Source organism: Onthophagus taurus, chromosome 3, assembly GCF_036711975.1.
Source record: "Onthophagus taurus isolate NC chromosome 3, IU_Otau_3.0, whole genome shotgun sequence".
Lineage (NCBI taxonomy): Eukaryota > Metazoa > Arthropoda > Insecta > Coleoptera > Scarabaeidae > Onthophagus > Onthophagus taurus.
The window spans coordinates 17,870,307-17,931,254 of record NC_091968.1 but is presented as its reverse complement, the minus strand read 5'-3'; the positions used below and the strand labels follow the sequence as shown (position 1 = coordinate 17,931,254).

General features: G+C 31.7%; 4 protein-coding genes across 4 annotated transcripts in view; 3 read left to right on the top strand and 1 right to left on the bottom strand.

The window, feature by feature from the left end:
* Positions 1-1,151: 1,151 nt before the first annotated feature.
* On the bottom strand, positions 1,152-24,773 carry LOC111417302 (dipeptidyl peptidase 9). Its single transcript, XM_023049528.2, has 5 exons — positions 23,882-24,773; positions 17,755-18,607; positions 1,634-2,277; positions 1,507-1,587; positions 1,152-1,454 (listed from the first exon to the last, which is right to left on the bottom strand). Exons 1-5 carry the CDS (start codon positions 24,541-24,543, stop codon positions 1,250-1,252), a joined length of 2,445 nt encoding a protein of 814 aa, XP_022905296.1. The 5' UTR covers positions 24,544-24,773; the 3' UTR covers positions 1,152-1,249.
* Positions 24,774-27,320: 2,547 nt separating this feature from the next.
* LOC111417306 (zinc finger protein 260-like) lies at positions 27,321-29,222 on the top strand. The gene is made up of 4 exons (XM_023049534.2): positions 27,321-27,436; positions 27,489-28,244; positions 28,310-28,477; positions 28,533-29,222. Exons 2-4 carry the CDS (start codon positions 27,545-27,547, stop codon positions 29,156-29,158), a joined length of 1,494 nt encoding a protein of 497 aa, XP_022905302.1. The 5' UTR covers positions 27,321-27,436; positions 27,489-27,544; the 3' UTR covers positions 29,159-29,222.
* Positions 29,223-40,993: 11,771 nt separating this feature from the next.
* On the top strand, positions 40,994-50,964 carry LOC111417304 (aminopeptidase N-like). The gene is made up of 8 exons (XM_023049532.2): positions 40,994-41,451; positions 41,505-41,922; positions 41,973-42,125; positions 42,180-42,681; positions 49,090-49,246; positions 49,298-50,522; positions 50,581-50,650; positions 50,703-50,964. The coding sequence occupies exons 1-8, from the start codon at positions 41,376-41,378 to the stop codon at positions 50,904-50,906; spliced, it is 2,805 nt and encodes a 934-aa protein (XP_022905300.2). The 5' UTR covers positions 40,994-41,375; the 3' UTR covers positions 50,907-50,964.
* Positions 50,965-57,824: 6,860 nt separating this feature from the next.
* LOC111417310 (aminopeptidase N-like) overlaps positions 57,825-60,948 on the top strand; it is an 11,863-nt gene continuing 8,739 nt past the window's right edge. Inside the window, exons 1-4 of the mRNA XM_023049539.2 lie at positions 57,825-57,857; positions 57,911-58,328; positions 58,379-58,531; positions 58,586-59,087. Coding sequence (XP_022905307.2) covers positions 57,854-57,857; positions 57,911-58,328; positions 58,379-58,531; positions 58,586-59,087 — 1,077 coding nt within the window. The 5' untranslated portion in view covers positions 57,825-57,853. The remainder of the gene's footprint in view (positions 57,858-57,910; positions 58,329-58,378; positions 58,532-58,585; positions 59,088-60,948) is intronic.

Genomic DNA, 60,948 nt, shown 5'->3' with positions numbered 1-60,948 from the left:
AAAATCATCAACTATTTTTAAAATTTTTCAATGGCAGTATATTCTACTTAAAAAAGTGTCTCAAGAACGTATCAACCTCATTTCTCTAATTTCAAAAATAAACGAAATATGAGCATTTTTTGAAATCACGAAAATTTGACTTTTTGGCTATAACTAAAAAACAAAAGAAGATAGAGGTTTGGTGTTTGCGGGATTGGGTTAGTCTCGAAAAAAGAAACCGGGACATGGCACCTACTTTTTTCGTATCTCTTATAGTTTCTGAGATAGCCTATAATAACACCCAAATTTGCCCACCTGTACATACAAATAAAGCCAATTTCAGAATAAATTCACAATTACATGAATATAACACACGTAATAAGACACTTTTCGAAATACCGTCACATCGCTTAAAGGTGACGCAACAAGGAGTAGATTATCACGGTGTCAAGTTCTATAAAAAGTTATCTTCGAATGTCAGAACTTTAAATCACAACAAATTTAGAAAAATCGTTAAAGAAGCTCTACTAAAAAAATAGCAATATTTTCAATTAAGGCTTTTTCCTTTGTTTTACATGTCATTTATTGTTTGATATTTTTTCTATTTAGTTTCTTTTCTTGACGTTTTTGTATTGTATTGACAAACAAATAAAGATTATTATTGTTATAGATGCATTTTTAATTAAAGTTGTTCTTCTTCCCAATTCTATATTTTCTCATTTTTATCATTTCGTTCCGTTTTTAATTCTTTTTAATTATTATCTGTTCTTTTCTTATTTGTTTTTATCTTTAGTGTTTGGAATTTCTTTCTAAAACTTAATCAAATTGAGGTATAAAAACATCAATTATAAAAGAAATAATATAAATCGTTTATTACTATGTTACATATTCTCTGTATATATATATAATCTTTAATAATCATTTTTTTATTTGAGTTCTTTGCACGATAAGACAGGATAAAATTAATTAGATAAAAAAAGACATGACAATAATTCAATTCAATCAATCATCAATCCTGCGCGTATATAACAATTAATAAAAAGTGGGCGAAAACCTTAAACGACAATTATTTTTGTTATTAAGTAAATGTAAAGGTCACGCCGATATAAATTACTACGCTAATTAAGGGTCGTCGTCGTCGTCGTCGTCGTCATCGAGGTTATTTTATTAACTTTTTTTTTCTTTTTTTCTGTTCAGCCTCGAATTTACATTAAATATTATTAGTAGTAGTATTTACAATTTTAAGTGAGACAATTATTAGGATGGGTCACTATAAATGGTTTTGAAGGAAAGACAAGAGGGTAGTCTCATAGTGTTTACTCGCGTCTAAATGTCGCAACGAATGCCTTTCGTTAGGATATACTTGTAATGAATACGGTTTTCCCGCTTTAACTAGCGCGCTAATTAACTGACTGCTATGATAAAAATGGACGTTCTCATCGATCAAACCATGTATGATTAATAAACGATTTTCCCTGAAATAATAAAACAGGATTTATTAAATTAATTTATTAACCATTAACTTACTGCTCAGGAAATTTGTTCACATAATTTAAAACGGATCCTTCTAAATAACCTTGCGGATTCTGATCCGGTAAATCCATATACCTAAAAATTTTTTTTTATTTTTTAATAAATGAATTGTTTTAATTACCTCTCCGTATATCCAGTATCATACAAACTCCAATTCGTAACAGGAGCCCCCGCTATGGCAATCTTAAAAACATCCGCGTAATGCGCCAACCCCATCAAACTCAAATAACCTCCATAAGACCACCCATGAATCGCAATCCTATCCATATCGATACATTTCAACGATTCCGCCAACCATTTAAGCACCTCCACTTGATCTTCAAGCTCCACCGTTCCCATCCTACCTTTTAAGTGCCCTTCCCAGCCGAGTCCGCGATGTTGAGACCCCCTCGAGTCAATCGCCACCACGCAATAACCCCGCGCTGCCAACATATGCATACGGAGTTGTCGCATTCCTTTGAAAGTGTTTGAAACGAGTTGGACTTCGGGGCCGCCGTAAACGTTTAAAACGGTTGGGTATTTTTGGCCGGGGATGTAATCGTGGGGGCGGAATACCATGGCGTATAGGGTGGGTCCCGCGTTGATTTGGTGGGTGTAGAGTTCGGGGCAGTAACAAGATGATGGCAATGGGGCTGCTTCTAATAAGTAACCGAGCGGGATTAAGGTGATTCCTTCTACGGTCCAATCGGAGTTTGTTATTCGAAAAACTTGGCAAGCTGGGGTGTTTTGGATGCTTGAGTATGTTGTTACTAGTATTGAACAATCCTTTAAAATAAAAAAAAAATTATATGTTTTGCGATGTTTTAATAGTTTGGGGTTTGTAAATAAAAAGTTGATATTAAGTTCACAACTAGTCTTGCTAGTTGCAGAAGGGGCACAATTGGGCAAAACATTTCTCCACACTCGATTTAATGTTGTTGGTTTCTGTACATCTCATGTTTCATGAGAACATTGTGTGCAGAAATGGCGATGACTTCTCGCCATCTAATTCTTGGTTGTATATCACAGAAAACCAGTATAACAATAAAAATTTAAAAAAAATCACAATGAAATGTTCTGCATGGAGTAGGTGGACAAACAAAGTTAAGCTAATCACGTACATAATTTGCAGTTGCCAACAAAACGTAATTATAATAGAAAAAAAATTCATAAATGTATATACATATAAAAAAAAATATTGGCCCAAAAGGGCTATCGATCGTAATGTTTCTGTCTAAGAGAGATTGGTATTAGAATTATAGATAGGCCCAATATATAAGAATAATATCTTCGATTAGGCTTCTTCACAATGGGGGTGATATGTGGTCAGGATGCAAGGAGCCAGACCTAGACCTAGGAGAAGGCCGAAAACAAAATGACTTGAAGACAAGGCTTGGAGACAAAAATTAAGAGTGGCTAGGGACCAACAACGGTTTGATGATGGCCATTGAAGAAGAATAAACAAGGGAAGATCTTTCCTTGCTATCGTCTAGTGATGGAACGGATAGTAATTTTGCGAAAAGCCTCTTCCGCCGGATATCCAGTTATCCGGCATATCTATCCAGCCGTTATGTTATAACTTCTGTTGAATTTCTGAAGTGATATTGTGCAAGTGATATTGCACATTATTGCGATATTTAAATACAAATGAAATTAATAAGAAAGCTGATTTGGATCCAAGACACAAAATGAACTTTTTTGATGCTGATTTAACAAGCAACTCTAACAAAAGGATACTTTAATTAATAATTGGCGATATTTCTACAAGGATCCGTCAAGAAATGAATTTTGAAAGTTATCGATGAAAATTTCAACACCGAAAATTTTATCAAAACTTCAAATATTGTTTTCTCAAAAACTAAAAGTTATTTTTCAAAACGGATTGGTTCATTGGAAAGAAGACACTTTTATTAACACTTTGGGAAATTTTCATACTCATATTCCAAGAATTGGATTTTATACGAATTTTTAAAACTTAATCGGCGAAAATTGCAAGATTCGAAAAAATTGTCGATTATTTCAAAGTTTATTTCTCAAGAACTAAAAGTGATTTTTGAAAACGGCTTGTTGCGTTAAAAAGAGGATACTTTAATTAATAATTGGTGATATTTCCACAAGGATCCTTCAAGAAATTAATTTTATAGCGAACTTTGAAAATTATCGATAAAAATTGCAACATCGAAAATTTTAACAAAACATCAAATATTGTTTTTTCAAAAACTAAAAGCTATTTTTCAAAACGTGTTGGTTCATTGGAAAGAGGACACTCTTATTAACACTTTGGGAAATTTTCATATTCATATTCCAAGAACTAGATTTTATACAAATTTTTAAAACTTAATCAGCGAAAATTGCAAAATTCGAAAAAATTGACAATTATTTCGAAAATGTATTTCTCAAGAACTAAAAGTGGTTTTTCAAAACGGCTTGTTGCATTAAAAAGAGGATATTTTAATTAATAACTGGTGATATTTCCACAAGGATCCTTTCAGAAATTAATTTTATAGCGAATTTTGAAAGTTATCGATGAAAATTGCAACATCGAAAATTTTATCAAAACTTCAAATATTGTTTTTTCAAAAACTAAAAGTTATTTTTCAAAACGGATTGGTTCATTGGAAAGAAGACACTTTTATTAACACTTTGGAAAATTTTCATATTCATATTCCAAGAACTAGATTTTATACAAATTTTTAAAACTTAATCAGCGAAAATTGCAAAATTCGAAAAAATTGTCGATTATTTCAAAAAGTTATTTCTCAAGAACTAAAAGTGATTTTTCAAAACGGCTTTTAGCATTAAAAAGAGGATACTTTAATTAATAATTGGTGATATTTCCACAAGGATCCTTCAAGAAATTAATTGTATAGCGAATTTTGAAAATTATCAATGAAAATTGCAACATCGAAAATTTTATCAAAACCTCAAATATTGTTTTCTCAAAAACTAAAAGTTATTTTTCAAAACGTGTTGGTTCATTGGAAAGAAGATACTTTTATTAACACTTTGGGAAATTTTCATACTCGTATTCCAAGAATTGGATTTTATACGAATTTTTAAAACTTAATCAGCGAAAATTGCAAAATTCGAAAAAAATTGTCGATTATTTCAAAAATTTATTTCTCAAGAACTAAAAGTGGTTTTTCAAAACGGCTTGTTGCATTAAAAACAGGATATTTTAATTAATAACTGGTGATATTTAAATACTCTATTTAAATTATCGATAAAAATTGCAACATTGAAAATTTTATCAAAACTTCAAATATTTTTTCTCAAAAACTAAAAGCTATTTTTCAAAACGGGTTGGTTCATTCGAAAAAAGACATTTTTATTAACACTTTGGAAAAATTTCATATTCATATTCCAAGAACTGGATTTTATACGAATTTTTAAAACTTAATCGGCGAAAATTGCAAAATTCGAAAAAATTGTCGATTATTTCAAAAATTTATTTCTCAAAACTAAAAGTGATTTTTCAAAACGGCTTTTAGCATTAAAAAGAGGATACTTTAATTAATAATTGGTGATATTTCCACAAGGATCTTTCAAGAAATTAATTTTATAGCGAATTTTTAAAATTATCGATGAAAATTGCAACATCGAAAATTTTATCAAAACTTCAAATATTTTTTCTCAAAAACTAAAAGCTATTTTTCAAAACGGGTTGGTTCATTGGAAAGAAGACATTTTTATTAACACTTTGGGAAATTTTCATACCCATATTCCAAGAAGCGGATTTTATACGAATTTTTAATACTTAATCGGCGAAAATTGCAAAATTCGAAAAAATTCACAAATACTGTGAATTATCGCATCGATGATATGACCGCACACATGAAAGTTTAGGTAGTGGAGGCCGTGAAAGTAGCAAAGTTTGTCGCAATGCAGTTGGACGAGACTACGAATATTGCACATTGATGTCAATTGCTAGTTCGTTCGATATAAATATATAACGAAACAATCATAGACGAAATGCTGTTTTCCACAGAGTTAACGACAGTTTCAAAAGCAGTTAATATAATGACTCTGAATTCTTTAACAAACATGTCCTGTTATGGTAAAAGTTGATAGGTGTATGCACAGACGGCGCTCTCTCAATACTCGCTCTCGCTCGAGATTCGTACAGTTGGTCAAAGAAAAAAATCCTAACGTAATCGTTATTCATTGTTTTATAGATCGTTAAGCTTTGGCAGCTAAACACTTTCAAACGATGTTTCAATAATTATGCATTAAAATTGTCAATAATGTTAAAAAAAGTCCTTTTACGGTCTATTTTGATGATTTGGGCACAGAACATAAAACATTATTGTTCCATTCGAAATATATTAGCAAGTTTATATGAGATTCAAGATTAAGTAATTTTGTTTTTAGAAATCCAAAAACAAACTGAACTGTATGTTGTATTCAGAAAACCAACTGTCCTAGCAGTATTGACTTATCTATCAGATATTTTCGATTCCTTGAATTTGGTAAACTTGAAATCATGACATATATTGAAAAATTTCAACTCTAGAATCGCAAAATTTTACCATGCAATTATTCCTGCTTTTCTAAATTATTTTCAATCTCAAAAGAAGCGTGTTCTAAGGAGGTTTTTGAGGACACTGATAATATGAAGAATAAAATATCAAACCATTTGAAGCACCTCACCGATAAATTCAAGCGCTACTTCCTTAACTCGTGCGATAATAACATTTATAACTTGGCCACGAATCCTTTTTGTGTTAAATAGATGAGGTGCCAGAAATTTTTCAAAGCAGATTTGAAAAGATGAATGTCACTATTTTGGGTAAAATATCTCAAAGATTATGTCAGCATAGCTGAGCAAGCGTTGCAACTGTGTTTATTATATTCCAGCTGCTATTTGCACCTATTTGTGCAAAAGGGCGTTTTTTACGGTTGTAGCAATAAAAGTGAAATATAGAAATAAACTTAATATTACTAGTGATCTACGATGTGCGCTTTCTTCTATTCAACCTACAATTGAAAATCTTGTCAAGAGTATGCAAGCTCATCTGTCTCATTGATTGATGCGATATTTTGATTTTAGGTATTAGGGAGGCGTGATAAAAAAAACTTTGGAAACCGCTGTGGTAGAGATAAGTTGTAAATACTAATTCTATAGAACAAATACACAATAGTTTAATGAAAATGAGAAGGTGCGATTTGTGGAGCACTTGGCAGCGGACAAAAGTTACCAGGAATCTAATTATCATTCATAATCAAGCATGGCGCAGAATATTGTTATTGCAATTACTACTATTTATTCGAATTTGAGAACCGGAACTGGTGGAGCGTTTTCAAAGTTGACTTACGCAAAATAGCAATGAAAACATTAATGCTTTTAGTCGGCGGTGAACTCCGAAAACATTATAAAATCCGGCTATCATTGTGTATACCGGTACTTATTTCTCTTCTTTATAAATGTAAATATAAGCATTACAACGCTTTAAATAGAACAAAACTTAAACCTGTATGTATATAAATTTGGATCCTTTACCAATTAAAATCGCATTCAAATTTTGTTTAGACGTCTTTTATCTGCATACAATTCTCTTCAGTTAAGCGTATGGATTCTATATATTACTATATTTTTGTCTACTGAAAAGGTAAATTTTGTATATTTGTACTTTTTTATTTGAGTATTTGCCATGTCAATATTAATTCATTATTTAATCAAATTAAAAAAAAACATATTCATTCATGATTTCCAGATCATTATTAGATCGGATATCTCAATAACCAGCAATGTGTAACTGTATAAACTAGCACGTTGTAAAGGTGAAAACATTTTTATTTCATCATATCGATTTGACTTTATACAGAATGTTTCATAATATATGCGCAGGACTTCAGGATGTGACAGCTTGTCCAAAAATTTAAAAAAAAGTTTCTATCAACTTACCCTCTAAAATGCACCATTTTCGAGATACAGGGTATTGAAATTTAATAAAAAAATCGTTTTTGGCGAATATCTTTGGAACCGTTTATCATACAGCAAACAGCGTTTGTAAGCATTTTCTACTCATAAGAAGCTAAGGTTTGTGCGAGAAAAAAATTGTTTAAAGTCATAATTGGTGAAGATTTTGAAGGGGTATGGTTGTTTTTCTCCCTAACTTCTACGCCACTGGAAAAAGTACGGTTTTGCGATGCCTATTTGAACCGTCAATGTTTTCTGCACAAAAAAGGTACTGTAGGTCATGAGCTCTAAAGTTGACCGTTTTCTAGAAAAAGCTACTTTTATGTTGAAAAACATGGTCAATTTTTTTCAAATAAAAATTTTATTTTACAACTAAACAAAATTTATGTAAACGTTAGAACAAGTAACAAAAGCAAGCGTTAACTTCATAATTGCAAAACAAAAAAAAATGAAAAATGATACAAAAGTTGTCTTTTCAAAATTCTCCAAACCGTAACGCTGAAATGTGTGAAATGTAACGCATTTCATTTTTGTGTAAAAAATTGTATAATTTATTTTTAACAAGTAGGCTTTAAAGATTATAACAAAAGCTACCTCCTGTAAAAATAACAATTACTTTGTACCTGCAAAAAGTAAACTTGTATTACAAAATTAAAAATAAATTACACAAACGCTGAAATGTGCGAAATGCATTACTTTTACGGAATGGCGTGCGATAATTTGTCAGAAGCAAGGCGGTTGTATCAAGAAAGACATTTTGCTCACCCAGTACCACACCATAACTTGTTTCTACGCATTCACCAACGACTATGGGAAAATGGAAGTTTTAAAAGAAATACTGCTGATAATGGGCGGCCTATGGAAGTTGCAAAGTAGAAGAGGCTGTCCTCAACGAAATTGATGAAAATCCGACCATAAGTACCAGAAAAATTGCTCACAACTTAAACCTATCTCACTCGACGGTTTGGAGCATTTTGAAAAGGCAAATTTTGTATCCCTACCATATCCACAGAGTACAAGCCTTATTGCCCAGAGATTTTTCGCCAATATTGGCTTTTTGTACATGGATGTAAGACAAAATAGCTCAAAATCCTGAGTTTGGAGGCGAAGTTCTGTTTACCGATGAAGCATCTTTCTCGAAGGATGGTATTTTCAATTTTCACAATAACCACATATGGGCAGAAGAAAATCCACATGAAATTGCAGAAGGCCATCATCAGCAACAATTTTCCGTAAATGTTTGGGCAGTCATTGGTGATCATTTAATAGGCCCACATTTTTTACCGAACAGATTAAACGGTGCAGATTATCGACAATTTCTAGAAGAAGTACTGCCGGAACTGCTGGAAGATGTACCGCTTCAAGTAAGACAAAACATGTACTTTATGCATGATGGAGCTCCGGCCCACTGTAGTTTGGCTGCTCGCCAATACTCGGACGACGAATACCCAGACCGTTGGATCAGTCGAGGAGGATTTTTTCTTTTGGGGCCATCTGTCAATACGTCAAAGAATTACTGCGTGCATTGAAGCTAACGGCGGACATTTCCAACATTTAATTTAACTGTTTATGATTTGTAATTGTTTTTTTCCAGTGGCGTAGAAGTTGGGGAGAAAAACAACCACTACCCCTTCAAAATCTTCAGCAATTATGACTTTAAAATTTTTTTTTCTCACACAGCTTAGCTTATTATGAGTAGAAAATGCTCACAAAAGCTGTTTTCTGTACGATAAACGGTTCCGGAGATATTCGCAAAAAACGCATTTTTTTATTAAATTTCATCTATAAATGTATCTCGAAAATGGCGCATTTTACAGGGTAAGCTAAAATTTTTGGACAAGCTATCACATCCTGAAGTCCTGCGCATATATTGTGAAACACCTATATATTGTAGAAATGGAAGATTGTTAACATTTCATTTGGCACAAAAGATTGTTACTAGTTGTTGACGAATTTATGAAACAACTCTCTCTAACAGGTGCTAATTTATGGGTAATGATTGCAGTAAAAATAGTATAAGTTTCCAAAAAGCAAAGCAGTAAGTATTCCGTAGAAAATTATTCATCATATTATCTCTAATTAGATAATTATCAATTGACGGCATCACGTAGTTAACAAATACGGTTCTAATCGTGTAGGTTTTTCCATAATTGTCAATAATTTTTAAAATCATGTCTTTTTTTTTATTACTTATAATTTCTATTCGATCAATGCACATAGTTGAAAGTAACGAAGAATTTAGTTACTCAATGTACGTTACGGAATATGAACGTAGTAGCTAACATTGAAAAAGTGATGGGAGTGTCGCGTTTGCTAGTAAACTTGAAAACTAGTTGACTGTTTGAATATAGCATAGCTCTTAAACTTCATATATAAAGTTATTTACGTCAAGATGAACATAATCACGATAATGCTAAAACAATAGTCAAATACAGATCAATTGAATTGTTACTTATTAGTTACCAAGCAAACAGAAAAACATTATAGGAGGGGGTATGCTACGAAGGAAGTGAGGATTCCACAAAATATAGAAGTGTTGGTGATTCGAGAGAGTGGAAGTAAAGTGAAGTGTGCGGAAACGAGCTGAGTTAAAAATGTAAGAGTTCTTTAATTATTTATTTTTGTACCAACTCATCGTTTTATTTTAATCGCTTGGTGTCTTTCTTTCCACCTACAAAAAAAAAACAGTAAATACCACGTTACAAAACTTGTTAAGGAGTAGCCCCAAGATATAATATTCATTAGAATTTCTTTTCTAACTCATTTATTTACCCCGCCCTCGAGGGTTATAACATATTTAATAGCGGTGTTAGAAGGAATTAAAGGAAAAATTGGAATGTAAATTTTTAAATTAAATTATTTTTCAATGTGTTGAAGAGAAATATAATACTTCTTAAAACAAACTTATCGTGCCATTAAAACCGAATCATTGTATGATATCTGCAAATTCGCCAATTCTTACAACAAATATTGATAACCGCCCACACAACCGGTATTTGATACATTACATGAACTTAGCAAAGTTTTATAGATTACAAATAAAATATTTACATAACTATTGTAAAATTAATACCTACCAATTAAAAAACCGAATTTCATAAACTGAATTATCCCTTATTGTTAGTTTTCCACACAATGTCAAGAAATAGTTGGATCAATTTTATCAAATATACATGTCAATGACATTCAAACTAAAACGAATGAGTTATCAATTAAAAACGTTACATTTGAAAAGCTTTACAGGAACCGGAAAGTTGTGCGTAGACGAATTGATGATAGCGTTCAAAAGACGAAGCTCAATACAACAATACAATCAAATGAATACTACGTGGCTACAAACTGTAGTATCTAGCAGATCAAAAGGGATATTACACGTTTAGCAAGGGAGTTGGTTTGGTCTAGCAAAGACAGTTCTGAAACTAACAGAAAAGGAATGGTGTAAACCACTGGTTGCGAAAGTTTTCTTTATCACGCCTCCCTACCACCTAAAATCAAAATACCACGGCCCCTTGCTGTAACATTTCGTAAAAGTTTTATTACAATAGAATACTGTTTTCACATCCATGCATTAAGAAAGAACAAATCAATCAATGAGATGGATAAGCTTGCATACTCTTGACAAGATTTCCAATTGTAGGTTGAATAGAAGAAAGCGCACAACGGAGATCACTAGCAATATTAAGTTTATTTCTGTATTTCAGTTTTATTGCTACAACCGTAGAAAACGCCTTTTTGCACAAATTGCGCTTGCTCAATTATGCTGAGATAAACTTTGAGATATTTTACCCAAAATAGTGACATTAATCTTTTCAAATTATATTTGACTGCAGAATCATTTTTAATTTATAAACTTGCTTTGAAAAATTTCTGGTACCTCATCTATTTTAATACAAAAAGGATCTGTGGCCAACTTACAAATGTTATTATCGCACGAGGAGCTGCAAATGGTTTGATATTTTATTCTTCATATTATTAGTGTCCTTAAAAATAGCTTTGAAACCTAATTTAGAAACGCAGGAATAATTGCATGGTAAAATTTTGCAATTCCAGAGTTGCAATTTTTCAATATACGTCGTGATTGTTGTTAATGAAAGCGATGCAAGCGACATCTAACGGTAGAAAAGAGAAACTATTACACTGTTAAGTTGTATACAAGATAAAACTTGTCAACTTGGTAAAAACGAATCGCTGTATGTTTTATAAAACAAGTCGTAATAAAACCTTTTTAAACAATCATAAAAGAATCCCAGAATAAAAGGTTATGGGCCCAGAACGTAACTAGTGGGTGTTTATGGATAAACAAATAACTGAAGAAACGAAAGAGGTTAGAACAGAAATGGCTGCCGTGAATTTTTTAGTAACGTGCCAAAATTAAAAGGTAGAATAAACTACGACGAATGAACATTCGCCATACAAAATTTGTTAATATTAGATGGATTGGATAAATGAATATTAGGTACAGAAACTGACGAAGACAAAATTAAAAAAGCACAAGCTAAACTCATTTTATCCATTGATGGATCACTCTATGTACAGGTGTCCAAATTTCGATGGGTTTGCAGGGTATCTCAGTTATTATGAAACATAGAAAGTTGCGGCTTTCGCGAACCTGAGCTACTTTTTTGTGAAACTTACAATGGCGCAAACTAAATTTTCATAGCCTTCTTCGTTTTTGATATACGGGGAGTGTTTGAAATTTACGATTTTCAGGCACCTCCTGTATCTTGGCTATCCGGAAGTCGGTCGCAGGAATTAGGGCTCTCTTCGTCCACTACGTGGAAAATTTTGCCCAAAGATCTTGGCCTACACCCGTTTAAGATCCAGCTGATGCATGAATTAAAACCACGAGACCATCATATGCGTCGTTCTTTTGCCGATTGGACTATAGAGCAGTTGGAAACTGATCCCATGTTTTATCGCAAAATTGTGTTCAGCGATGAGGCTCATTTTTGACTTAACGGGCCGCATATGGAGTGAAACCAATCCACAACAGACCCTACAGACTCCATTATATCGAGAAAAATGCACCGTTTGGTGTGGTTTGCACGCTGGTGGCATCATTGGACCTTATTTCTTCAAAAATAAAGTCGGAGCTCACGTTGCGGTGAATGGACATCGTTACCGCACCATGATCCATGATTTTATGTTTGAAAATATGGATGACATTGATCTGGGCGAGATGTGGTTTCAACAGGACGGCGCTACGTGCCATACGGCGACCGCAACCATCGACTTATTGAAATCAAAATTTGGCGATAAGATGATTTCGAGAAATGGACATGCCAATTGGCCTCCAAGGTCGTGCGATTTGACACCTCTCGATTATTTCCTGTGGGGCCACGTGAAGTCATTGGTTTATGCTGTTAAACCAGCAACAATTGACACCTTGGAGGCCAACATTGTTCATGTTATTCGTGACATACGGCCAGCAATGCTCAAAAAAGTGGCCCAAAATTGGACTTCCAGAATGCGCTTCGTCAAGAACAGCCGAAACAAGTAAACTATCTAGACTTCTAGACTTATTGGCGTACTACAAAAAGAAAAATGCGATTAGCGTTGAATACAAGAATAAAGACCAACTAAGAAATGACAGAAGACTTAATAATTAACGAAGGAATAAGTCAAGGAGATTCCATAAATCCCCTGGTTTTCAAATTGATAATGAATCGACTTATAAATGATGTGATACCATTCATTAACTTTTGGTAGATGAGTCATCATATCAAAACTCGAGGTTCACAAAAGAGGCGGGTTTTGGCCTGTTTTTGCGATCACGGTTTCTGCTTGAAGCTTTAAACTTCTTCTCATTTCAATTATATTTTTATTTATAAGTTTGACAATTCCTTCTTTAATAATTTTTCCTAGAATTTCAATATTATAATATAATTTTTGTATCATATCATAAACTAGAATCTTTAAGCCACAATTTAGCATATACATCACATATATATGCTAAATCACATATATATCATATCAAGATTCTTAAAAATACAGTCGAATTATTTTTTGAAAATTCGTATTATTTTTGATATATAAATTTGACAATTTCTTTAATAATTTTTTCTTGCAAACTTCAATAATATTATCTTATAGTTGTTATATCATATCACTGGTGTGAAGTTATCCATAAATCCCAGCAATAAACTTAAAACATTAATAATTCCGTAACTAATACGATTTGGGTAACCAAATTTCACACAGAGGTCACTCTTACCCTCAAGAACAGCTTACCACCCCCATTTGGTAAAAAAAATTTGTTTCAACCCCCACCCCCGAAAAAGGGATGTTTTCGCCCTGATGGGCACCTTCGAATTAAACCAAATTCTACCACATAATAGAACACAGTTCTAAGTATTTTTATCAATTTTCAAAACACCGTAAGCCCTAACGGTTTTCGAGAAAAAAAATCATTCTTATAAACCGCGGATGGGACTTTAGGGGTGAATTTGACCCCGTTGGGCACCTCCAAAATTGATGAAATTTTAGGATGATTTAGAGGATGCCTTTAGCGATTTAAATCGACCATCCAAACACCGTAAGGTCTAACGGTTTCCGAGAAAAAAAATTTGTTGTCAGACTCTATAAGTATACACCGCGGCGCGGACTTTGGGGGTGAATTTGACCCCGTTGGGCACCTCCAAAATTGATGCAATTTTAGGACGATTTAGAGGATGCCTTTGGCGATTTAAATCGACCATCCAAACACCGTAAGGTATAACGGTTTCCGAGAAAAAAAATTTGTTATCAGACTCTATAAGTATACACCGCGGCGCGGACTTTGGGGGTGAATTTGATCCTCCAAAATTGATGCAATTTTAGGAGGATTTACAGGATGCCTTTAGCGATTTAAATCGACCATCAAGACACCGTAACCCTTAACGGCTTCAGAGAAAAAATTTTGTTATTAAATTGTACACGTATGTAGACCAGATAGCAGGTGCCTTTAGCGATTTTAATAGATTATGAAAACTGCGAAACTCTTAATATTTCATGGAAAAAATAAATTTTGTTAAGAAAGGCATTTTGTAGTTTTATGAGCTTTTAGTCGTTACTGACAAAGGGTAAGTACTCCGCCACGTGCAGTTACAAAAGGCGCAGGTATTAAGGAAAAAATATGTCTATATTTTTTGCATTATAAGTGCATTCCGGGAAAATAGTTGCCGACTTATTCGGCGTTGTTTTAGAGCGTTATACACATTTTTTAGATTTTGCCAGAAGGGTGAGGAGTAAACTTATAAATGTGCTTAAACTATTCTATTGGGGACGGAGATCACTAGTTGATATATTTTGCGGTAGTTCGCGCTTTATGGATATTTTATCGGTTCTTTTTAGAATCAATCTGCTTCGATATTTTCGTTAATATTTTTAGGTATATAATATATTGTGTATAAATAAGTTATTATATTTATATATAATATAAATTATAAATTACAAATATAGTTATATTTAATTAAATATATAATATATATATATTAATATTTTGCCGAGGTAACGACGTCTTCATTTAGAAGCGCGAAGTTAATAAAGAAATAGTGATATTCAGAAACTTATTTTTGATGTTAATAAATGTACAGGGAATTCCTTTTTAACTTTTTTTCAGTAAAAAGGTCACTTAAGCAGGTACGTGGCTTACGAGTTAGTGCATTGTAAGTACACTTACACCGGCTTTGACCAATCATAGCCAGGGATATTACTGTAACACAGGTAAGAACTTAATAATATATAAAGGTTCCTCAGCTATTGCAGAGATCAGTTGTTCTGCTTATCTCTTGTTAAAACCAGTGACCAGTGAAGATGCCGACGAAATTACTGTTTTTGGGCGATAGTAATTTTTGCCGAATGCTACGTATTATACAAAGTAAGTATTTGTTTTAACAGATGTGAAGTTAATTCCTACTAATGGTATATATTTTTAGGACGACAATCAAAATGGACAAGCAACGGAAAATATTTCCTCGACTTAGCAGTAGGCGGTCAAACAATACTAAAACTTTTGCGGCGCGCAAAGTGTATTCCAAAAACATGTTCCCCTTGGTTTTGTGGAGATATTGTTGAACGACATATCGTTATAATGATAGGAACTAACGATATACTCCACAAAACATCACCATCCCAACTGAAGTCCCAATATTCTCAACTCTTCCGCTTCCTTCTTTCCTTAAATCCTAAAGGAATACAAATTTGCACAATTCCTCCCTGCAAAAACTTCGAGTCTGTGAACGTAAGATATTATAATTTCTATGTCATGCTATAAATAAATACTCTCCATGCCTTTATAGGAAATCAATCATTACATTCGACGGTTTTGTGCTGAAAAGCAAATCAATTGTACCGACATTGAAGCAATTGTTAACAGAAACATAATGGAAGGGTAACACAACGTGAAAATTTTTCTTTTCTTATGTATTTAATACAAATTTCTACACAGGGATGGCATTCACTTAAATGAACAAGGATTGGAAGCGGTCTGGAAAGCGGCAGCAAGTAATTATAATAATATTCTCAATCCATTACACAATTTAATTATAAGTAAAACAGACCATTAATATAATAAATTTCATTCTCTATCAAAAGTTTTTTTTTCTATCAAAAATCCACCCTCCAAATCATCCTAAAATTTCATCAATTTTGGAGGTGCCCAACGGGGTCAAATTCACCCCCAATGTCCGCACCGCGGTGTATACTTATAGAGTCTGATAACAAATTTTTTTTCTCGGAAACCGTTATACCTTACGGTGTTTGGATGGTCGATTTAAATCGCCAAAGGCATTCTCTAAATCGTCCTAAAATTTCATCAATTTTGGAGGTGCCCAACGGGGTCAAATTCACCCCCAAAGTTCGCGTCGCGCTGTGTACCTATAGTGTCTAATAACAAATTTTTTTTCTCGGAAACCGTTATACCTTACGGTGTTTGGGTGGTTGATTTCAATTGCTAAAGGCATCCTCTAAATCATCCTAAAATTGCATCAATTTTGGAGGTGCCCAACGGGGTCAAATTCACCCCCAAAGTCCGCGCCGCGGTGTATACTTATAGAGTCTGATAACAATTTTTTTTTCTCGGAAACCGTTATACCTTACGGTGTTTGGATGGTCGATTTAAATCGCCAAAGGCATTCTCTAAATCGTCCTAAAATTTCATCAATTTTGGAGGTGCCCAACGGGGTCAAATTCACCCCCAAAGTCCGCGCCGCGCTGTATACCTCTAGCCTAATAACAAATTTTTTTTCTCGGAAACCGTTATACCTTACGGTGTTTGGATGGTCGGTTTAAATCGCTAAAGGCATCCTCTAAATCATCCTAAAATTTCATCAATTTTGGAGGTGCCCAACGGTGTCAAATTCACCCCTAAAGTCCCATCCGCGGTTTATAAGAATGATTTTTTTTTCTCGAAAACCGTAAGGGGTTACGGTGTTTTGAAAATGGATAAAAATACTTAGAACTGTGTTCTATTATGTGGTAGAATTTGGTTTAATTCGAAGGTGCCCATCAGGGCGAAAACATCCCTTTTTCGGGGGTGGGGGTTGAAACAAATTTTTTTTACCAAATGGGGGTGGTAAGCTGTTCTTGAGGGTAGGAGTGACCTCTGTGTGAAATTTGGTTACCCAAATCGTATTAGTTACGGAATTATTAATGTTTTAAGTTTATTGCTGGGATTTATGGATAACTTCACACCAGTATCATATCATAAGCTACAATCTTTAAGCTAGACTAATAACTAATAACATATGGGCATTCTATTTAAACTTTCAATTCTTTGCAATTAAATAACGAAAATTGGTAATTCAATTTTTGACCATTCTGCATAAAATTGACCAATACAACTAATTGCGTTCCATTTGCAGCGTAATTTGACATACTTCAACTTAGTTGCTTGTATAGTGGCTAAGAAATACGGTTTAAATAAACTCATTGCAAAACTATTTTAGCATAAAGAATTTGAATATGAAAAAAAAACCACAACATTCCATTTAAAATAACGATTTTGTGGTCTACTTCCGATAAACCGGAAGTGGCGACCATCTTGAAAATATTTCAGATCGAAAGACCGGGATGAACATCCCATAGAACCAAAATTTCAGAAGCGTAGGTGTAATAGACCCAAAAAAAACAGAGTGTTGCTGACTTTTTGGCGGACACTGTATAATATATGCATTGTAATTGCAGTTTCACGTAAAGTTACATCAAAATTAATGGTTTATTAAAAATTACAACGGTAGCTTCATAGAAAAGCGGGCAGTTACCATTGTGTTACATTTTTACCATTTTTTTAATTACAAACCCAAAAATACCGGAAACGTCAATTAATAATAAAAACAAATTTAAGTTAAAAAAATAATTCTTACCTCATTAAAATCAACAACATAAGAATACCCAGGTCTGGTTAATAATCTAACCTCCCCTGGCCTCTTCAACGAAACAACATACAAATGTTTTTCCAACGGAGTTTCTCTTAATCCCATAAAATAAACCAACTGCCGTTTTTCATCAACCCAAATATCCCTGGATAAAACCTCCCAATTTCCTTGAGTTAACGCAATATTACTAATAATCCTGGGCTGCAAAAACAAACACTCCGACGTTTCCGGCGCTTCCATTAAAATCTGAGCAGTCACCAAATACAAGTGTCTAAATCCGGTATCTTGAGACGCCCAAATAAATTTGACTTCGTGCGGTTCCTGACTTGGTAAAAACCGTAATAAATCGTGAATATTCACCCAAACGTTCGATTCTTGACAATAAAGTACTTGAACCAAAGGACTTCCCGCTTCCGTACTACCGGATGAGTCATCGTACATTGGCAAAACTTCCGTGAAATTACTAAGTGATAAAAGAACAATTTCTAAACGTTGTTGACGTCGATCTAAAAGTTGAACCCAAATGTGATTGGCGTCGGGGGTCCATCCAGCTCTTACGACGTATTCCATCCATGGAAACAGTACGGATAAGGAGAATTGAAGTTCTAACATGCACACATCGTCGATTTGTTTCGTTTCGCTAACTTTGAATTCGATCATTTTTAAATACGATTTAGAATTGGCACATCCGGCTCGCGGGAAGCGAAATTCTTCGACGTCCGAAGCGTCTCCTTGCGAACTTGGGAAACAGAATAGTTTTACGTCGCCGTCGTCGACCTCTTCGTATAAAATTCGAAATATTCCATCTGTACTTTTTGGTTGCCACCAGTATCCTTGATATCTAAATTAATAATAAATCAAATTAATATTTGTATATAAATTAAATAAATAGAAGTAAATTTAAATTAATAAATAGGAGAAAATGAGTAACACAACTTCATTGATTAGTCATTTGTATTACTCGTTGTATGGACTATATATATCATTAATTTAATCTCTCCTTTTTGCATGGAAAAGGATTTTGATCTCAAAGACCCGTTTCGTTCTGGTCGTTCAATTGAGTTAAACAACAAGTGAATTGATAGAAAAAAGGGAGAAGCATCTTCACTCAATGGGAAAAGTTTAGAAGTGTGGAGCATAGGTTGCGCATACTTTAAGTGGCAACAATAAAAATCATCGAGCCATAAGCTCAATATATTTTGGAACAAACCACATTGTGGCTTTGCCATGTAGTCGTAACACAGAAAACACTTTGGCGATACTTCAACATTCTGCCCAACATTGTTATATCTAATGGGAACACAAATCAGTCCTAGGTTAGACAGCTAAAGATATCAGGTAGCACGCTAATATGCCAGAACGACGGGGATTTACGGTGTGGGCTGCCGTATCACAAAATGGCGCCATAGGCCCATACTTTTTGAGGAAGAATCTCACTGTGATCGTGAATTTGGCACGATATGTGGTAATGTTACGAAATTTCTTGCAGGCAAGAGTGAAAAAAAAGGAAGAACAAATATTGAGGATGTGTTTCCAGCAAGACGGAGCTACACCTTACACAGCTCTCTGAGGAGTGATGTAGGACCTCCAACAGTATGTTGCTGATAATGGCTGCCATATTGAAGACATTATTTTTAAAATAACATGATTCCTAAATGACACAATGCCCAAAACTGTTTAACCTGTTTTGCCGCATCTTGTACATATCTTTTTGAATAGCTTTTTATTGATATTTGGTACTAAAATGTGTCTTCCTCGTTGAGACTAAAAAGGATACAAAAAATGCGATTAGTATATTTATAAGACATTTTATTACAAAATAAATCACGATAACATTATAAACATATAAACAGTAAAGTTATGGCTTTGATAAAATAATTTGAACTTGCATTTGATACAGAAAACTGAATAACAACTCTAGCAAAGGCAAATGTATTTTCCTGGTATTGGCTGTATATTTATAAGACATTTTATTACAAAATAAATCACGATAACATTATAAACATATAAACAGTAAAATTATGGCTTTGATAAAATAATTTGAACTTGCATTTGATACAGAAAACTGAATAACAACTCTACCAAAGGCAAATGTATTTTCCTGGTATTGGCTGTAAGCAATTACAACACCTTTTTAGTTTCAAAAAGTTAACTTAGACGTCTAACTACACGATTTTCTTTTGCACGGACTTGGCATAAACTGTCTGCTGCTTCAGCTTTAAAGTAAAGATAGTAGTTGCGTATTAACATAGAAAAGGTATTCATTTATCATTGTCAGAAGTGGTAATGTCGAGGCACAGTCAGAATTATCGCAGAATTGGATTAAATTACGACATCTATTGGCCTTGCACGGTACATATACAGGGTGTCTCAGCGAGACCGGTCATTAGACGTTTCTGGGGTTCTGGCGAAAATAAAAATTTGAGAATTCAGACTTAAGTATTATCAATTACGATCTCTTCGACTAAAATATTTTCAGATTTCTTGCACTTCCGGTTATACCGGAAGTCGCCATCTACTTTATTTTTTTAAATGGAACACCCTGTATATTTTTACATCTTTGGATTTGTCTGTTTTCAGGGTTTATAAATAAGTTTACTTTTTGCAATTTGATTCGGCCGTTCTCGAGTTTTTCGAATTTTTCTAGAAAAATCTGCTCCAGCAGACATTTGTTAAAAAAATCAGAGAACACTCGATTTTTGGGATATCAATTTAGGATTCAGAATATGCTTAAACAACATGATGGAGTATGTTTTGGTGCCGAGAACGGCTGTCTAGAACGTTTGGTCACTTTACTATGGCACGTTAACTTTTCAAAATTTGGAAGTACCATAACTTCATTTTTTTAAATGGCACCCCCCATATTTTATTACTTAGTCGTCTTCGGCGTCTCATTCTACATCTTTTATATCCCATATGTCCCATACCTAACATTAATAGTTTAGGAGATAATTGGGGTTTTTTGAAAAATGCACACATATCATATGGATATTTAGCCTAGTGTGCCATGAAAAACAAGCCTTCTCAATGAGTTCTTGTCAAAGACTCACTTGTTTACCTCACTTGATGCATGTGAGCAAATAATTATCTGTTATGTCCCTTAATATTAGTACTGAAAAGAGTTAAAATCGATAACAATAACGAAAGTACTATTTACACAAATCAAGAAATTCTTAATTTATTTTTTATGCATAAAAAGCGCGACAAAGTTCGTAGTATGATTCCTAGATCTTCTTTGGCAGCTCGAATTGAGGTGTTGGGACTGGGCTCGAAATAAGTCAAGGCATTCACCTCTTCCGTTGCATTATCTACTACATTTTTTGGTCAGTTTAACACGTGATTAATTCGTCCAAAATGCAAAAAATTTGCTTCTATTTTTCTAAATTTACCTTTTGTCATCGGAGGTAAATGCGGATAATTTTCATTAAACATTCTGCAAGTTCTACTAAGAACTTTGTCGCACTTTTCGTGCACAAAAAATAAATTATAATAAATTATGGATTTCTTTATTTGTATAAACATTATTTACGTTATTAATATCCATTTTATCTGGTTTCAGACTCACAAGCATCAAACAACGTAAATCAGACTTTGACGTTTGTCAATAAGTCATTAAACATTTGTTTTTCATGGCACACTAGGTTAATGTCGATATGATATGTGAGCATTTTTCAAAAAACCCTAATTATTTCTCAAACTATTAATGTTAGGCATAGGACATATGGAGTATAAAAGATGTAAAATGAGACGCCGAAGACGACTAAGTAATAAAATCTCCCATATTTTGCCATTTAAAAAAATTAAGTTATTGTAGTTCCAAATTTCGAAAAGTTAACGTGTCATAGTAAAGTGACCAAACGATCTAGACAGCCGTTCTTGGCACCAAAACATACTCCATCATGTTGTCTAAGCATGTTCTGAATCCTAAATTGATCTCAAAAATCGAGTGTTCTATGATTTTTTGAACAAATGTCCGCTGGAGCAGATTTTTCTAGAAAAAATCGAATAACTCGAGAACGGCCGAATCAAATTACAAAAAGTAAAGTTATTTATAAGCCTTCAAAACAGACAAATCCAAATATGTAAAAATATACAGGGTGTTCCATTTAAAAAAATAAAGTAGGTGGCGACTTCCGGTATAACCGGAAGTGCTAGAAATCTGAAAATATTTTAGACGAAGAGAACGTAACTGATAATACTTAAGTGTGAATTCTCAATTTTTTATTTTGGCCAGAACTACAGAAACGTCTAATGACCGGTCTCGCTGAGACACCCTGTATATTGTCGGTAATCAAGGATAGACAAGGATTAGTCAAGGATAGATACAAGTTCCGCTTTTCATCTGTGCAGGACTTACGACTTAGTCATAAAGTTTAGTTTTTGACTATACGTGTTTCATCGCTCGATTGGGTTTGATGTTGTTATGAAAAGTTGGTCTCAAAAATACCGAAGTATTTCTATCTTCATGCTAAACTTCTTAGGAATCGTACATGGTCTAGAGAGATTTGCAGAGGAAGGAAACACTGCTACAAGAAAGACAGCCTTTCAGCTGCATTGTGCCGCCACGAAACCTGTATTATTATCTCCGCCTGCATTATATCTAAGTACTCTGCTTTACTGGAACCTGTTGCAAATGTTTTGCAGTCAAAGGGTTTAGATCTCCTTCAATGTACGAACCACATTAAGAAAATTGTTGAAGTAGTGAAAGTTCATCGCCAAACTACGGATGCCATTATGAAAGATCTCTTTGCTTCTACCAATAGGATTGCGGAGGAAATACAAATAGAACTCTTCATCCATCCGGAATAGTAAAGCACCAATAGCATCGTTCAAACACTCCTGCAGATTCACCTGCTGAGTATTGGAAACGTACGATACTTATTCCGTACCTGGACTCTTTAACGTCAGCGTTGGAGAACAGATTTTCTGTAGAAAACGTACCGGCCTTTTCTATATTATCCCTACATCCTTATCTTATGCTAAATTTGAAGATTTTAAACAGAGCAAAATGTATTGCTGAATTGTACGACCTGAAAGAGCTTCAGTCTGAAACAGAATTGTGGTATCATGTGTGAGCTGGGAAAAACCTTGGTAGACAGATCTTAAAGATCTGGAAATAGTTGAAGTGATTAAAGAAGCTAATATATTCTTTCCCGGTATAAAAAATGCTTTAATGATCTCAATAACGCAGCCTTGTTCCACAAGTACAATAGAAAGATCATTTAGCACATTAAGAAACATGGTTAAGATCTACAATGGGGGAAAACTGTTTAAATGGACTATGTTTAATTAGTGTGCATAAAAATCTTGTGCCGGAAAAAAGAATGAGATAAAGTAGAAGTCATAGAAACATTTTCTGAAAATCCTAGGCGATTATTATAAATAAAGTATGTGTTGTTTAAATTAACGAAATTAATTGTTGAAACCCCCCACACCTCGCCCGGTCATGCAAGTCTCCAAGATGTCAAGTCTAATTCGCTCCCCCCTAGACCAAATTCTGACTATGCCCATGCTTGCATTCTTTTATTAGCATCCAAGCTTCTAACAACTTCTTCTCCATTCTACTCTCCACTTGTTCCATTTTCTTATTTACCGCGTTTTTAGTTTCGTTTGTTATTCTTCTCTCATTCCTCTTACTTATAGTTTCAATCATTAATCACATAGTATCATTTATGACCTTCATTTGATCAACCACCTCTTACCTCATTTGTTGCATAACCAATTTAATCCCCTCATTGTCTGCTTCCTTTCCCTTCATTTTACATATTTTGTATTACAATCTTGAGAAACGTAGAAATACTTATAAATCGTTATTGATGTTATTAAGAAGAATTTATTGTCAACAATAAAAATTTCAAAAAAGAAAAAATTCTTACCTGTAGGCAAAATTAAAACACAACACACAAAACTACAATTTATCACCTTCAAAAAAGATTTCTTCTTATATTAGCTGTTATTAGCCATCTATTGAAATCTATTAGAACTAAATTTGATTTTTTTAAAATTAATTTTGTAATAATATGATACATTATGCTTAAAGCATGATTTAATCATAAAACTCAGAATATTAATATATTAATAAAGGTACAATTTAAAGCAACAATTACTAATTTACCTTGAAAACTCTTCTTGCATAACATAAGATGGAACACCAGCTGATAACGGATCATCTTCCAAAGATCTACTTCCCTTATGAGCATAAGTAAGCCGTACGGTACAACCAGAAACAGTATGAGATACCCAAATATCATGGTTACAAATGTACGCGACCACATCGGGATCCCAAGGGCATATTAATGGATTTAATTTGGCTCCGTGAGCGGTTATTCGAAGTTTAGTAGGAAACAATGGTCCTGATAAATATCCACTATCAATGCATTGAAATAAAGCTCCAGATGCGGGAAAAACGATTTTCCCAGATTTCTCATGAATTTCATACGAATTTATCCCCCACGTAGCTAACCTACGCCTTTCAAATTGTAATTGTTCCTCTCTACTACATTTATTAGCACTCGGAAAATTTGATTCCAACACAGAATGCCAAATTAATTTAGCTGGGGAGTTTTGACCAGGCGAAACATCGGCGTATAGTAATGTGGTTTCCCAACCGTTTTGGGGGGTACTCAGAAAATAGATTCTTGTTCGTCCGTCTGGTAATGGTCTGAACGATATGTAAGAAGGAATCATCGTGGATAAACCTGAAAGTTGTCTCCTTAGATCCCCTACGATTCCTTTCAGCTCCGACCAACTGAGTCTGGTCTCCAGATCTTCTTCCATATCGGTCAATCCAGAAATAGATACTTCATAAGCCCCACTTTCTGAATGAATACAAGTAACCGCACCGGAATGATGCGCTACGATGGTTTAGGGGACCGCGGCGGACGCATTTTAGCCACACGACGCGATTTTAATAGATCCACACCCGCGATTTTCGACGAGATGCGATGATTTTCGCCTTTTTTTGACCTAAATTTCTGAGATAACCTCAACTGTTAGACGGGCGAGTTGAATCTGGGGCGAAAAAGAAACTCACTAGGATGCTGTCACATGTCAACAAAAGAACGGATTCTATAGGACACTAATTTTACGTTGATCGAAAATTAGAATTTCGAATATAATTTCATTTTAAATTAACTATAAAAAATTGTTATTTTAAAAGATAAGTTCTCTCTAAGTCTGTTAATAATAAAAAATTGTTATGTATTATTAAATTAATTTTAATTAAACATTTATAAATACATAAGTTTTTAAGTAAGTTCGCTAATTTTAGAGTACACTGTGTATAGTTTTCGATAATGTAAAAATACTTTATTTTAATTAATTAAAGAGTGAATTTAATGTATTTAATGTAAAAAAGTCATTATAAATGTAATAATAATTAATGATTGATTTTAAAAAATTAATTAAATGGAGTTGAACGTAAAATAAATAGTATTCTATTACATTAAAAGATGTCGCCACTATCGAATTAAATAAAATCAACAAATTAATGATTATTTATTGAAAAATTAACTTAGCGTTAATAAAAATTGGGTTTAATTAATTATTTATTTATACAATAAAAATGTTTATTAAATTAAATTTTAATTAAGCGTTAGGGTTTTAGAGTACACTGTATAGTTTGGGATAATGTCAAAATACTTTTTTTAATTAATTAAAGAGGTGAATTTAATGTGAAAAATCATTATAAATGTAACATTAATTAATTATTATGTTTGCAGTTAATATTTAATTAAAATAAGTAATTAAATCGAAATTTAATGTTAAATAAATAGTATTTTATTACATTAAAAGATGTCGCCACTACCGGATTAATTAAAATAAATAAAATCAACAAATTCATGATTATTTATTTATAAATTAATTGAGCGTTAATAAAAATTGCTATAACAAATCGTATTAATTAAATATTTATTTATACAATAGGAATATTTATTAAATTAATTTTAATTAAATATTAAGAAGTGTTTTAGAGTACGCTGTATATACTGGAATAATGTTTAAATACTTTTTGTAATTAATTAAAGAGGTGAATTTAATGTGAAAAATCATTATAAATATAACATTAATTAATTATTATGTTTGCAGTTAATATTTAATTAAAATAAGTTATTAAATTGAAATTTAATGGTAAATTAATAGTATTCTATTATATTAAAAGATGTCGCCATTATCGGATTAAATAAAATCATCAAATTAATGATTATTTATTTCAAAATTCATTGAGCGTTAATAAAAATTGGGTTCAATTAATTATTTATTTATACAATGAGAATATTTATTAATTTAAATTTTAATTAAACGTTAGTGTTTTAGAGTACACTGTATAGTTTGGGATAATGTCAAAATACTTTTTTTAATTAATTAATGAGGTTAATTTAATGTGTGAAAGTCATTTTAAATAACATTAATTAATTAGTGATAATATTGCATTGATAATATTTAATAAAAATAAATTATTAAAATAAAAAATAAAATGTAGTATTTTATTATATTGAAAGATGTCGCCACTACAGCATTAAATAAATCAAATTAAATAATCAAATTCATCATTATTTTTTTTTTAATTAATTAACAGTTAATAAAAGTTGCTATAATAATTCATTTTAAGTAATTATTCCTTTAAGATTAATTAAATTTGTTAAATATTACAAAATTATAATTTCCACAACAAGAGATGTCGCCACTATCGGATAAAATATAATCAACAAATTCATGATTATTTATTTATAAATTAATTGAGCGTTAATAAAAATTGCTATAATAATTCGTATTAATTAAATATGTATTTATACAATAAGAACATGTATTAAATTAATTTTAATAAAAAGTATAGAAGTGTTTTAGAGTAGCCTGTATAAATTGAGATAATGTTTAAATATTTTTTGTAATTAATTAAACAGGTGAATTGAATGTGAAAAATCGTTATAAATATAACATTAATTAATTATTATACTCGCAGTTAATATTTAATTAAAATAAGTAATTAAATTGAAATTTAATGTTAAATAAATAGTAGTTCTATTACAATAAAAGATGTCGCCACTATCGGATTAAATTAAATCATCAAATTAATGATTATTTATTTAAAAATTAACTGAGTGTTAATAAAAATTGGGTTTAATTAATTATTTATTTATACAATGAGACTATTTATTGAATTAAATTTTAATTAAACATTAGTATACTGTATAGTTTGGGATAATGACAAAATACTTTTTTTAATTAAGTAAAGAGTTTAATTTAATGTGAGAAAGTCATTATAAATAACATTAATTGATTATTGATAATATTACATTGATAATATTTAATAAAAATAAATTATTAAAATAAAAAATAAAATATAGTATTTTATTATATTTAAAGATGTCGCCACTACCGGATTAAATAAATCAACTTAAATAATCAAATTCATTATTATTTTTTTTAAATTAATTAAAAGTTAATAAAAGTTGCTATAATAATTCATTTTAAGTAATTATTTATTTAAGATTAATTAAAATGTTATAAATATTATAAATTATTATTTTGACAACAAGAGATGTCACCACTTACGTTCAACCTAACCTAACATTTAGAACTTTATTTACAATTTTCTAAAACTTTAATTTGCTTTAAAGTGCTTAAAGCACGAAGAAATGAGGTCGAAATTTATTCTTCCAAGAAGAATGTAAGTATCCTTCAAAAATTATTATTTAAAGGAATTTTTTTAATTTTTTTAGTAAAATCAAAAACCCCTTTATTAATTAAATTGAGTAAGAAATTGGATGATTAAAAGATGCCAAATTGTCCTCAATGTAACAGTGAGATATCAGAACCAACCCAACGGTTAGTTCAAGATTCGTGTGGGCACCAAAAATGTAGAATTTGCCTTCTTGGAGATTCGGAAAAGTGTAAACAATGTTTTTCAAAACCACAAACTAATTTAAGTAATACAAATAGTAATAAAGGGGTTATAAAGTACGAAAGTAGTCAACCTAATGGGTCTAAAAGCAAACCCAACGATTTTGAAAAACGTAGTTACCAACCGATAATTGTACCAAATCATGTTAGTTTTAATAATGGTGTTTATTCTTGTAAAATATGTAAAAAGGAATTTAAAACGAAAGGGCACGTAAAGTTCCATCAATATTGCGTTGGTGGTAAAATGCCGTTAAAATGTAAAACTTGTTTAAAAGAATTCGTTTCAAAATCACATCTTCATGTTCACTTATTATCGCATGAAGAGAAAAAACCGCACGTTTGTGCGGAATGTAATAAAACCTTCGTTACTAAAAGCAAATTAAAACGACACTCATTAATGCATTCTGGCGATAAATCTTTCGTTTGTACAACGTGCGGAAAATCATTTTTCAGCAAAGATAAACTTAAAGTACATCATTTAACGCATAGCAAAGAAAAACCTTTTGGTTGTAAACAGTGTAAAGCAAGGTTTAATAACTCATCGAATTTAAAAAAACATCTTTCAGTACATTTAAGTAAGTTAGAGATAAAAAGAACTTAATTAATTGGATTAATTTTGTTTTGGTTTAATTAATTGTAGAGGAGGGTGTTCATATGTGCGATCAATGCGGAAAACGCTTTAAATTAAAAGCAACTCTCATGATACATCGTAAAGTTCACTCAAATTATCGATCATATCAATGCGAGAGTTGTCCAAAAGCTTTTTTTAATCGCAAAGATTTACAAAGACACGCATTGGTGCATTCAGGTAAGTTAAATCTTTGGTATGACAATAAATTGTGTATAATTAAAGATAATTTTAGAAGAAAAATTATATAATTGCGAGGAATGCAAAATCCCATTCCGTAGAAAAGATAACTTACATAGACATATAAGAAATTCCCACCCAGGGAAGAAACTTCCTTCCGAAAAAACATCAATTAATAAATCCAAACCGCAATCGAAAATAATCGACACCCCAAACGCAATCAACGTAATAACATCATCAAAATCGACGTCATCATCGAAAGATTGCATAAAAACGCCGCCTGTAATAAACGGCCCCTTTAAATTGGCGTTTAAAACATCCGCGTTTAAAAATACTTATAATATTCAAAGGAATATTGAGCCTGAAGATAATGTTAATATTTACGAAAAGATTTTGTTGCCGAATAATATTATTTCGAAAAGAAATGATGTTGAGGAGGAGATTGGGAAGAAATCGGTGGAAAGGGATGATCAAGAAGATGTTTATAAAGTTTTTAAATTTAAATTGATGATGAATAAAGAGAAATATTTGCATGAGAATCAATCGGATGAATTTAATTCGAATATCATTGAAAGTGCAGGAAAAACGTATACTGAGTTGAGGACTGTTAGTGAGAATTGTGCGAGTGTGATTGTTAGTGCTAATAATAAAAATGATGCGTTCAAAAATCATATTTTATAAAGTTTATGTATAGTATTTATAATGTATTTTATATAAACAAATAAATTTTAAGGATTTAAAAAATTTTGTTCGTTTGTTGATCGTTTTATAATAATAATAATAATATTTTTCTTTATTATCCAACAGGAAGACCAAATTACAGGAACTTACAACAAAGAAAAAAAAAAGGTAAAGTAAGATGTGAAGCGCACAAAACAAAAATTAATAACAATTCAGATAAATTCAGAACAAAAATAAGAGAAAAAAAAAATAATAATATGTCACAATAGGGATATTTTAAAAATGCATAGTGGTAAAAAAAATTTGTTTGCGAATGTAATCCGCATCTTTCTCTGAGCAATTCGACAACACCAAAACGATGCGATGTTTGTTGTCAATCATAAATATACAGGGTGAGTCAGAAAGAATGGAAAATCCGAATACCGGAGATACTAGACGCCAAAATATGATGATTTAACGTAACATCTCTAATACAAATGTCAGTGATTTTCGAGGCATAAGGTGTTGAAAGTTAAATTCTTGTTTCGAAATTTCTTAACAATTTTGAAGGTTTTTGTACTATTAACCCAGACATGCTTAAACACTTAATATTAAATATAATTTACTGTTGGAATGATATTTTATCTAAGAAAACAGTATTTAAACATGATCTCGTAATCGATGTATTTTATCGTTTTTACCGATTTATAAACCCACGATGATCTCATACGACGGTGTAGTTGTTACTGAAGAAATTACTGAAAAATTACTAGTACCTAAATCGTGTTACAACTTGTTCCTGGTGTCCTACATGTAGGGCGCTAGGCATATCTGGGTTAACATAATATTTGGTAGTTTTATGTTTTCGAGCATGAGAAATACAAATTTGAAATTTGTTTTGTTATTGCTCGTAGAGGGCGCTAGATACACGCTGCTTGTTTGATAAATCAAATCATAAGTTTTTTGGCTCGACAGCTACGACCAATAAGAGCTGCAAATCACAAAGAGCATTCAATTTTACATAAAAAAGGTACTCTTATTGAAATTGTCTAAGTCTATCGGTTTTCGAATTATTTACTTTTAAATGTTTAAATGTATTTTTTCTTCTAAAATATTTATTTTTTAACATAAGCAAAGTTGGGTTATTTCTCCGCTTATGTTTCGACAATTGCCTGTTAATTGTCAACATTGATCTAATTTCCGTGTGCAATGATCATTTTTACCAAGAATAAAGTTATTACCAATTTGAAAATGTCACGACATAATGAGTTTTTTTTAATAGTGAGAAATCCAGATTTAAGTCCACTGGATTTTTGAAAATGGTTACAATATTCTATTGTTATTAATTAATTGTTATTATTATCGATACTAATTACTATAGTTTCTGTGTGTTATTGATTTTAAATGTTAACCTTAAAATTACTTTGAAACAATTAAAAGCAGATAACTTGGAAACCAGTAGACTTAGGCAATGTAAGCAAGAGTACCTTTTTTGTGCAGAATTGAAAACTCCTTCAGATTTCTGGTTCTAATTCACCATACCTCAACTGACAAAATAGTCTGAAATAGTCATGACTTGATATCTCAAACGTACAGTGTGTATCTAGCGCCCTCTACGAGTAATCACAAAACAAATATCAAATTCGTATTTCTCATGCTCGAAAACATCTAACTACCAAATTTTATGTTAATAGTACAAAAAGCTTCAAAATTATCAAGAAATTTCAAAATAAAAATTTAACTTTCAACACCCTGTGTATTAAAAACCACCGACATTTGTATAAGACATGTTAGGTTAAAATTAACTGATCGCGGACGTTTTTTGTCGCCTGAAGTTGATTGAATGGAATCCATAGCCATTTTCTCTTAGTTTTCTAATCACGACAACTGCACAACGACAATCGCTAAGAAATGTCACTTGTCAAAGAGTTGTTTGCAAACATTTACAAATAATCCAATTTTAGATCATTTATACGTTCGGCCAACCGTCTTCATAAGATTCCCCTAGATATATCTCCTAACCTTGCAATAAACTTAACCTCCTAATGTTACGCGCTAACCTCCTGTAATGCTAACAGCTAGAATGACAGGAGGTGGTAAAAGTGGGCCTAAGTCGTCATATTTTGGTGTCTAGTATCTTCGGTATTCGGATTTCCCATTCTTTCTGACTCACCCTGTATATTTTTTCCGTTGACTGACGCTGATGCACCTAAAGAAACCTTGTTTACGACGAGTTTTTATTGGACTAAACTTTAAATTTACCAAGCCAGAAAAAATTGGAAAATAAATATAATTTTAAAAATAAATAGTAATGCCTAGCACGAATTCAGTTCATATACCGACCTCATAGTAGCTCGAACGTGGTGTGTGTTTAATTATACATATAACAGCGTAATTATGGAAAAAAAGTAGCAAAAATCGAAGAGACAAGGCAGCTATTGCAGACTGTGAGGCATCGTGCAAAAAATTTACCGGGTCAAAGAAGAGACGATTTCATGAAATTGACGAGGCAGTTTTCTGGTTCTCTCAAGAAAAACGGAAGGAGAGACTAAAAAATTTTTAATACTAGCAAAGGTTGGACAAACTACAATTTCCCAAAAGCTCCTAATGATTTTCAAAAAAATTTCAATTTGTCTCAAACTGTGAATGCCGACGAAATGGCAGTATATCTGGATATGTCTCCCAATTACGCACTGGAAAGAAGAGGTGTGTGGGAAATTTCCTTAGAAACGAGTGGTTGCGAAAAATTGCGCATAACATTGATGCTAGCAGTAACAAGTGATAGGGAAAAATTGCTGTCATTACTAATATTGAGAAAAAAACCAATCTGATATCCGAAAGACTTCCCGAATGACGTCTTAGTTAGGGCACAACAAAAAGGATGGATAATAGAAAAGCTTATGATGGAACGGTTAAGATAAGTATGGAGTCGTAGACCAGGAACACACATGGAAAACGATCCCTGAAAACAATATTATAACATCATTTAAGAAGTTTTGTATAACCAATGCTTTGGACAGATCCGAAGATGACGTAATATGGGCAGAAAATGATACATAAAAATGTAAATATCGTTCTAAAACCCTTAACAGTGTTATTGTTATAATGCGATTTTATTTTACTATTTTTCAAATCGCAACTATACGACTGCGAATCTAATCCGCACTCGATTGTAATCCGCATTTGATTTTAGAGCATATAAAATTTGTAAAAAGGGTGCGTATTAGATTCGAGAATATACGGTAATAGTTTAAGTGGTAATTTCATTATTTACGTTCCGTGCCATATGTGTCAGATAGTGTTGCCGCACGCAAGAAAAAGTTTTACAAAATACGTACTGAAATTGAAAAAAATGTACTGAATTGAGAGAAAAAATTGAGTCAATTTGCATCAGCGAGATAATATTTTAAAATTGCAATCCTTAACGCATAACCAGTTGTCTTCCCCACGGTTTATTAATGTTTTTAAATACGCCTGTTTTGCATCTGGATATATAGAGGAGAGACCAGAACAGTTTGAAAATCCTGTGGAGGTTTGCTTTTCCAATGAACAACCTACGTGCGATATCTGTGGAAATATAGCTGTTATAACTTGTGCATGGTGTAAACAATCGTTGTGTTTCAAACATTTTTCCATGATTTTCATTATTGCCAACAATATATTGAATAAAGAAAGTAAAAAAAAAAGAAATTAAATTAATAATGTAGCATACAATTTGTGATAGTCAACCATTCTTTTGTCAGTTACTTTTTAACTCATTACTAATAAATATTTATATAATTATCCTAACTTTTGTGTTATTTAAATAGAATAAGGATAAAAAACATTTTTCATGAAAGTTATTAGTGAAAATATATTTTCTACCCCAAACTTCTAACCCTTGTAAGTTCTTACAATAGTACTACCTAACATATAAAAAAATCATAGTGGGAAATTGCACCAAAATCGACAAACAATTTTCGCAAAAAAAATTAATTTTTGGGGTGATTAGGGTAGTTAACCCCAGCATTTACTGCGTAAATCTTAACTTATATCTAATTTATGGTTTTCTTCAAAACATTGTTCAAAAGTGTAACAGTTTATCACATTATTCTTAAGAAAAGGGGTTATTTATCATACCCCGTAATTTTGTAGAGGATGGTCAGAGGCAAATAAGAAAAAACACGTCATTAATATTTTTAAACGTACTATAAGGACACATAATATCGCCAAAATCGACAGGGTTGTTTTTAAAATATTCCAAAAAACTAGGGGTAGTTTACTCCCTGAAGCCCTCAGATATATGTGTGATATATCAATGGAAAGCTCTTTACCACATTTCGATAGCTATTTTCGTTTTCAGCCTATAAGCGAATATATATATTTATATATGTATATTTCGCCCCTATTTCCAACCCTTATAACTCGCTCCAGGGGCTTTATTAGCACGTATAAAAAAATACGTAAACTTTATTTTTGGCCATGCTATCGCTGTACCAAATTTCAACAAAATCGGCGAGGGACAGTTCTGATACTTCCCTTGTAAGATAATTAAGTTCACCTATATGCAGGCGATCTCTAAATTTATACGTCTGCAGCTGTGGATGAACTTCCAGCAGCGGTAATGCGGCTTAATAGGGATCTTACTAGACTTCTAGACTGGTCTAGATGCTATAGCTTAAGTCTTTGCTGTATTCAAACTCAAGCTATTTATTGCTTTTGGATCAAGACCTTTGCAAACAAAATTTTACTCCATCAATAATATCCGTCTGACACTTGATGGTAACATCATACAATTCTCTCAAACAGTTAAAAACTTGGGGGTGATGATAGATTTTGCATTGTCCTGGCCGCCCCAGATTCAGTCTGTCTACAGGAAGGTTTATTTCTGTTTCTATTCCTTACCCAAACTTGTTACTCTGTTACTCTTTAATTCTCCCCCATTTGGACTATGCTGATCCCATGTACCCAGATCTCTCGATTAGTGTACGTAACAAATTAGAAAGGTTACAAAATAATTGTCTGCGCTTTATTTTCGACCTGAGAAAGTATGTTCATGTTACACCATATGATAATCATCTCGAGATGTTCACCGTTGAGAGGCGTAGATCCTTTCGTATGTTAACTGCCTTATATAAGATACTTTCCTCTCAATCTCCAATTTACATGTTCACTGCATTTCAGTTCATGGCATCTCGCGGTCTTCCTACTAGAGCACAGTCTGATGTCTCACTCATGTTTCCCGTTTATCATACTGAAATATATCACAGATTATTTACTGTACAAGTTATAACTCTGTGGATTAATTTACCCAATTTATTCTGTGGAATTGCGTAATGCTCGTAACTTTTTCGTATTCAAACCTTCGCTAAGAAATCACCTGTTGTCTCTACAGTTTTCTGAGACTGATTTTTGATGTGATCTGCTTCTCCTCTTTTTCCTCTTCAGCTAACAGCTTTATTTGCTCCTATCCAATCATTTTTCGCTTAATCAGATTTTCTTTCTTTCCTGTTCTCTCCTATTCTTTTTCTGTTACTTCACATGTAAACTTATTTTCTTTGTTATTGCTTTTTTCCCCATACTTGCTATATTAATTATTTATCTTAATTCCATACCTACATTGCTGGTTGGGTCTCTCTGAAAACATCGCCTCTGGCGATAAATTGACCTTTTGTCAATCTTATGTTAATGTTATGGAATAATGTATATTTTTCTGTATTTTCTGATTAAATCTTGGGGGCAATAAACTTATTATTATTATGTTGTAGCACCTACTTTAAATGAGAGATATATATTGTATCAATGTTGAACAGAAACTCTTTTCCTATTTTCAGGTAGACTACTTTATCTGTGTATAGGCACTTTGTAATAGCTATTAAATGAGGGTTTGTTTGAGTGGTTGTTAATACTTGCCACAGTTTGCAACTAGGAATGGAGTCATAAGCCTTCTCCAAATCGACAAATTCTAGATGTGCTTCTTGTCCTGTCTGCATTTCACCAAAATTTGTTGCATTATAAACAAATTGTTCGTACAAGAATTGCCCGGCTTGAATCCACTCTGGTCTTCGCTGTCAGTCCTATTATTTTCATGCCAGTTAATACCAGGCAGGCAAACAGAGAGATAGTTGTGTGAAATGGCATAACAACAAAAAGTCCAAGAAAATACTATTAATCTTGAAAGGAATTCAGTTTTTGGTAGGATAAAATCGTCTGTATTTCATGGATATAATCCATGAAATACTCAAACTTTGTGAAAAAGTAGTGAAAATATGACAGGGCAGGGAAAGATACTTTCTCAAGGATAATAAGTCTATGAAAATCAATATGAAAATTGAAATCCTCAAAATGACCCAGCTTTTGAATCAATGTAGCGACTTGCAAATACCTCTGATATCATAGAATTGCATTCTATGAAGAATTGAATATGTTTATCCATATGAATGAGTGTTTAGTGCCTTTTCTCTATAACTTCTTGTTACTATCTAAGTACCTGTAGCCGAATATTAGCTGAAGGATGGTGTAATCTATTTACACTTATCTCTACCGAACAATCTCTCTTTCGGTAGAACTTCATTGACTACACCTTTCCGTTCCTTTTTGGCTTTCCTTATTTGGCTTACGTATTGGGTTCTATGTCAAATTTCAAATTTTTTTCTTCGTGCCTTACCGCTTTATTCTTTGTTAATATAACATTCTTAACCATTCTTTCGTAATTCTTTAATATATATTTTGTTTGTTTCTCTTTGTCTGCCTAACAGTCATTCTTCTGCGTCTAACACAATGATCTTTGTTTGTACAATTTCGTTATTAATAACACATTGTATGTAGATAACGCAATTATACGTTCGTATATATTACACTCGATGTAAAAAAGTCCAAGCGATAAATTATATGATAATATAAAACATGTAACGAAAAGTTAAAATTAACAAAAAACAATGAGGATGCTGATAATGATTTACAATCTTGAAAGTAATTTTAATTGTACTTTATTTAAGTCATTATAAATTGTATTTATTTACAAACGATATTGAATAATACACGGCGTTGCTTTTAAGTGATTCTGATCTTAATCTATGGGACAATGTCACGTATTATTGATATACTTACTGTGATCGACCAAAAATTTTCTTACTACAATTTTAAAAGACTGGTCAAAATATAATAACTTGAAACGATATGAATTGGTAATTCAATAAAACATTATACATTCAATATATAACTAATATATATAGAAATTTACGCTTGAAAGAAAATCAGTCTATTTTAATAAGAAATAAAGTGATGGATTTGTTATTGGAGGTGATTGTAATGCCAAGAACTTAGCTAAAAATTAATTTGATAGACTTCTACATAGTCAAAAACATCTCTACAAACTACCTAAATGTAAAATAGACGTAGGATATGGACTCAGATCACTCTCCAACTATTTTAACTCTAAGTCAAAACGTCATATAGAAACCAGGTAATCCTACGTTAGTCAATAAATATACTGACCACACTTAGAAGAAAAGTTGCAGGTAATAACTATCCAAAGACATTATATAGACATATCATTAGACAAACTATATAAGGAAAAAAGGAAACCGGGAAGAAGATGGCAGCAAAGAAGAACACCCCTAGAAAACAACAAGTTTTCAACTAAAAAGAGAAATAAACCAATCAAAAAAGGGTTCTTTCTATACATACCAAAATGAACTTACTATCGATAGTAGCAGAAACTACTAACTGACTACTGTTGGAAAGCAACAAAGAGATTAAAAAGATCCATTATGCATCCCTCCACTAAGAACTGAAAATGAAAAATGGGCAAGAAGCAGTCAACAAAAAGCTGACCTATTTGAATCAAAACACTCTGAAAAAATCTGATCTGTCTTAAAATAACGAAGAAAACTTATTCTCCAAGGAAGGTCGCCAAAGAGATTAAAGAGGACATTAACGCAAAAAAGTCACCAGGATTTGACCTGATAATTGGAGAAATACTACACAATCTGCCTATTTAACACGTTGACTGCTGCAATAGTCACTAAAATCTATCCATTCTGGCGGGAACAATTATAAAATGAAATAGGCTAACAATAGGATAGTAAATTACAAATCATCATTTTTTTTATCAAAAACTCATGTTTTTTATTGTTTTTAGTCGAAAAGCAGCATATAATTAACGCGGCCTCCCAGATAAAAATTGCCGTACTGGCCGTGTGAATCATACCGTGGTTTAGAAGAAAACAAGTCTGTTCATGCAAAAATGCAGTGCTATATGAATGATACGTTTAGTCGTATATGTTGAATTTAGGTGGTAGTGTTTAGTTTTTGGTATAAAAAGTGTCTGTAAAAATGAGTTACGACGAAGAACAACAAAAATTGTGGCAGGAGTGTCTTTCAGACGAAGACGGTTATGAACCATTTGAGGATTCTGGAGCAAATATGCAAGAAAGTAGTGATGAGAATAGTGCGAACTACTGTTATAGTTACCAGCTGTTATGGGACGACGTAACTGGAATAAATTGAAAATCATTTCATTTTACTGAGACAAATGTTAGTGTATTGGAAGAAATACACAGTGAATATTTTGATAAAGGTCCGTATGAGTTTTTCAAATTATTTCTAACCTTCGAGGTCATAGAACTAATGGTAACAGAGACAAGCAGATATGCAGCCCAGTGCAGAGCTACCAAAAAATTACCCAAAGCCAGGATTCACGAATAGCATGACACAAATAAAGAGGAAATTAAATGTTTCATTCGAATTGTGATTTGGATGGGCCCTGCCAGTGTCTCTCCATTGAATCATACTGGTCCAGCAGTGTTCTGTACGCTAATAAAATCAAAGATCTAATTCCTCGTAATCGATTCCAGTTGTAGCTGAAAACATGGAATTTTCATAATGAAGTAATAACTGAAGATAAGTTACAAAAAATTGCTTCTTGGTCAAATTTATTAATTAAAAATTTCCAAAAGCCGTCAATACATTAGTAACAAACGGCACAAGTTTGGCATCAAACTATATAAACTATGTGTCGACAAAGGATACACGTATAATTTTCAAGTTTATTACGGAAAGGAGGACAAAACAGCAAGCCAGCCTTCTCCTGAAAAAATAGTTCTTACATTGGCTGACAACCTGTTAGATAAAGGACGTATCTACAATCTATACCGATAATAATTATTACATTAACATGACCAATGGCACTCTTCGAGATTCCAGTGCCAGGTTAATGCTACCAAAGGTGGTTTTGTCAAACGCTCCCTCTATGTCCAGGAAAGTTCCCAGAATAGACTCTTTCGAATCAAGTGCTCGTTCGATGCGCCCCACTACCATGTGGGGCGCATCCACAGATTTACCTTTGATAGAAGCATGTTATGCAAGTGCAAAGGAAACGCTTTAAGTACATTCTCTCTAATGTAATGTTCACATAGTCTTTCAAGCGTCTTTAAAAGAAATGATGAGAGACTAATTGGTCGAAAGGCGTTGGGGTCCGCTGGGTCCTTTTTTCCGTTCTTTGATATAAAGGTTACTGTAACCTTTCTCCAGCTGATGGGAACGTAATTAAAGGCTAAACAGGCTTTAAAAACTCTTATCAAGTGTATTTTTATATCCTGTAGACTCCATTGAAGAAGAGCAGGAAATATACCGTCGGGTTCGGGTGTTTTGAAGGGCTCAAAACTGCCGACGGCCCACTCTACCAACTAATTCCGTACAACCTGGTTAGCTATCTGCCAGTCCTGGCTGCTAGGAGAGTTGTTAAATTCCACTTATCGTTAGTGTAGAAGCATTGAAAAATCTTGCAAAGAACCTGGAAAATGAACATCCATTAGTAAATGCAATGATTCTTCTGGATCCTTTATTTTGTTTAGGCGTGAGGTCTCAGCAGCGCTCTCCACCTCTTCACAAAAACCTCTCCAGGCTTGTCGTTTCTTTTGTTGTACTAAACGTTTGAATTCTGACTGGTGTGTTATGAACAAGGTCCAGTCAGAATTCAGTCTAGTTTGTTTTGCTTTATTAAAAGCTTTTCTGCAAGTGACCCTCAGTGAATGTAGATCAGGAGTCCACCAAAGTGTAGCCCTTCTTCTCTCCTCCACAATTTTCTTAGGACATGCACTGCGGAAGGCCTGAGTTAGTGTGTCAATTCATCGGTATTTCCAGGAAGGTCATCTGGGAAATCTCGCAATTGCTCAGTTAGACAGCTTGCAAGAATGTTCAAGTTAGTCCGCTTTGGATCCCGGACCCTCTTTCTCAAGAGCATAATTGGTCCTAAATCAAAAGTGATCCATCTATGGTCAGACATAGACGCCTCCTGGCAGACACACCAGTTGCTAATCTTTTGAGATATGTTCGCCGATGCCAAGGTTAAAATAATAATCGTCTGACACCTAGCATTGAAGAACGTGGGTTCACAGTCTTGGTTGATTATTTCCAAGTCATTATTCGTAATAAATTCAAGCAAGGTCTTACCTCTAAAGTTTCCATCGTCACATACCCAGGCAACAGAATGAGCGTTGGAGTCGCAGCCTACAATGAGTAGCCATTTATTTACCTTACTAGCGTTGACTAATGTTGTCAAAGCCGCAGTAGGAGCCATCTCTTCTATAGGCAGGTAGACAGATGCGTCGTTTTCTTCTTCGCTAGGAAGTATTGAATCCTGACTACAATATAGTCCTGATTTGATTCTTCCGGCAGGAGATACGCGGAGATATGTCTAGGAATGTAGATTGTAGCTCTTGGTCGATCCTGAGTACTGAAAAAGAAAACAGAACCGCTAAGAGAACCGAAACCAGAAACATTCGAGTTGATAGTCTATGGCTCTTGAATCAGAGCAATGGTGTTTTGCATCATGTCAAGGTGCCTGCATAATACTGCAGTTGGAGCCTTGCCACTTTGCAAGTTGCATTGTATTACCCTTAATGTCGCAGGGTCCTCTCCAAACTCCTCTCTAGGCATCTGTATTTGGGGAGCAGGTGGGAGTCATCAACATTGAGTCGGATAGATTCGAAGACGACCTGTGCGAGGTGCCCACTGGTTTCGCCCTTTCTGAGCCGGTGGTTTCTCCGCTCAGTGGTCATGGACGTAGAAACTGCCTCCAATCTAACCAAGGGAGAAACTAAGCTGGACTGCTCAGCCCCGGTCGTCTCGGTCTTGTTCGGTTCATCTTTCTCATTGATGCCACCACGCAACACATTCCTCGGTAATTCCAGCATTGTAGTTTTCAGCCCTTTTTGTGAATGGGACAGATAAGTGCCGTGTCCCCTTCCTTGGGCATCTTTTCTTACTGCCATCTTTAAGAAATCAGTGAGGCAAGTCTGTCATTTAAGTTATTATCAGCTCTTCACTGGCCACTTTATGATTTTTCATTCAGGTTACGGAGGATCTCCAAGCTGTCGTCTTCATTATTCGGCCAGATTCACCAATTCCTTGAAATACTCCTCACAGCGTTCCGCTCTTCCAGAAGAATTGAAAGTGGAAACAGTGAATGAAATTATCACAAGTTCTGCTAAAAGAGATGAAGAGAGACTTAATCGTCACATGAATACTGATAGTTTTGAACTCCTGGGCAATTCACAGCTAGTGAGAATACTCAAAAGACTTAAACATACTTTAAAATTATTTTGTAGTAATAACATAAATTGGAATAGAATTATTCTTTGGTCAAGACTGACCAAATTGCAATAAAATTTAAGAGAAAGAAAAAAGTTTGTTATAAATTAATAGAATATGAGTGCTACAATTACATTTAAGGCAAGTAAAGGTAGCAGGTTATTAAAGTAACATAATTTGTATTTTTACTAGAAGTATTTTTTTTATGATAAATTTTAACTTAAAAACGAAAGTAAAATGAAACTGAACCCAAGTTCAGATATGAAATAAGTAGTCATAAAATAACTAAAAATTATAACTAAATACTGATATTACACATAGCGTGTCAAGAGGTACAAACATAATTACTATTTGTGCAATGAAATGGCATTTCAATAAAGACTTTCAAAACAGACACTTTGGTAAATTGTGATCTTTCCTAATATTTTATTTAATTTTCATAAACACTCCGCGATTATTAACCACATCCGAAGAGACCACATCCGTAATATTTTGGTCTTGATACTTATACCTTTTATTTTATGAAGTATTTATTTGAGTAAGATTTAAAAAAAGAAATGATTTTAATTTGGACCTTAAGTGCTCAAAACTGTACTCATAAATCTTAATTTATAATTGTATAATCGAAATTTCTTAGTAAATAAAGATAAGATAAGCGAGGTAAATGTATTGTTGTAATCAGTTATCATTTAAATACTTTAATTCTCTTATTTTGTTCGATTATTTGTACAACAAAATGGGTAAGCTTATTACTTATTTATAATTATCCAAAATAATATAATTTTGTTTTTAGATTTCTTTATTAAAGTGATATTTATTTTATTAGCCACAACTTTTTCTGCAATACTATCTCAAAAATTACCCGAAACGGTGAAACCTGAAAATTATTATTTAACCATCGATACCGATTTGGTTACCTTAAGATTTTCTGGAACTGTTAAAATCGATGTTAAAGCTTCTTCTGTAACTAACATAATTTATTTGCATTCTAAAGATTTAACAATTCAAAATGTGACTTTATCGAATCAAAATACCACGTTAGGAATTAGGCATTCTTTTAATACAACATCCGATTTATTAATTATTAATTCTGATAATCAATTAATGCCTACTTTTTCTTACCAAATAGAAATTAAATTTCAAGGTAATCTAGGTAAGGAAAATGTTGGATATTATCGCGCTTATTATTTAGATGAGAATAAAGTTAATAAGTAAGTTAAAAAAATTTTTTGGATTAATTAATTAGTTATTAATTTAATAGAACGATGGCTGTAACTCATTTAGAAGCTACAAACGCGAGGAGAGCTTTTCCATGCTTCGACCAACCCAATTTTAAAGCCAAATTCCAAATTAATCTAATCAGGCAAAAATCGCAAGTTACCTCATCTAATATGGATTTAGAAAAAACAGAAACGTAAATTAAATAAACATCCGCATTCTTAGGATATAATTTTAATTAATTTTTTAGAATAACAAACTCTAACAACGTAATGGACGTTTACAAAACAACATTAACAATGTCGACTTATCTCATTGCTTTTATGGTTTCTGAATACTCAAGTCTCAGTTTGGAGGTTAACGGGAAAGTGTTTCGAACTTTTGGACGTCCGGAGCTTTTAATGCGCGGAGATGGTCTATACTCCTTAAAAATCGGTCCCGCGGCGATCGAACAAATGGAATATGCAACTAAAGTTTTGTATCCGTTAGCGAAAATGGATCAAGTTCCTGTTCCGAATGATTACTACAAAATTGGGGCGATGGAAAATTGGGGGATGGTTACTTATCGAGAACGAATGTTGATGTATAACAGCGATTTCTCAACGGCTCAAGAAAAACAAAAAGTCGCCACGATTATTGCCCACGAATTCGCCCATCAATGGTTTGGGGATTTGGTTACGCCGGAATGGTGGAGTTATATTTGGTTAAATGAGGGATTTGCGACGTTTTTCGAACACTATGCTACTGATTTGGTATGATCTTTATTCCGTATTATTTTTATTGTTTTATTTTTTTTTGTTTATGCGCTGATTTATAAGCTTATCATAATTTCAATGTCTGTGCTGTCGAGATTACTAATTATAAACATGATCATATCATCGCGTATGTCTATCAACTTAACACAAGATAGGTAAATCTAATTGAGTAATAATTTTGAATTATTTTTTTGATATAATTAATAAAATGATTGATATATAAAATTTGAATACAATGTTAAAATGTAAAACGAGGCAAGACAATAAAAGATGATGACGTTGGTATTTTAAAAGACCGAGACGATCCCGAAGAAGTTCACAAAAAGATTGTTTTGTTGTGTAGGTCTTTTGCTAGTCTTTTACCTGTGAAATTTAGTCTTTTGCAAGCAGTATCTAGTCTTCTGTAAACAATACCTAGCCTTTTATTAGGTAAATGTAGTCTACCTAATAAAAGGTAGACTACATTTAAATGAATGTGCTTGTAGTCTGCTAACAAGAATTAGCAACTTCAAGTCTTCCACCAGCAGTATTTTATTCGTTGCAACGAGTATCTAGCCGTCGCACATAGGCGTAATTCCACGATTTAGGCGGCCAAAAATACAAAATTTAAAATGTGTTTTAGGTAAAAATAAAAAACTGCCTGCAAATGTTGAATAGCTATAGAACAATGTGCAACCCCTCGCTCTATTTAAGCAGGCACGTGTTATTCTAGATTTGACATATCGCTCTAATTGTTGGAACTAAGTGTAATAGGTAATCATAAGTAAATATTACTAAGTTTTATGTAAATCTAGGAAAAAAAGATTGAGTATTGGTAAATTGAAATGTTTGCTGTATTAGTAAATTCTTTTTTTGCATTTAAAAAGGATTTTGTTATACTTCAGGACCCGTACCTTTAGTTTTGTTAGTTTTTACATAGAACCAAGTATTTCACCTAATCATAGTTTTCAAGATCAATGAATGATAGTACAAGTCCGCCTAGTTTTACTATTTTCTTCTTTTTTTTTTAAACGAATTCTCATTTTGTTTAAGAATCATAGGATACATCAAGGCTTAAAGTGATAACGCGTAGACTACTTTTTGACAAAATGCAGGATCAAGACTTGACAAATGTTGACGAAAAGTTGGCAAAAGTTGGCGAAAAGAGCCAATGGACTCTTCATTTTAAATTAAAGTTGATATATTTTTTAAATAATTTTTCTAATATTAAATTGTTTTTTATTTTTATATATGTTTACCAAAAGACTAAAACAACTGAAATAAATCAAATTAAACGTTTTTGAACACATAAATTAAAAAATAATTGCATAATTGCGTCTTCTGCAATCAATATTTAATCTTCTGTTAGTAATATATAGTCCTGAATTAGCAGTATTTAGTTTTCTGCAAGCAGTATGTAGTCTTTTTCAAGCAGTATCTGGTCTTCAATTAGCAGACTCTAGTTTTCTGCAAGCAATATTTTACCAGCTGCCAGCGGTATGTTAGTCGGCCAGCAAAGTCTAGTCTTCTGAAAACAGTATCTAACCTTATGTTAACAGTATATCGTCTTGGATTAGCTGTATCTGGTTTTCTGGAAGCAATATTTTATCTGTTGCAATTATCGGCTAGCAGTGTATTATCTCGTATTAGTAATATATAGTCTTCTAGTAGCAGTATAGTCTTCAGTAGCTGTATTAAGTCTTCTGTAAGCCGTTTTGAAAAATCACTTTCAGTTCTTGAGAAATAAATTTTTGAAATGATCGACAAATTTTTAGAATTTTGCAATTTTCACCGATTAACTTTTAAAAATTCGTATAAAATCCACTTCTTGGAATATGAGTATGAAAATTTCCCAAAGTGTTAATAAGACTGTCCTCTTTCCAATGAACCAACCCGTTTTGAAAAATAAGTTTTAGTTTTTGAGAAAACAATATTTGAAGTTTTGATAAAATATTCATGTTGCAATTGTCATCGATAACTTGCAAAATTCGCTATAAAATTCATTTCTTGAAGGATCCTTGTGGAAATATTACCAATTATTCATTAAAGTATCCTCTTTTTAATGCAACAAGCCGTTTTGAAAAATCGCTTTTAGTCTTTAAGAAATAAATTTTTGAAATGATCGACAATTTTTTCGAATTTTGCAAGTTTCGTCGATTAAGTTTTAAAAATTCGTATAAAATCCACTTCTTGGAATATGAGTATGAAAATTTCCCAAAGTGTTAATAATAGTGTTCTCTTTCCAATGAACCAACCCGTTTTGAAAAATAACTTTTAGTTTTTGAGAAAACAACACTTGGAGTTTTGGTAATAATTTCGATATTGCAATTTTCATCGATAACTAGCAAAATTCGCTATAAAATTCATTTCTTGAAGGATCCTTGTGGAAATATCACCAATTGTTAATTAAAGTATCCTCTTTTTAATGCAACAAGCCGTTTTGAAAAATCACGTATAGTTTATGAGAAATAAATTTTTGTAATGATCGACAATTTTTTCGAATTTTGCAATTTTCGCCGATTAAGTTTTAAAAATTCGTATAAAATCCACTTCTTGAAATATGAGTATGAAAATTTCCCAAAGTGTTAATAAGAGTGTCCTCTTTCCAGTGAATTAACCCGTTTTGAAAAATTACTTTTAGTTTTTGAGAAAACAGTATTTGAAGATTTGATAAAATTTTCGATGTTGCAATTTTCATCGATAACTTGTAAAATTCGCTATAAAATTCATTTTTTGAAGGATTCTTGTGGAAATATCGCCAACTATCAATTAAAGTATCCTCTTTTTAATGCAGCATGCCGTTTTGAAAAGTCACTTTCAGTTCTTGAGAAATAAATTTTTGTAATGATCGACAATTTTTTCGAATTTTGCAATTTTCGCCGATTAAGTTTAAAAACTCGTATAAAATCCACTTCTTGGAATATGAGTATGAAAATTTCCCAAAGTGTTAATAAGAGTGTCCTCTTTTCAATGAACCAACCCGTTTTGAAAAATAACATTTAGTTTTTGAGAAAACAATATTTGAAGTTTTGATAAAATTTTCGATGATGCAAGAAGAAGAAAAACAAATTTTATTCTGTACCCACTACATAAAAAAAATAAGAATAACAATAAAAATATCTAAATGTATATACAACAAAAATAAAAAAGTTAAGGGGTGAGAATAGGGCTACCGACCAAGGTCTTTCTGCCCGTGATTTTTGTAGTCGGCGGCTTGCTTCAGTCTTCTCTGACGGCCAGGAGTTTTTGGAAGAGAAGAGGTGGGTTGTTGCGAGGGTGGAGTAATCGAGGCGATATAAGCGTGTGTTGCAAGGCATTGGTAGGAAAATTTAGAATGGATTTATCGGACAAAGATTGAAGACGGGTATGGATAGGGGGTATATCGGTAAGTTGGTATAGCAGATCGTTGCTAGGGTTAAAGAGGGGATTACGGGGGTTCCTAATTCGGGTGATGGATCTCAGTGCAGATCTTTCCGCTACTTCCAGGTGGTACTTCGTTCTTCTTGGTGCGTTGCTCAGCAGTATTGATCCATATTCTACGATGGGCCTGCATATGGTCTTGTACATGTGCGAGGCACATGAGGTAGAGATTCCGCGACCGCTGAACGAGAGAGATTTAAAGTGTTTGGCGCGTGTCTTTACTTTCATCTTCACCTTGGTTGCATGAGTGGAAAACTTAAGCGTTCTGTCAAGTATTATGCCAAGATACTTGCAGGTTGGTGAGACGGAGATTGCCGTTGATTGGATTGTAATTGTGGGAGAGGGAGCGCGGGGTGAGAGGAATGGGACAAAAAATTGTGTTTTTGTGGGATTGAGTAGGATGCGCCATTTTCGGTACCAATTTTCCGTTTCGTTTATGAGCGTCTGCAGCTTACGGACCGAGGAAGTGATATCCCTACTGTGCGAGACCAATGCTGTGTCGTCGGCGTAAAGAAGTGCGTATGCAGTGAGGTTAAAGGCGTCTGGGTTGTCGTTGTAAAGATCGTGGCAGAATAGATTGTATAGAGCGGGAGAGATAGGCGAACCCTGAGGAAGGCCTTGCTGAGCGGAGAAGCTGTGGGAGAAGTGATTTTTCAACTTCACGATGGAGGAGCGATTCGACAGGAATTGGTTTATCAGGGTTAGAAGGTAGTATGGCGTTTTTAGCTTATCCAGTTTAAATAGCAATCCTTTGTGCCACACGGAGTCAAAGGCCTTTCGGACGTCCAGAAACACTGCTGCAGATTTCAGTTTTACAAAACGTGCCGCCTGGAAGTTGGAAACCAGAATAGTTAGTGGCTGGGACGTTGATTTGCCGGATTGGAAGCCAAATTGGTAAGGCGGAATTTTCTTTGATACCGCAGCCAGGAGCTTGTTCTTCAAGTGCGTCTCGAAGAGTTTTCCAATTACTGGGAGCAGTGAGATGGGGCGATAGTTGGCTGGATCAGATAGAGAAGAATCCTTCTTGGGAATACAAGTAATAATTGACGTCTTCCAGTCGCGCGGGAAATGCTGAGTCGTAAGGCAAAAGTTAATTATTTTTCTGATAAAGCCATGGATGTTAAGATCTAGACTTCTAAGCAGTTTTCTTGTGATGTTATCATAACCGGGAGCGGTATCTTTTCCCTGTCCAAGAAGAGTAAAATATTCGTCTTCCAACATGAGAGCATCTTCGGGTGTCTCGAACGGTGTCAAAAATGCGGATTCGTACCAATTATCTATAATGTTTTTATTGTGGGAACAAAACGAAACATCCTCGGTAAAGGTGAATACACTTTCCAGGTAGTCAGATTGTATGTTGACAATCTCTTCAGGGTTGGAGTGCACACCGCCATCGGTAGGATCAATGAGCTCCTCCGTTCCAGGATGATCGACAATTTTTTCGAATTTTGCAATTTTTGTCGATTAAGTTTTAAAAATTCGTATAAAATCCAGTTCTTGGAATATGAGTATGAAAATTTTCCAAAGTGATAATAAAAGTGTCTTTTTTCCAATGAACCAATCCGTTTTGAAAAATATCTTTCAGTTTTTGAGAAAACAATATCTTAACATAAAATTTTCGATGTTGCAGTTTTCACCGATAACTTGCAAAATTCGCTATAAAATTCATTTCTTGAAGGATCCTTGTGGAAATATCACCAATTATTAATTAAAGCATCCTCTTTTTAATGCAACAAGCCGTTTTGAAAAATTACTTTAAGTTTATGAGAAATAAATTTTTGAAATAATCGACAATTTTTTAGAATTTTGCAAGTTTCGCCGATTAAGTTTTAAAAATTCGTATAAAATCAACTTCTTGGAATCTGAGTATGAAAATTTCTCAAAGTATTAATAAGAGTGTCCTCTTTCCAATGAACCAACCCGTTTTGAAAAATACCTTTTAGTTTTTGAGAAAACAATACTTGGAGTATTGATAAAATTTTCGATGTTGCAATTTTCATCGATAACTTTCAAAATTCGCTATAAAATTCATTTCTTGAAGGAACCTTGTGGAAATATCGCTAATTGTTAATTAAAGTATCCTCTTTTTTTGCTTTGTTAAATCAGCATCAAAAATGTTCATTTTGTATCTTGAATCAAAGTAACTTGACATATCTTATCGGCTTTCTTATTAATTTCATTTTTATTCAAATATCGCTATAATGTGCCAATGTAGGGTGTCACTTCAGAAATGCACCAGAAATTATAACCACAATGGTCGGATATCCGGTATCCGGCTTTTCGCAAAATCACTATCCGTTCCATCACTACTAAATACCGTTGAAAATCCATTTTAAGTCCTTTGAAATCATTAGACATTCAAGTTAGACCTCAGTTTCTTTAGTAATGCTCTAAGATACCATTGGAAATACTAAGAAATTGTCATGAAATCTTTGAAATCTTGAAGACAAATTTCTGGAAATGTGTATAAACTTTTGAAAACCCTAACTGTTTTTGGGAAACCTTACTCTTGGAAATTCCTAGGAATCTCTAAGTTTCTAAATATCTATGAATTCCTCCATTCTTTCAGAAAACCCTTACTACACCTGAAAATTCTAAGATATTTTCCTAAAATCCTTGAAAATCCTTTGTAAATTTTTGGGAATATCTAGAAATTCCTAACAATATTTAAAAATCGTAAAATGTCATTGAAAAATCTTACGAATTGCATAAAAAAATCTTTGAAAATGTTAACTTACAAAACTTCTTGTTATATACAAATATCTTTGAAAAATCGGAAATAATCCCTGATTAAGGAATTAGTAAAGGTATAACTCAGTTTCATTAGAATTCCCTAAATACCAGTGAATATATAAAGAAATTATCTTAAAATCCTTAATTCCCTTACGAATCCTTAGAAATATCTTTTCTTTTGAACGCGGTTTACTTTATTGTTATATCTTAATTTTTATTGTTCAAAACTCTAACAATCAAACATGTAAAGCTGAACATGTAAGTTACTTTTAGATTGAAACCTCTTGGGATTTGGACTTACAATTCCTCACCGAAATTCTTCAACTCGCTTTAGACGCCGATTCCCTCGAAAATAGCAGACCAATGACGAGAGAAGTTGAAACTACCGATGAAATCGCAGGAATATACGACACGATTGTTTACGAAAAAGGTGATTTCATCATTCATAATTTTATTTTTACTTAATTGTTTTTATTTTTAGCCGCTTCCGTTCTTAGAATGACGGAACATCTTTTAGGTACGTCATTGTTCTTGGGGGCACTCCGCGAATATCTTAACTCAAACATGTTTGGGAATGCAAATCCCACGAAACTGTATGAAAACCTTCAAAAAGCGACAACTTCAATCAATATAAGCGAATTTTTAAAAAGTTGGGAGACGAAAGCTGGGTATCCGGTTGTAACAGTTACAAGAAAATACGGTGTTGGTAATGTTGGGTCAATTACTTTAGAACAAGAACGATTTTTTATTAATAAACAAAACAAAAGTACGATTGACCAAAGTTTATGGCAAATTCCACTCGATTATTTCACCCCATTGAGTACAGGGAGTTCTCCTTATATTTGGTTAAACTCAAGATCGACATCAATAACGATAAGTTTAACTGTATTAAACGATAATAGTTGGATTATTTTTAATAATAATCGGAGAGGGTTTTATCGAGTGAATTATGACGAAACAAATTGGAGGATGATAATTAAGGATTACGACAATTTATTTTCTTTAAGAAACAAAGTGGCAGAGCGAGCCCAATTAATCGACGATTCATTTAACTTAGCACGAGGGGGTTACTTAAACTACACAATTCCTTTAGAATTAGGAGAAAAAATAAAAAAAGAAACTCATTATGTTCCAATTTCAACTTTCAACACAGTTTTGAGTTATTTAGATCGCTTATCAACGGGGCATTCGCATCACAAAAACATAAAAAGTTACGCTATTAATTGTTTAGAACCCATTTATAACAAATATGGTTTTGTTATTAATCGAAATGATGAACATTTAAGTAAATTGATTAAGAATAATGTTAATGAGGCGTTGTGCAAATATGGATTTGAGAAATGTTTGAGTGAAAGCAAAGTTTATTTCGATAAATGGATTGATGGGGGTGAAACGATTCAACCGGATATGCAATCTTACGTTTATTGTTATGGGTTGAAAAAGAATCCGGAAAAAATTGAAACCGTTTTTGAAAAATACACAAATTCGAGTGAATATAATGAAAAAATTAGGATTGCGAATGGATTGGGTTGCGTTGGGACTAATTCAAGTTTCAATACGTTGCTAAACAACTTGATTAATCAAAACGTTTTGTCGCAAAACGATAAATTAACCGCTATTAATTCGATTTTGAATAATAATGGGGAGGAGGGTGTTAAATTCTTTTTGGAATACTTAGACCAAAATTTCACCCAAATCAACACAAAGTAATTTATTTATTAATAAGATAATTTTTTTAATTTATTAATAATTATTTCGTTGTAGAATTGGAAGTGTTTCAACAATTATTTCTAATCTCGCAGCTAGAATGACTACACAACAACAAATTGATTTGGTAATCTCATTTTATTTATCCTATTTTGTTTTAATGAAAACTTTCTTTTTAGTTTAATTCATTTGAATCCCACAATTCCGCTTCGTTTACACCGTCTTTAAAACAAGTTGTTGCTAATGCAAAGGAAACTGGGAAAAAGAATTTAAATTGGATGAACGAAAATAAAAAGGATATTACGTTGTATGTGGGATCATCTTCGATGATTTATATCTCATTTTATCTTTTAATAACGTCCCTTATGATTCAAATCTTTTAATTAAAATATTAATTCTGTGTAAAGTTAAAAAATAAATTATATATTTTAAAAACTCGTCCTTGGTGGAGTTTTGTTTGTACAGAAATGATTTTTATTTTAAATTTTATCTTTTTTAAAACGATGTATATGACTTTACTGCATTATTTTAATTACATATGAAAATAATGTTTATCGCCAACCGGCAGCAAAACCATACTTTATGCTATCCATTTGCGGCAGTAAAGTGACACTTTGTGCTATTATCTAGTAAACTGTGCATTTAGCGGCAGACAAAGTACTTTTTGTAATTCGCTACGATAATGGAAGCTATAACAGTACTCAAACGGGTGCTGTAATGAGACTCTTTACAGCATCCGATGCTGTAATGAGATTTTAGTAACATTTTATGGAACCAGTTCAAGTTGGTGACATTGGGTCATTAATTTTTCTAGTTGTCAATGTGACAATTTTTGTCTATGGATGTTTAAACACGTTCTTAGCATCAAATACAAGGTCCACAATGATGAGGACATGGACTCTGAGCAATTTCTCTTATTTTGGGAGGTGTACATCAAACATTTTTTTCAGGTGAATATATTTTGTGTTTTGACAGTTTCTAATTGTCAATTCAAAGTTTCTATTTTCGAGTGTTCCGGTGTTACCAACTGCTACATACCTATTTCCCTACATTGCCAAAATTTACTTTATTTTTGTTAAAAAAAACTATAAAAACGCGAATTACAAAAAATAGCATAAAAAACACGTTTCATAAGACTTAAAGCATTCATTCATTAAAAAACTCGTGGCTTCGCCACTCGTTTTTCAACTTGAATTCGTGCATTTAAGCGTGTTTTACGAAACTTGTTTTTTAATATATTATTACCTGCCGCTAATTGCTGTCAATTTGAAAAAAATGCCGTTGAACAGCTGGATTTAAACCCGGTACCTTCTGTATGAAAGCGCACTTCCCTCTCCACTATACTACCGACCTTTGATACGTAGTGTACCTTTACCGAGGTATATTAACAAAACAAATCGTTTGACACATGTCATAATATTCGTAAGTTAGAATATCTTCATATCGTTAAATTTTGCGGTTGGCGATAAAATGTTGTATGCAACACGTCAGCAAAGTGTCTTTATCGAACTCGCCTGTTTACTCGCCTCGCTCGCTTCGCTCGCTCGACTCGCAAACTCAGACTCGTTCGATAAAGCATCACTTTGCCGACTTGGTACATAAATGACTATTTTCGATAGAGTTGCAATTTTGATTGTAATCTAACCTGTAAAGGTAAAACATCAAACTTTAAACAATCATACTAGATTTATTTTTAACGATTAAGACGTGGTTTTTGTACTAAATTAAAGCTAAAACTGTCTTCTTTAAAATGATATATACCAGTTTACCGTTTTATTTCAATTATCCATAAAAATAATATTTTTCTTAAGAGTTTTTTTGAAAAATTTTTCCTATAATTAAGTATTGACATTTTACAAGTTTACAAAGAAACTTTATTATTTGATAATAAAGTCGATATGATTTTTTAAAGTTTAACAAATATTTTCGATTTTTGCTATAATTAAGCAATGACATTTCTCGATTTTATAAAGAAACTTTATCATCAAATGTAATACTTATTATACATAGACATGAAGACCAAAGTTTAAGCTTTAATTCAAGATAAAAGTCGTTTCTTGATTCTTATAAATAAAGTCGATATGATTTTTTAAAGTTTAACAAATATTTTCGATTTTTGCTATAATTAAGCACTGAAATTTTCTGATGTAACAAAGACACTTTATCATCAAATGTAATACTTATTATACATAGACATGAAGATCAAAGTTTAAGCTTTAATTCAAGATAAAAGTCGTTCCTTGATTCCTATAAATAAAGTCGATATGATTTTTTAAAGTTTAACAAATATTTTCAAATTTTGCTATAATTAAACAATGACATTTCTCGATTTCTCAATTTTATAAAGAAAGTTTATCATCAAATATAATACTTATTATACATAGACATGAACATCGAAGTTTAAGCTTTAATTTAAGATAAAAGTCGTTTCTTGGTTCCTATAAATAAAGTCGATATGATTTTTTAAAGTTTAACAAATATTTTCGATTTTTGCTATAATTAAGTAATGACATTTTTTGATGTAACAAAGAAACTTTATCATCAAATGTAATACTTATTATACATAGACATGAAGATCAAAGTTTAAGCTTTAATTCAAGATAAAAGTCGTTTCTTGATTCCTATACATAAAGTCGATATGATTTTTTAAAGTTTAACAAATTTTTTTTTTTGATTTTTGCTATAATTAAGCAATGACATTTCTGGATTTTATAAAGAAAGTTTATCATCAAATGTAATACTTATTATACATAGACATGAAGATTGAAGTTTAAGCTTTAATTTAAGATAAAAGTCGTTTCTTAGTTCCTATAAATAAAGTCGATATGCTTTTTAAAGTTTAACAAATATTTTCGATTTTTGCTATAATTAAGCAATGTCATTTTCTGATGTAACAAAGAAACTTTATCATCAAATGTATTACTTATTATACATACCTATGAAGACTAAAGCTTAATCTTTAATTTAAGGTAAAAGTCGTTCCTTAAGTCCTATAAATAAAGTCGATATGATTTTTTAAAGTTTAACAAACTTTTTCGATTTTTGCTATAATTAAGCACTGACATTTTTCGATTTTACAAAGAAACTTTATCATCAAATGTAATACTTATTATACATAGACATGAAGATCAAAGTTAAAGGTTTAATTCAAGATAAAAATCGTTTCTTGATTCCTATAAATAAAGTCGATATGATTTTTTAAAGTTTAACAAATATTTTCGATCTTTGCTATAATTAAGCACTGACATTTTCTGATGTAACAAAGAAACTTTATCATCAAATGTAATACTTATTATACATAAACATGAAGATCAAAGTTTAAGCTTTAATTCAAGATAAAAGTCGTTTCTTGATTCCCATAAATAAAGTCGATTTTTTAAACTTTAACAAATATTTTCGATTTTTGCCATAATTAAGCACTGACTTTTTCTGATGTAACAAAGAAACTTTATCATCAAATGTAATACTTATTATACATAGACATGAAGATCAAAGTTTAAGCTTTAATTCATGATAAAAGTCGTTTCTTGATTCCTATAAATAAAGTCGATATGATTTTTTAAAATTTAATACATATTTTCGATTTTTGTTATAATTAAGCACTGATATTTTTCGATTTTACAAAGAAACTTTATCATTAAATGTAATACTTATTATACATAGACATGAAGATCAAAGTTTAACCTTTAATTCAAGATAAAAGTCGTTTCTTGGTTCCTATAAATAAAGTCGATATGATTTTTTAAAGTTATCAAATATTTTAGATTTTTACTATAATTAAGCATTGACATTTTTTAATTTTACAAAGAAACTTTATCATTAAATGTATTACTTATTATACATAGGTATGAAGACCAAAGCCTAAACATTAATTTCAGATAAAAGTCGTTTCTTAGTTCCTATAAATAAAGACGATACGATTTTTTAAAGTTTAACAAATGTTTTCGATATTTGCTATAATTACGCAATGAAATTTTTCAAGTTTATAAAGAAACTTTATCATCAAATGTATTACTTATTATACATAACTATGAAGACTAAAGCTTAAACTTTAATTTAAGGTAAAAGTCGTTCCTTATTTCCTATAAATAAAGTCGATATGATTTTTTAAAGTTTAACAAATATTTTCGATTTTTGCTATAATTAAACACTGACATTTTCTGATGTAACAAAGTAACTTTATCATCAAATGTAATACTTATTATACATAGACATGAAGATTAAAGTTTAAGCTTTAATTCAAGATAAAAGTAGTTTCTTGATTCCTATAAATAAAGTCGATACGATTTTTTAAAGTTTAACAAATATTTTCGATTTTTGCTATAATTAAGCACTGACATTTTCTGATGTAACAAAGAAACTTTATCATCAAATGTAATACTTATTATACATAGACATGAAGATCAAAGTTTAAGCTTTAATTCAAGATAAAAGTCGTTTCTTGATTCCTATAAATAAAGTCGATATGATTTTTTAAAGTTTAACAAATATTTTCGATCTTTGCTACAATTAAGCACTGACATTTTCTGATGTAACAAAGAAACTTTATCATCAAATGTAATACTTATTATACATAGACATGAAGATCAAAGTTTAAGCTTTAATTCAAGATAAAAGTCATTTCTTGATTCCTATAAATAAAGTCGATATGATTTTTTAAAGTTTAACAAATAGTTTCCATTTTTACTATAATTAAGCATTGACATTTTCTGATGTAATAAAGAAACTTTATCATCAAATGTAATACTTATTATACATAGACATGAAGATCAAAGTTTAAACTTTAATTTAAGGTAAAAGTCGTTCCTTAATTCCTATAAATAATGTCGATATGATTTTTTAAAGTTTAACAAATATTTTCGATTTTTGTTATAATTAAGCACTGACATTTTCTGATGTAACAAAGAAACTTTATCATCAAATGTAATACTTATTATACATAGACATCAAGATCAAAGTTTAAACTTTAATTTAAGGTAAAAGTCGTTCCTTAATTCCTATAAATAAAGTCGATATGATTTTTTAAAGTTTAACAAATATTTTCCATTTTTACTATAATTAATTTAATTTGACATTGACATTTTCTGATGTAACAAAGAAACTTTATCATCAAATGTAATACTTATTATACATAGACATGAAGATCAAAGTTTAAGCTTTAATTCAAGATAAAAGTCGTTTCTTGATTCCTATAAATAAAGTCGATACGATTTTTTAAAGTTTAACGAATATTTTCGATTTTTGCTATAATTAAGCAATGATATTTTCTGATGTAACAAAGAAACTTTATCATCAAATGTACTACTTCTTATACATAGCTATCAAGACTAAAGCTTAAACTTTAATTTAAGGTACAAGTCGTTCCTTAGTTCCTATAAATAAAGTCGATATGATTTTTTAAAGTTTAACAAATATTTTCGATTTTTGCTATAATTAAGCACTGACATTTTCTGATGTAACAAAGAAACTTTATCATCAAATGTAATACTTATTATACATAGACATCAAGATCAAAGTTTAAACTTTAATTTAAGGTAAAAGTCGTTCCTTAATTCCTATAAATAAAGTCGATATGATTTTTTAAAGTTTAACAAATATTTTCGATTTTTGCTATAATTAAGCACTGATATTTTTCGATTTTACAAAGAAACTTTATCATCAAATGTAATACTTATTATACATAGACATGAAGATCAAAGTTTAAGCTTTAATTCAAGATAAAAGTCGTTTCTTGATTCCTATAAATAAAGTCGATATGATTTTTAAAATTTAACAAATATTTTCGATTTTTACTATAATTAAGCATTGACATTTTCTGATGTAACAAAGAAACTTTATCATCAAATGTAATACTTATTATACATAGACATGAAGATCAAAGTTTAAGCTTTAATTCAAGATAAAAGTCGTTTCTTGATTCCTATAAATAAAGTCGATACGATTTTTTAAAGTTTAACAAATATTTTCGATTTTTGCTATAATTAAGCAATGATATTTTCTAATGTAACAAAGAAACTTTATCATCAAATGTACTACTTCTTATACATAGCTATCAAGACTAAAGCTTAAACTTTAATTTAAGGTACAAGTCGTTCCTTAGTTCCTATACATAAAGTCGATATGATTTTTTAAAGTTTAACAAATATTTTCGATTTTTACTATATTTAAGCACTGACATTTTTCGATTTTACAAAGAAACTTTATCATTAAATGTATTACTTATTATACATAGGTATGAAGACCAAAGCTTAAAGTTTAATTTAAGGTAAAAGTCGTTTCTGAATTCCTATAAATAAAGTAGATATGATTTTTTAAAGTTTAACAAATATTTTCGATTTTTACTACAATTAAACGTTAAAAACGAAAGTGTACTTCAAATTAATGAAAATAAAGTGACACCAGTCAGGGATAGAGATGTGTTTTTAGCTGAACAGAAAAAGGATGAATTCTGCTTATTAAATTAAAGATGAACATAATGATTTGAAAACTAATTATTTTATCGACAGCGATAACCTTTTATTTATATTGGGCGACTCAGGGAGAGAATTAATGGTTGTTCCTAAATCGTTAGTTCGAGAGGTTCTCAAGATTATCATGATTTACCATTCTCGGGTCTTTGTGGCCAGGCAAGAACATTGGCGCTAATCAAAGAAAGATTACTTTGGACATCTATGGCAAATAATGTTAAAAATTATTGTTTATGTTGTGCATCGTGTAACAGACTTGTTATAAATCGGTATTACTATGGTTTTTTTCAGATTCATCGGAAATATTGCTGAATTGACACTTAATAAACAACTTAATAAACATAAAAGAATGAGAAAATAAGATTTTGGTATGTTTTGAAAGTGTTTCAAAGATATCGAAATATATTATATATACTTACCTGTCAAAATGTTACTTGTTAATGGATTAAAATAATCCTTGGGATACTTATTAAGCATAAATAATTAAAACACAATGTTTCAAAGGTATCGACAAATAAAAATGTTTCTAAATGGTTAAAAATGTGCTCAGCATACTTAATAACCATAAATAAATTAAAAATCAAGTTATTGACGTTTTATCAAAGTGTTTCAATGGTATCAAAAAATAGAAATTGCTGGTTAGTGTGTGTCAAAATGTTACTAATCGATTAGAAACATTATCAAGATACATAATCATTGCGATTTTTTAATTTTTACCTCACGTGCTCAAAACTATACTCATAAATCTTAATTTATAATTATACAATCGAAATTTCTTAGTAAATAAAGATAAGATAAGCGAGATAAATGTATTGTTGCAATACTTTAATTCATTTATTTTGCTCGATTATTTGTACAACGAAATGGGTAAGCTTATTGTTTATTTATAATTGTCCAAAATAATATAATTTAATTTTTAGATTTCTTTATTAAAGTGCTATTTATTTTATTAACCACAACTTTTTCTGCAATACAATCTCAAAAATTACCCGAAACAGTGAAACCTGAAAATTATTATTTAACCATCGATACCGATTTGGTTACCTTAAGATTTTCTGGAACTGTTAAAATCGATGTTAAAGCTTCTTCTGTAACTAACATAATTTATTTGCATTCTAAAGATTTAACAATTCAAAATGTGACTTTATCGAATCAAAATACCCCCTTAGGAATTAGGCATTCTTTTAATACAACATCCGATTTATTAATTATTAATTCGGATACTCAATTAATGCCTACTTTTTCTTACCAAATAGAAATTAAATTTCAAGGTAATCTAGGTAAGGAAAATGTTGGATATTATCGCGCTTATTATTTAGATGAGAATAAAGTTAATAAGTAAGTTAAAAAAAATTTTTGGATTAATTAATTAGTTATTAATTTAATAGAACGATGGCTGTAACTCATTTAGAAGCTACAAACGCAAGGAGAGCTTTTCCATGCTTCGACCAACCCAATTTTAAAGCCAAATTCCAAATTAACCTAATCAGGCAAAAATCGCAAGTTACTTCATCTAATATGGATTTAGAAAAAACAGAAACGTAAATTAAATAAACATCCGCATTCTTAGGATATCATTTTAATTAATTTTTTAGAATAACAAACTCTAACAACGTAATGGACGTTTACAAAACAACATTAACAATGTCGACTTATCTCATTGCTTTTATGGTTTCTGAATACTCAAGTCTCAGTATGGAGGTTAACGGGAAAGTGTTTCGAACTTTTGGACGTCCGGAGCTTTTAATGCGCGGAGATGGTCTATACTCCTTAAAAATCGGTCCCGCGGCGATCGAACAAATGGAATATGCAACTGGAATTTCATATCCGTTAGCGAAAATGGATCAAGTTCCTGTTCCGAATGATTATTACAAAATCGGGGCAATGGAAAATTGGGGGATGGTTACTTATCGAGAACGAATGTTGATGTATAACAGCGATTTCTCAACGGCTCAAGAAAAACAAAAAGTCGCCACTATTATTGCCCACGAATTTGCACATCAATGGTTTGGGGATTTGGTTACGCCGGAATGGTGGAGTTATATTTGGTTAAATGAGGGATTTGCGACGTTTTTCGAACACTTTGCTACTGATTTGGTATGATACTTTTTTTGAGTCATATTTGAAAGATCGCGAATATGTAAGTTTAGTTTCGAATATATGATGATCGAGGATCATCAAACGGTGTTTCATCGGTGGTGTTTTTGGAGTTTATGGGATAAAAAGTTACTGTAGTTAATAGATTCGTTTAAAAATATAACAATTAATATTATTGATTAGCGTCTGTTCTGTCGAGATTACTTTTATTTGTTCTAGTTGTAATCATGATCATTTCTCCGAATACGTATAGAATATAATCACCTACGCTTCTGAAATATTGTTTATATGGGATGTTCCTTCAATCCAAAGTATTTTTAACATGGTCATCACTTCATGTCCACCGGAAGTAGACCACAAAATCGTTATTTTAAATGTTAAACATTTCAAATTTTCAATAATATTAGCTTATAGTTTTCATACCATACCATATCATAAACAAGAACCTTTAACCTTCAATTTAACAAATATATCATATCATTATCCTTAAAATACAGTCGACATGATTTTTTGAAAATTTCATATTATTTTTGATTTATAAATTTGACAATGTCTTCTTTAATATTTTTTTCCTGGGACTTTAACTATATTATCATATAATTTTGATATCATATCATAAACTAGAACCTATAAGCTTCAATTTGCCATACATATCATATCTTGATTCTTAAAAATGTAGAAGATATGATTTTTGAAAATTTCGTTAATTTTCATTTATAAATTCGACAATTTCTTCTTTAATATTGTTTTCCTGGAAATTTCAATAACATTATCTTAAATTTTTGTATCATGTCATAAACTAGAATCTTTAACCTTCAATTTAACAAATGTATGATATCATTATCCTTAAAAATACAGCCAACATGATTTTTTGAAAATATATTATTTTTTTGTTTTATAAATTTGATAATTTCTTCTTCAATATCTTTTTCCTGGGAATTTCAATTATATTATCTTATAATTTTTGTATCATATCATAAACTAGAAACTATAAGCTTCAATTTAACATACATATCATATCTTGACTCTTAAAAATGTAATGATCAAATTTTTTGAACATTTCGTTATTTTCCATTTATAAATTCGACAATTTCTTCTTTAACATTGTTTTCCTGGAAATTTTAATAATATTATCTTACAGTTTTTATATCATATCATAAACTAGAATCTTTATGCTTCAATTTAACAAATATATGATATCATTAACCTTAAAAATACAGCCGATATGTTTTTTTGAAAATATCATATTTTTTTGTTTTATAAATTTGACAATTTCTTCTTCAATATTTTTTCCTGTGAATTTCAATTATATTATCTTATAATTTTTGTATCATATCATAAACTAGAAACTATAAGCTTCAATTTAACATACATGTCATATCTTGACTCTTAAAAATGTAGTCCATCTAATTTTTTGAAAATTTCGTTATTTTCCATTTATAAATTCGACAATTTCTTCTTTAACAACGTTTTCCTGGAAAATTCAATAATATTATCTTACAGTTTTTATATCATATTATAAACTAGAATCTTTATGCTTCAATTTAAAAAATATATGATATCATCATCCTTAAAAATACAGCCGATATGTTTTTTTGAAAATATCATATTTTTTTGTTTTATAAATTTGACAATTTCTTCTTCAATATTTTTTCCTGGGAATTTTAATTATATTATCTTATAATTTTTGTGTCATATCATAAACTAGAAACTATAAGCTTCAATTTAACATACATATCATATCTCGACTCTTAAAAAGTAGTCGATCCAATTTTTTGAAAATTTCGTTATTTTCCATTTATAAATTCAACAATTTCTTCTTTAACATTGTTTTCCTGGAAATTTCAATAATATTATCTTA

Excerpts from the sequence above, each read along its gene's own strand:
- LOC111417302 (XM_023049528.2), bottom strand. The coding sequence starts at position 24,543 with ATGGAAGAAGATCTGGAGACCAGACTCAGTTGGTCGGAGCTGAAAGGA. Across the intron at positions 1,588-1,633 it reads GATACTGGATATACGGAGAG|GTATATGGATTTACCGGATC; the intron begins GTAATTAAAACA and ends AAAAATTTTTAG. Across the intron at positions 1,455-1,506 it reads GTGAACAAATTTCCTGAGCA|GGAAAATCGTTTATTAATCA; the intron begins GTAAGTTAATGG and ends TTATTATTTCAG.
- LOC111417306 (XM_023049534.2), top strand. The coding sequence starts at position 27,545 with ATGCCAAATTGTCCTCAATGTAACAGTGAGATATCAGAACCAACCCAA. Across the intron at positions 28,245-28,309 it reads ACATCTTTCAGTACATTTAA|AGGAGGGTGTTCATATGTGC; the intron begins GTAAGTTAGAGA and ends AATTAATTGTAG. Across the intron at positions 28,478-28,532 it reads ACACGCATTGGTGCATTCAG|AAGAAAAATTATATAATTGC; the intron begins GTAAGTTAAATC and ends AGATAATTTTAG.
- LOC111417304 (XM_023049532.2), top strand. The coding sequence starts at position 41,376 with ATGTATTGTTGTAATCAGTTATCATTTAAATACTTTAATTCTCTTATT. Across the intron at positions 42,126-42,179 it reads GATTTAGAAAAAACAGAAAC|AATAACAAACTCTAACAACG; the intron begins GTAAATTAAATA and ends TTAATTTTTTAG. Across the intron at positions 49,247-49,297 it reads CACGATTGTTTACGAAAAAG|CCGCTTCCGTTCTTAGAATG; the intron begins GTGATTTCATCA and ends TTTTATTTTTAG.